This window comes from Coenobita brevimanus, chromosome 20, assembly GCF_032717465.1.
Source record: "Coenobita brevimanus isolate Jiangsu-jjx chromosome 20, ASM3271746v2, whole genome shotgun sequence".
Classification (NCBI taxonomy): Eukaryota; Metazoa; Arthropoda; class Malacostraca; order Decapoda; family Coenobitidae; genus Coenobita; species Coenobita brevimanus.
The window spans coordinates 14,927,621-14,999,709 of NC_136973.1; positions in this window are offsets into that span (position 1 = coordinate 14,927,621).

Genomic DNA, 72,089 nt, shown 5'->3' on the forward strand with positions numbered 1-72,089 from the left:
TTATGCTACAGAAGATAGATCACGGCCCAATTAAATGACATCACATACACATTAAACAACTTCACAGGCATTTTACAAAAACAGAGCTACTATATGTCAAACTACACATGGACATCCTACAAGTCTCCCTGGACTCTCTTCTCTCCCAAGTTACCAGCTTAGTTTGTATTCTATTTGTTGTCGGCGGTCGTTTCAGTGTAGACCTGGTACCCATCACTGATCTCCGCTGTGTAGTGGAATGGGGTCGCTCTGCTTTTGACTTATCTCCAGCACTTTCCTTCTCCTCTAGAATTCAACTTCCCAGCACTTAAAGCCACTTTCCTCACCAAAGAAATTGTTGTTCATATCCTTCATCGATCTTCTATTACATTCGATCTCTTCCACATCATCCCTTTTCCTTTCTTGTACAATAATTCCTTGCTGCAGTCCTCTGTTTCCTCGGAGTACTTCCTTCTATCCAATGTCTCTGTTGATTTCACATCCTCCAGTGACCTCAGCAGGTGTACTTTTCTTACACCAACTTCTCGACTTTGTGCTGCCTATCCTCTGACAGTCTTTCCTAGTAGCCTTGCTCCCTGCGAATCTGCCTTGGTTCGTAAGGTTTCAATACAATCCGTCTGTTCCTTCATTCCGGCCCCAAAGCTCCCAGTGCACCACACTCGTCTGAACCACATCTGATATTTCGTCATCAGTGTCCTAGTCTCTTTTAGTGTCATTTCTCCTGGAACTCCTGTTCGTTCGGTGTCTGGAACTGGATTGTACAAGGCCCCTGATTATTGTACTGTAAAATCATAATCTATGGCTGCGTGTGCTACACATCATCACTTAGCACTTCGCTCCCACACATATGAAATCTTTCAACCCATTCAAGTGACATTCCATCTCCCTGTTGACAGCCTGTCTATCACGTCCTACAATCGACACATGTTGGATTTTCTGAATATGTGTGATTTTGCCATGAATCGTGGGTACGTCCGGTCTTTGTGTTGCCCCCAGTGGCTGTTATTCTTTTTGCATTTTTGCTACTATTTGTGTATTTCACTGTTGTTTTAAACGAATGGACAAAAGACTGCATGAAATCAGAATCGCGACAAGATTAGTGTGGCCCCCACAGAACTTGGAAACTGACAGTTCTTAGTGACACTCCGTGTGACTGCTGAAGGTGTGAAGATAATGTTACTTGGTACTGAAGGAACGATAACTGCAGGTAAACAAAAGACGCCAATTCAGAATAGGAAAATGGAAATTAAGTAACATGATAAAAAGATATTGTATGTATCAGTTGTAAGTGAAAATAGTAACAAGGGAAAAAGTAAATGGTGATATAGAAGTAAATCGTGAATTGTGAGTAAATAATATAATGAAATGTAGATATCTTGAGAGAATAACAAGAGTGTGGATGTTATTTAGTGACTATGAGACATCAGTTTTAAAGAGCGTCCTTGTGAGATCAACTATTGTGTAATCAAGTATTATATGCCCGTTTTCGATACTAATCCTATAAGACGGACTTCAGCTGTGAATTGAAGAATGCTAGGCTACATTGTTCGTAGAATTACTATAATTATCACATGCTACTCGGATTATTAATTAACTGCCCTCTAATTTTTAAGTATCTATTTTACTGAATTTGAACGTGGACATGTTCTGTAAATACTATATTTCCTTATTTTTAATTGGATGCAGCTGCTTGCATAGCATCATTCTGCTCTTTAATTATTATACTCCCCGGTAGTGAGAAGCTAACTATATTCCGTATTCCATTACACCCTTACTATATTATTCATTTATTTCTCCACCCACAGTATAACTAAGTTCCTTACATACAGATTGCACCAATGTGTCAGGAGACACAAAATTTCTATAGCAGAGGGATAAATTGTAGCCATGAGTTTATTATTTCCTACACTTGTAAACTAAACTATTAACAATGTACATCTGTAGTAGTACGTAAGTGTGCTGAAGGGCTACATAACCTTTTTCCCTTAGCCAGGTCTAGCCACTGCTTTGAATTCTGCTTAGCTTGTGTCCTCTTCAAGAAGGAGTGATGCACACCGGCCTCTGTGGGCTAGATTCAGAGGTAGCATGGTGGAAGCAACATTTGTGCAGTATCTGTGTAAATATATATCTGTAAACCTGCACCGGACTTTGGATTTACCTGCATTGGATGTAAGGGGCTTAACAACAGCCTGAGTACAGTACGATGGTAAAAGGCACTTTGGGGAAAATGATGCCATCCAACCTCGCAGGATTGATGATGATGATGATGATGATGATGATGATGATAATAATAATAATAATAATAATAATAATAATAATAATAATAATAACAGTAGTAGTAGTAGTAGTAGTAGTAGTAGTTGTAGTAGCAATAATAATAACTAGTTACCCATTTACTTACTGTGTAGCTACAACAAGGAAGCTTCGCCATAACTATTTATGGCTCTATAAGGTATGAAATTTTGACATCATAAACAAGTCTGTGACCTTTAAATGTAGTTCAAGATCGGGAATGAATGGGCGAGGAAGATGCAAGGAAGGAGTTGCTTTGTTGATGCATGAGGTGTGGCAGAGTGGAATGAGAGACTATAAATGTGTCAGCTCGAAGTGTATGTGTGTCAAGTTCAAGTTTGAGAAGGTGAAAGTGGCAGTGATTGTAGCGGATGCACCGTGTGAGGACAGGAGTAAGAGAGAGGAAGACAGGTTTTGGGATGAGCTGGGTGAAGTAGTGGGAGAAATGCCTAGGAGCTATAAAGTGATTGTAATGGGGGATATGAGTGGAAGAGTAGGCACCGGTCCTGAGGATAACATAATGGGTTGTTATGGTGTACCAGGAGAAAATGATAATGGGAAGAGACTAAAGGATATGTGTCAGGAGAGGAGGTTGTGCATTTGTAACTCGTATTTCAAACACAGAGATACACATTAATATACATGGTATAGAGGGAACGGGGATCGTGTTGAAAGAAACCTGATTGATTACGTGCTCGTAGAGAGGTCGATGATGGGAATGGTTGCTGATATGTGGGCTGTGGGAGGACATGTGGAGATCTGTCAGATCATATGATTGTGGTATGCAAGATCAAGCTGAGAGTATTGAGGTGGATCAGGAGAGAGAGGAGCAGTCAGGAAGAAAGACTGAGAGATGAGAAGCTGAGGATCAAAGAAATGACAGATGGATACAGGGCCAAAGTAGAGGATGAGTTAGAATTACTGAATTGGAATGAAATGGATCTGGACAGACTGTGGAATGCATATAGGGATTGCTTAGTTAGGAATGCTAAAGCGGTGTGGTGTGGCAAGAGTAACAACAAAGAAGAAAGGTACGGCATGGTGGGATGAGGAGGTAAAGAGAGCGGTGGAGGAAATTAGGAAGAAGTGGTTAAAGTGGTTACAGGATAGGGGTTCAGTTGAAATAAGAACTGAATATGTTGAGAGCAAGAAGCACGTAAAGGGACTAGTGAAGAGGAAAAGGAAAAGTGAAGAGGTAAATGAGGATCTAGGAAGAAAAATGAATGTGAACTACTCTGAAAATAGAAAGTTATTCTGGAAAGAGGTGCAGAAATGTAGAAGTGAAAGCAGAAAGAAATGGGATGGTGTGAAGGATGCAAGTGGTAGATTATTAACCCATGGAGATGAAGTAAGGACCAGATGGAAAGAATGTTTTGAAAGCCTGATGAATGGGAATAGAGAGAGCAGAGCAGCTGTAAACATGATTGGTTTGGGGGGTGGGGGGTGCAGAGAAGGAATGCAGTGCCAGGAGACGTGACACTCGCACAGGTGAAGAGTGCTGTGAAGTGGCTGAAAAATGGGAAAGCAGCTGGGGTTGATGAGGTGTATGCAGAGATGCATAAATGTAGTGGAGAGAATGGAATGAAGTGCTTGTTGGAGATATGTAAGAAGGCATGGATGAGTGAAACAGTGCCTGCAGAGTGGAAAAAGGCTGTGATTGTACCCCTTTACAAAAATAAAGGTGAGCGAAGTGAGTGCAAGAATTATCGTGGCATAAGCTTACTGAGTGTGGTAGGGTAGGTATATGGAAGAATTATTATAGAGAATGTAAGAGAGATATCAAAAGTCCTAGTGAATGATGAACAGGGTGGCTTTAGGAGTGGCAGAAGATGTGTGGACCAAATATTTGCATCGAGACAGATAGTAGAGAAGGCTTGTGAGAAGGACCATAAGGTGTTTATGGCATTCATGAATCTGGAAAAAGCATATGACAAAGTGGACAGAAAAGGATTGTGAAGAGTTATGCGCATGTACGGTGTAGAGGGTAAGCTGCTAGGTGCCGTCAAGAGTTTTTATGATGGTAGTGAAGCATGTGTCAGGGTTAATGGGCATCTAAGTGAATGGTTCATGATCAGTGTGGGCATTCGACAAGGTTGTGTGATGTCCCCATGGTTGTTCAATATATATATATATATATATATATATATATATATATATATATATATATATATATATATGGATGGGGTGATGAGAGAAGTAAAAACACGAGTAATGGAGAGAGGGATGGCATTGGTAATGAATGGCGATGGATGGAATATCTCAAATTTGTTGTATGCTGATGATGCAGTACTGCTTGCAAGTACCGGACAAGAACTTGGTAGGGTAGTGCAGAGTTTTGCTGATGTCTGTAAGCGTCGTTCCTTGAGAGTAAATGTAGAAAGGAGTAAAGTGATGGTTATTGAGAGAGAAGATGACTCCCAGTGCAATGTAACAGTGAATGGAGAGAGACTGGAATTGGTGAGAGAGTTCAAATACCTGGATACAGTGATAGAAAAGAGAGGAAAATGTGCAAAGGAAGTTGAAAATAGAGTGACACAAAGAAGAAAAGTAGCTGGTGCAATGAAGGACTTGATAAGAAACTGAGGCTTGAGTGTTGCAGCTGCACGAGGCTTACATGAAGAAGTGTTAATGCCAACTTTAACATATAGATGTGAGACTATGGTGTGGCATGAAAATGAAAAGTCAAGAGTAAGAGCAGTGGAGATGGGACTGCTAAGGAATGTGTGTGGGGTACACTGGGTGGATAGGATACGAAATAATGTGATTCGTGAAAGTTGCGGAGTGAGGAAGTCGGTGGACACCAGAATTGAAGAGAGTGTACTGAGACGGTATGGTCATTTGGAGAGAATGGATAACAATAGAGTGGTGATGGAGGTATATCTGAGTGAATTCGAAGAAGGGAGGAGGCGAGGTAGGCCAAGAAGGTGGAGAGATATGGTGGATGAATATGTGAGGAAGAGAGGTTTGGAAGTCGGTGAGGCTAGGGAACTGACAGGAGATCAAGCTGGCTGGATGAATTTTGTGAGAAGTGCATGATCAGGGATTTTTGGCACCCCTTTTTAACATGGCAGCGTCTGGATTGACTCTGTCAGATACGATTATGTGAAGCTACAGAACGTGGTGAATGTTTTTGGAGTATCCAATAAAGCCAGGATTCGGGGGGCTTGAATGATTAGTGAATGGAAGCGTGGCCCATTGGACTGGGCAATTTTGGGCTGTCTGGACATTGCTACTCCTCACCCTGCCCTAGGGTGGGAAAGGAGGTCCGGATGATGATGATGATGACTTAGATTAACCAAAGGTAGCTTCTTGTGCAATATGAACAAGATCTGAAGACAAATGTGTGGAAGAACGCATGAGTACATTTTGCATTTGTCTCAATGACTAACTTTATGTTTAACTGTAACCAGATTCCCTTCAGATAATAAAAGGGAGCACGGCTATATTTCTGTAAAGTTACAGCTTTACAGCTTTTGTGGTTTTCTTTATAATGTGCGACAAAGAAAACACTTGAATAGATTTGACTAGTACTTTCCACTAGGCTAAATAGCAAAATACTCAGCCATATTTCTCAACAAACTTTTCTATCATAGGCTTCAACCAAATACCTCTATGTCAATTGGTTTCTGAGATATTTCAGTTTCAAATATGCAATTTTTGCACCAATATTCTGTATGACCTTCAAAAATAGGTCAGGGTCATTTATCTTTGGCACGACTACTTGGGTTACCCTTGGGTACCTTTCTGTTTATCATCAAGATCTAAGGAAAAAGTGCAAAGAAAAATAGTAATACTTACGAAAACAATAAGCTTCGCTATTTATGTGGCGAAGGTTAATAATAATAATACCGGTAACTGTTTAGAGATCAAGTGCAAACCTACCTTGAACTCACGCACCATATTTGTGCCTTTCTGTACAATGATAATAACAGGATTGTCTATAATATCCTCAAGCGACTGTATGGGCATGGGTATGTGTCTGACGGCCAGGAGGGAGATAAGGATGCCTGAGTAGCCCCGGGTCAGTACCACAGTCGTCAGCATCCACACACCAAGCACAACACGCTCCCACCATAGCCAGTCAGCATCAGTGGAAATATCTGAAACACGGGCACAGTAGCCTTAAAGATATCAGGCAGCTGAGACTTCCAGAATTACTGTCACTTCATACCAAGAACGAACTAAGATAGTGAGACACGGCATTGGTGTATGCACAGTGAAGATGGGTAGGGTAGGTTAATGGTATAGGGATAGTTGGTGTAAGCACAGTGATGATGGGTAAGGTAGGATAAAAAGTATAGAGAGTATGAAGCTTTTACTAATACTCTTCTCCTATAGATTAATAACGATAAAAAGAAACTATTAAGTTTCTCACGAATAATAAAAAAACAAAAGTTATTTTCGTAAACCACCACTTCCTCTTGCGATCTACGTTTCCTGTTTCACTTAACTCTATCCTATTAATCTCAAGCGAGGAAATCCTGAATTTCAGATAGTAGTTCATATAACCCACGATGAGAATAAAGCGTATTTGGCTTTTCAACCTGGCTGCTCAGTAAGCTTCTGGCATGGCAAGCACATCACTTCCATAAATGACAGAGTGTCAGATACTGCGTTCATTTTCACTTTCTCTGTTTCCGGAAACTACCAAATTGACCGAGACTGTCCTAAAATGTACACTGATAATTACCTTCCTGAGTGCACAACTTTCTTTGCGCTATCAGGTCTTTAAGTTGTTTTCGCTAAACTCCTTACACATTTCTTAATGTCACATAGTCTCTTTTCATCTAGATTCCATTCTAGAACCCAGTTTAATATTAGTTTTTTTCTTTTTCTTTTGCCTTCCACTGCTCTTCCTAGCAATTTCTGTCAGATACATCTGAAAGACCATATTCTTACGTAAGTGTTAAATTCAATTATTATCGAAGGCAGGCTAAAATACATCGTGAGGCACCCCAGACCGAGAACAGGCCCACTTAATTTTACTAAATAATATGATATGTGCATGAAAATGCTTGGAAGATGTGCTGATTGTAATCCGAAATATTCGAAAAGTAAGACAGTCTTGACACTTTGGCCTTCCACTGCACTTCCTAGCAATTTCTGATACATCTGAAAGACCATATTCTTACGTAAGTGTTAAATTCAGTTATTATCGAAGGCAGGCTAAAATATATCGTGAGACACCCCAGACCAAGAACTGGCCCACTTAATTTTAGAGCTTTGCAGCCAACATTTATATATATATATATATATATATATATATCACTCTTAATTCTTGTAATAGGTGAGTCTTGAGTTTTGGTTAAAGTTATTTTGGTAATTGAAGAGCAGGAGGAGTTAAAGATGAATACAAAGAGTTGATCTTGATTTATTATCTTCAGAGAAAATCTAAGTTGAGCAGCGCATGAATTATACGGAGACTTAATATACTAAGTAAGTCTAGTTGGACCCCTCTTCTTATTCGCTCTCTCCACTACCTGTCGGTTTATGGCCAGTCTCCTTCTGAGCTCAAGATTCTTACATTCTCGTGTAACAGGGGTCGTGTCACGTGTGCTCCACTGTCGTGGAAGCTTCTAGAATACTGTATGTCTGTGTGTATGTACTGCTTCCGATGCATGATCAACATTCCGTCACTTAAAGAGTTGCAAGCTATTATCCTGTTCCTACACCTTGCCTGGTGCTCTGTCTATCTAGCTATCTATCTATTCATCATGCTTTCTATTATGATTTGTATTAATAATATGCAATCCTGACATCGCTCGGTCATGCCGCTGGCGGTCCTCCGACAACAATCATCATTGACATATGCAAGTTTATTAATACATAATAGTGTTCTTTTTCACTCTTAATACATAATATTGATTATAATATTGTACAAGTATAATATTTATGGTAATATTGCAATGATCTAGTAATATTACATTTTAAACAAGTTGTATACATAATTGAATATGGTTAAATTATTTATTGTATTACATTTTGTAAAATGTGTATGTATAATAGTAAAATGCATATATGCAAAAAAAAAAAAAAAAAAACAGTCCAAAGTTAAGATTATGGTAAGAGCTATTAATATTTCATATAGAGATAATGATACTGGTATACTTCTATATCATGGGGGATTCTTCTTCTTTTTTTAAAAATTAAATTAATACTATATACAAAATATGTACACTTCATTCAGGGGGGTTAACTTTGATGCTTACTTTACCCCCACTAAATACTGACTCCAAACTTGCAATTCTTGCATGCATTCTGTGCATTGTGAACAGCACTACTGCAAATACAATACAGAAGATTATAAAGACAGTAGGTGCTGGGCTATACACATAATATGGGTTGAACATACTCAAACTCAAATCTTCCCAGGGCTTCATTGTTTCATTGATCAACTGCATACTTTAAAACTTAGGCGAAGTCAACTTAATACTTGTGCTCATGTTTAAGTCCATATCAGGCAGTGGGTGGAAATGTTTGTGTGTATGACTGAGGATGGCGTAGTGATTGATGGTGGATAAAGTAGACATGGATGGTGTAAATACCTCACAGTAGTCTGGTGCTATGTATAATCCTGAGGCTGAAGTATGAGATGGTAGTATATCGGGATAGACTATGTAAACTGACGTTTTATGAGTGAAATAAAAAAAAACTGTGAGTGTCCGATGCGTTCATGGTGTACGAGCTTATCTGGAGCAAAAGTGAAGTTGAAGTGAATATGAATATTGCGATTTCTTATGATAGCCATTTCACAAAGGACTGTTTCAGTAGGCTGAAACGTGAAAATGTACGCAGGACAAAGGTGAACAGCATGTAAGGATGTACGGCACTTTCGTTCAATCGTTGATTCACTTGCGAAAGTGACAGTGTTCCGTCTCTTGGAGACCATAATGAGTTTGGTGTCTGTGTTGATGTTGATGATGACCAAAGGGTTATTATTCTTAGAAGGGATGGGGTGTATTTCGTATACTGTGAATAGGTCGTCAGTTATGAATGGTACGTGAAGTAGGCTACTATTGATGGTGGTGTTAGTGTTGCTTCTAAATATGGATAATATTGCATGAATTCTCTGCTTCGGAACAAAGGCTTCAATTTATGTTTATGTATGCCTTGACTAATTATTTGACGTAGCTCATGAACTGGAAGTAAGTCAATCGTGATCTTGCCATCACCGGCATTCGAAATTCCTTGCATAAGTGGCCTGTAATGAACTCTAGTGTTGTCTAATTGGAGTAGAATTGTGTCATGTGTCCGTGATGATGGAGAAGTGTTGGAAAAGTGTTATGTTACCTTCCGTGTCATTTATTTTATCTACACTTTCGAGAGCAATATTTTCCCCCTTTTTCAGATTTTTCACGATTGTCTTCATTGCTGATTATGTCCTGTGATGAATTTATCTTGATATTTAGTACCTGAGCTGTTTTATTAAATTTTTTGTTTATAGACCAATCCCAGCTGAAGAGGACATTTTGCCAGCAGAGAGAGATTTACAAATAGAAACTGGGGATATAACTTTGGAAGAGGTAGCAAAATCTATAAAGGAGTTAAAGAATTTTAAGGCCATAGGGGAGGATGGAATATTCCCTGAAATGGTTAAGGTGGAAAATGACGAGTTGATGAATGAGCTTTTGAAACATTTTAATGTGGCTTGGGATAATGGTGGAATTCCACAGGAGTGGAAAAAAGGAGTGATTATAAAAATACCAAAAAAAGGGAGATTTAAGTGTGTGTGGTAATTGGAGGGGGATAACTTTGACACCTGTAGTTGCAAAAGTGTTTTCCAAAATCTTGTTGAACAGAATAGAGCCAGTAATTGATAAAATTTTAAGAGAAGAACAAGCGGGATTTAGAAAGGGTCGAGCTTGTAATGATCAGATTTTTATTGTAAGACATCTAATGCAACAAGCTAATGAGATGAAAATGCCACTTAATATGTGTTTTGTGGATTTTGAAAAGGCGTTTGATAGTGTTTCACATGGAGGTATGTTGAAAATTATGAGATTCTGTGGTATACCAGAAAAGTTTGTAAATATTATTAGAAGCCTGCATGAAGGTACTTTTTGTGAGGTAATGGTGGGTGGTTCTTTGAGTGATCCATTTCAAGTTAGGTCAGGAGTGATTCAAGGAGGAGTTCTTTCGCCATTGTTGTTTGTTTTGGTTATGGATTATGTTTTGATAAAGGCTGTAAGGAGAACAGGTGCAGGAATTAACTGGAAGGAAAATAAGAAGCTGATGGATTTGAACTATGCTGATGATATTGTACTGATTTGTGGAAGTATTGACGAGATGCAGAGGGTGCTTGATTGTTTGATGGAGAAAGGAGAAAAAGTGGGATTGGTAATAAATTGTGGAAAGAGTGAAATTATTAATATGAACGTGGAGAACCAAATCGATTGTGTAATTGGGAATAATGTGGTGAAGAATGTAGAAAACTTTAAATATCTGGGAACGATTGTATCATCTAATGGATCATTAAACAATGAATTGAGGAGAGGATTAGACAGGCTTGGCGAGCTGTTGGAATGTTGAAATCTGTTTGGAATAATAATATGCTTTCGGTACATACTGAATTGAAAATTTACAAGTCCATGGTTAGACCAATTTTAATTTTATGGGCATGAGTCATGGTACAGTACAATTGCAACAAATCAGAAAGTATTAGGATTTGAGAATAAAATACTGAGAAGGATTCTTGGGGTAAAGTGGCAAGACAGATTTACAAATGCAAGAGTAAGGGATATTACGAGAGTGGAACCAGTTAATGAATATGTGAGACTGTCTCGCTGGAAGTGGCAAGGGCACATATACAGAAAAGAAGGTAGTTTAATACAGGATGTGCCAGAGTGGACTGCTAGAGGAAGAAGAGGTAGAGGTAGGCCGAGGGAAACCTGATTGAGGACAATGAAAAAAGAAGCAGGAGAGGAGTGTTGGTGGGACCTGAAGGAGATGGCAAGAGACAAATATTGGTGGAGAGAGTTCATCAAGGCCCTATGCATCCCGTGGGGTGCCACAGGAAATGATTGATTGATTGACTGATTTTTGTTTATTTCTTGAAGCTCTTCCTCTGTAGCCAATCCAAAGATGTTCCCAAGAACTGCGCCACCCAGGTCGAACAAACGGCGCTTTTGGCGAGAACATGTGATACTGTTCTTGTCGCTCAGTACCTCCGTTCCATGAGATGGGAGATCTTGGATCATGATGAGCATAGTTGACTTCGCCTGTTCTATTTTCCATTTCGCTAACTTCACTATTTCATCCACTTCCTTTGTGTTATGTGCTTATGAAACATAGCTTCCTATTATGAAGTCCAGGGTTCTCATGGGTCTTGCGATTTTTTCTAGTTAAGAAGTTAATTCATACAAGTAATCCAGACTTATTTCAGTACTCATGACGTCGTGGCCGTTGGAGCTATGAGGCATCCTTCCCTTACAATGTGTTGGGGGTCTAAGTGCGTATATCCTCTTGCTATGTAGAGGAGAATCCATGGCATAAATCCCTTCATCGTTACCTACCGACAAAAAAATCTATTAATTTTCTAATATGGTCATGCTGTGGTCGATGATAGTGATGATGTGCGTTACGGTTGACTAACGTAGAACAATAACTTGATTGTTATTTCATTGATAGATGGAGTTTCAATTGATATTTAAATCTCGTAAATGATGTACTGTAGATTTTATTGGAACAGTTGCACCATGTTTGATTGGTATATGACCTTCATTTTTTTTTGTAATTATTATTGTTTTCTTGATTGGTTTCATGAGTTACGTTCGGTTGTTTGATGGTATCCGAGGCTGTATAAATATTCGATAGTTCCCTTGAAACTCGTTTTAAATGGTCAATATGAACTTGTTTCTCTTCGCCACTTGACAGTGACCTAATTAAAACTTTGTTTGCTTTTATGTTAATTACTCTCTATGGGCCCTTAAATTTTGGGGATAATTTATTGTCTCTCGTATGAATGATACCATGAACAATGTCTCCTAAGCTGATAGGTGAATCTCTTGCCTTTTTATTAAACGCCTCCGTCATTTCTTCCTTGGACATCGTCAATTGTTTTTTGACTCCTTTGTGTATGTCCTGGAATTCATGTAAACTGAGTTTAATCATCGTGATTGTATAAGGGCAGACTGTCACCTTCTAGGAGCTCATATGGTAGTGTTTTTTTATCTGTCCCGTATATAATGAAATGTGGTGTGTCACCTATGGATTTATTTATAGATCCATTAATTGAGGCTTCTACTCTGGGAATCCAATCATCCCAGCTTGCATAATTTTCATTGAGAATGTGTCGTGGCACATCTAACACTTTTTTTTTTTTTTTTGTCTCTCTACTATCCCATTCGATGCTGGGTGATAGGCTAAAACGTTAACCTTTTTGATGTTGTATTGTTTACATATTTCTTGTAAGATATCAGAATTAAATTCTCCTCCATTATCACCTATTAGTACCTTTGGGGTAGTAAAGCAACATATTACATTATATGTTATTGCCTTTGCTAGTGTTTCTGCTGTTTTATCTTTAATTGGAGCTAAAATTACATAACGGGAAAAGTGATCCGTTGCTACGAATAGGTATAGGTTATTACAGTATGATAATGGCATCTTGAGTAAATCAACAGCGACAACATCCCATGGTTGATGTGGTACAGGGTAATTACCCATCGGTGCAGGTGAAATTGGGTATCCTTTGTGTTTTGCACATGATTCGCATCTGTCTATATGATTGTTTATATCTGTTCGTAATGTTGGCCAGTAATATAACATCTTGGCTTGTTTGAATGTCCTATCTTTTCCAAGATGTCCTGCATGTGGGTTATCGTGTATCGTTCGTAATACTTGGGGTATCATGTCATTTGGTACTACCAATTAGTTAGTATTTCTTTGGCGTTTTGGTTGTCCTGGGTTGATCTTGTGTAAAGTATTATTGACTATTGTGAACTGTTCGAGTGGTACATGTACTTTGGGTAATTGTATGTCATCTCACCTTTCTAACTTGTATATAACTTTAGACCGTATTAGATCAAGTCTTTGTGCCTTTGCCATATCATCGTCGTTTGGTATGTCTCCTTTGAGATCTAATGCCGCAACCTGAACTGTGTTCGAGTTCCTAGATAATGCGTCGGTTGCTAGATTCATTTTACCTTATATATAATGAATATGTACATTGTAGTTTTCGACTGTACGTTTCCATCTTGCTCTCCTCCCAGAGAGGAGTTTTTCTTTAAACATACCCACTAGCGGTTTATGGTCAGTGAATAAGTGTATTTCGTAACCATATACCAAATGTCGAAACTTTTGTAATGCAAAAACCATTGCAAGTGCATCTAAGTCTGTATTGCAATAATTTTTCTCTGCACCTTGTGTCTGCTGGCAAATGCACTTGGTTGATTTTTTTCCTCCTTTATCTACCTGCATTAGTACAGCCTTAATCCTTTAACTGATGCATCTGTACATATAATAAATGATTTTGTGAAATCTGGATATGCCAAACAAGGTGCATTTGTTAGTTTAACCCGCCCCGTCCCGGGCACTTTTCGACCACTGGTACCCCCCAATCCCGGGCATTTTTCGACCCTTTTTTTTTTTGCTTAAACTTTCGCTTTTGGTCAGAAACAATGGCCGGTGGCAAAGAAAGTGGTCCCTGGGGTCCCTAATTAGCTTAACCAGGTATGCCTTGGTCCCACCTGGCCCCGTGTTCTCCCTAGGCGGTGTGAGCCTCAAACGTTTTCTATGGTATTATAAGTTTGGGAAACCAATGAAAGTAAGTAGAAATGAATTTATTACAAACATAAAAACATGTGATAAAAGAGTATATTGGATTTTATACAAAAATAGAGCAGAAATAAGCATTGTACCATCGTGAGAAACGAGCAAAATCGGCCAACTTGGTCATGATGAATCGCTAACATTCTAAAATCATGATACATATAATTTTTTTTACTTACATAATACTTCTACAATAACATTATATCATTTTACATTTTATTGAACTGTTTTTACGTATTCACAGGCCTTTTGATAACATTTAGCGTAATGTTAGCGCTTATTTACGTAGTGAGTGAACTCGCTGTGACTGTTGTTTCAACTCGTATTGTGCTTTTTCTACTTACATAATACTTTTCTAATATTATTATACACTTTTCAACTTTATAGAACTGTTTTGAGATTATTTCAGGCCTTACGTAAATATATAGCGTAATAATAGCGCATAATAACACACACGGTGAAGTCGCTATGACAACTAATTCAACTTACAACCTATTTTTGTACTTATATAATAATTCTACACTAACATTGCACATGTAAACACTTGATATAATTGATATCACATCATTTCTGAACGTACGATGGAACTTAGCGTCATATTTGCGCGTACTTACACAGGGAGTGTTATCGCGATATCATTTGTTTCATCTTACACTAGTAATCAACTTATAAAATACCTTACTACTAACATTACAACATCTTCCACTGTATATAATTCCCATCACATACTTACTGACCAGAATGTGGGTGTACTCGTGACATCAATTATGACAACTTACAGTAATGTTCAACTTATACGTTTTATTCATGCTAACATTACCTGTTTCCACTTTATTTCCTTGCTATCACATATTTACTGACCAGATTTACACAGTGGGTGTAGTTTTGATAACAATTCTTTCCACTTACACTAATTCTCATCTTATACATTACTTTTCTGAAAAAATAACACCTGTTTCAACTTTATATTTGACTTAGCACCTACTGACTGGCCTTAACCATTATCATGAGCGTCATTTCGCCTTCCCACACAGTTTCAGAAGTGTAGGAAATTATGATATTCCTTGAAACAAGGCTGAAGGCACAACGCAACATTGCACTCGACACACTCGTATCTTGTGTCTTTTCTCTGCGTGGATGGTCTGACTGTCGAGTGCTTACATACATGGCAGCGACGCTGGGGTTTACGACGGTTTGGTTCGGAAGGGATTGCGCTGGGGTAGTGGCGGCCTGCAAGACGTAGGGGAGTCTGGGCAGCCATGGGGGCGCGGGGGCGGTGTCGGGGTCTGTCCTGGGCATGCTGGGCGATTATTTCACGTGCCAGCTCCCTCATAAACCCCTCAAAGGTCTCGGATACTCCGGTTGTCATTGCGTGCAGGTAGTGGGCGTTCAGGACCGTGATGTCGAGCAAGTGGAAAAAGAGTTTCTTGTACCACTTCATCGTGGTCCTGGCACAGTCAACACTTGAAATCATCGAGTCTGACTGATCAACTTGCCTCATGTTCAGATTATAGGCAAGTACAGACTCTGGTTTCCATACATTGCGCCTCCTCTCGCTACGGTGATCCACGGAGTCTGTGCGGTGCATCAGGGGGCTGTGAACAGTTGATAGGAGGCAAACTTCCCTGTTGTGGTTCCACAGGGTTGCAAGGATGTTATTGGCCTGGAAGAAAACCACCTCATTCTTGTCAAGTTTCCTCCCTATCTTGACCATATGGCGACGGTTTCTCTTGACTGCACCACAGACTCCGGTGTCGTGTTGGTGGAGGAACCTAGCGAGAAGAGGGCTAGTGTACCAGTTGTCCAGGTACAACACATGACCACGATGAAAGTACTCTTCTATCATTGTCTTCACCACGGCCCCAGAGAGTCCTATACTCCGATCTTCTATTATATCTGTCTGTGCGCCCATGTACAAGACTATGTCTTGCACATAACCAGTCTTACAGTCACACATAACAAAGATCTTGAACCCGAAACGGTGTCTCTTGCTGGGTATGTACTGCCTAAAGGAAATATTGCCTCTCCACAACACAAGACTCTCGTCTATGACGAGGTCTCTGTAGGGATAAAATGAGGAGCGGAACATTTCCCGTAAATGATCAAATACCAGCCTAATTCTCCTCATTTTATCGGTGTTATTTGCATTGGCTGGATCATCTGCATCAAAAAAGTGGAGGCGGCCGAGAATAAACTGAAATCTGTTACGACCCATCACCTTTCCAAAGAAAGGTGTGAGGATGATTGGGTCCGTTGTCCAGTAGGCAGGAATTTGATTTTTCCTCACCACACCCATCAAGATTACCAGGGCAAAAAATAGGAACATCTCTGAAATAGTCACGGGATAGTCATGCTGTTCTGCATGCTTGCTTGTGGTTCCTAAGCGTTCACTTTCAAGGCGCTGGGATTGTGAAAAAATATTTGTTTGTTCTACTATGCGCCCAACAAACGCCTCACCAAAGAACAAGTTGAAAAAATCTAACCGTGACGACCCAGCATTTACACCTGGAGCCGTGCAACCTGACCGCCACTCCTCAGTGAAAGGGTGAATGATGGGAGTAAAATTACTCCCATCCTCCCAGTTCCACGTGACACCACCGTCTCCAGCCACGTCACCATCGTCCCCTTCGTCAGGGTGGGGAGGTGAGGGTGGTGGGAGAGGTTGGGGAGGTGGAGAGCGGCGCCTCTCATCACTCGCACTTCTCTTCCCTCTCCCTTTTCCTTTACCCTTTCCCTTCCCTTTCTTTCCTTTCCCCACATCCTGGGGCTGTGGGGAGGAAGTTTGTGAATATTCAGGGGCGAAAGAAGTGCTGGGGAGTGACTCAACCTCCTCTCCCCTAGGCCTACGAGCACCACGTGCTCGTGCTGCCTCCCTCACACCACTGGCCCCTTCACCCCGCACTACCCCCACAACACTCTCACTTTCACCCCGCGCTGCCACCACAACACTTTCCCTTTCTCCCAGCAATCCCACCACACCACTTGCCACTTCCCCAGACAAAGTACTTTGACCATACCTTAGGTGTCGTCTCGCCCCACCTTCTGATCCACGTGGTGATATTTTCTCTTTTCCCAACCACGCGGCGATATCACGTCCTAGGCCTCCGTCATCCTCATCGTCCTCATCCTCGTCCTGATCAGAATCGTGATGGAGAGATAGCTGTGCACGTGGTTGGGGAGCAGGCTGGCCTTCCCTTGCCTTACGGTATGTCACATACCGCGTTTTTCGGGGCGAAGGGACCTCCTCATCACTGCTACTTATTTCTTCCTCTGGCTGGACGTAATCGCGATCCACCACATCATCATCGAGTGGAGAATCACTGTCTCCAGTGAAGGCTTCCGGGACGGATGCGATTTCCTCGTCTGAGAGACCTTTCCGCACCATGTCTGACCTGGGTCACTGCTGGCAGGTGAGTGACCGAGACAAGGGCGAGCGCGGGTCACGCGGGGTCTAGGACGCTGCCCGCCTGGCGGCAGGTAGGGGAGGCTTGGGTACCCGGGCGAAACAAAAATCTCCCGCGAATTTTGAAAATTGTGGAAATTATGAACCTTGCAATTGCAGGACGTTGAAGTACGTCCTCGGGATTAGCCGTGACAAAACGTGAGGACGTGGAAGTAGGTCCTCGGGACGGCGGGGTTAATTATTAAATGCTTGTTTTTGATCTTCGTCCCATTGGAATATAGCATCTTTTTTTGAGTGGTTGGAATAGAGGAAAGGCTATATGAGAGAACTGTGGTACGAATGACCTATAGTACCCAGCTAGACCTAAAAATTGTCTAACTTCGTCATTCGTAGTGGATTCAGGAAAATCTCTCACTGCCTGTATTATCAGTGGTGTGAATACCATTAAACTTAATTTGTGGCCTAAGAAATTTATTTCCTTAAAGCAAAATTTGCACTTGGAAAGCTTAATTTTAAAACCAGCATTACCAAACTTTTGTAAGAGTAGGTCTAATTTCTGGAGATGTTCTGTGATGTTTTTTGTTGCGATTATGATACCGTCAAGATAAACAAATATTCCTTGTCCTAATATTCTGGACAATACGTAATCCATAAGACCCTGGAATGTGCTCGGGGCTGTCCTCAGTCCCATGGGCATCGTTCTATACTGAAAGTGTCCTCTATCTGTGGAAAAGGCAGTGTATTTACGTGACTCCTGTTCAAAAGGAATTTGATAATAACCACTTAGCAGATCGATCGTGGAAAATACATTATTTTCTGGTCCAATATTCAGTAGCATGTCGCTTAGCAATGGTATGGGAAATCGGTCTGGGATTGTGTGATTGTTTAGTTTACGGTAATCTACTACGGCACGCATTTCTCCGTTTCGTTTGGGCACGAAGAATAATGGGGCATTCCACGGGGAGACTGATGGCTCAGTAATTCCAAGTTTTAACATTTCATCGACATACTGATTTGCAAGTGTACGCTGAGATTGTGGGATTCGATAGGCAGGTACGAAAATTGGTGGTGCATCTGAGTGCACATTAATCTTGTGATTAATCAGGTTAGTACACTCTAATTGTTCTCCGGGTAATGGTACAGTGTCCCCATGTGTTTCCAACAGGGTTAACAAATCATTTTCTTCATCAAATTCACCTGAGTGAATTAAATTCTCTTTTATGCTTTCTCTATCCGTAAATTTTATCTCACTTGTCACCCCAGCAACAACTATTTCCTTCATAAGGGCGGAACATTTTTCAGTATTAACTATGTTAGTCCCCTTTTTCAACTGTACATCCCCATTCATGTGATTAATTAGAAATATCTGAGTTTCCCCTTCGTCGTTCAATTGACAATGCGTTATCTACTGACAATCCCTTTATTTTACATAATGCTTCTAAGACAAGAACAGTACTATTCCGTAACTTGTTCTTTATGGTAACTTTCGTATAGAAGTTAGGTGGTATAACTAAATCACTGGTGAGATGGGCGGGAAAAACTGATAAATCAGTACTGTTACCTGGGTTTCTAATCCTGGAGGCTGGGTTCGGGGGGGTGAGTGGATGTATACACTCATCTGCTTGTGTATGTTTGTTTAAGCTTTTAATATTACCAATTCTTTTTGATTCTCTTTTACTAATCGGTGAGGGCTCTGATGGTTTTTCCTTTATGAATTCATTATCAAATTCTATTCCATTCATTTGTGGGAGTAAAGTTATTTTGTCTGTTCTCATGCATCTTAAGCCCAGTAACATATGAGCTTTAACTGCTAAGTTTTCAACGATATAGAAAAATGCCGAGATTGGTCTTGTAGTATCTGTGAAACTGATGTTTAACCGTATCATACCTTTTACTGTGATTTGTTTTCCATCTACTGTATATAAGTCTAAATCAGATTCTTCCAGAAAAGTTACTTTCTTCTTGTTCCAAAAAATTCTATTATTTCTTCTTGTGTTGTTAAGTTCACTAGAGAGCCTGTGTCTAAAAATAAGAAAACGTTTTGATCCTCACATACAGCTTGTATCAAGATACAAGCATTTCCCAACGTGCCTCCTATGTGAATTTTAGACTTGCTTTTCTTTACGTTTGTTCGTTTTTTGTCATGACTTGCTCATCCCCCTTATTTGAACATAGACACTAATTTTTCTACGGTTTTGCAGTTACTGGTCCAGTGCCCTTGGCACCGATGATGTCTACAGAAAGGACCAAATCCTTGTGTCTTTTGTCTATCCTCTTTTCTTTTGATAAACCACTCATTCCTAGTGTGTCCTGCTTTTGCACAATAATGACATAGAATGGACCTATCTCTTGACTGTGATCTATGAGGTGACTTCCCATATTTAGTGGTGTCTGTGGCGCGAGATCTCCTCGGGCTTTGCTGAAACTTATGAAACTGCCTGTAGCCTGGTGTTTGTGATCGTACCCTTGACACGTTTAGTTGTTTGCTCTGCCTGCTTTCGGTTCGCTATCGATTTTGTTCTCTGTTTGGGGTCGTTGTAGCTGTTTTCACAGCTGATACTGTCTCAGGTACTCTCATTCTACTAGAATCTGATTGTGTTTCGATCATCCCTGCTTTGCTATGCTGCATCTCTACCTCATTACACATGCCTGGGGTGTACGCGGTCGTCTTGGTGATCTTAAAGATTCTATCAGGTAATTTACACAAAGCAGCTACATAACCAATGATGTCCACGACGAGGTGTGGCAACATCTTTCCATCTTCTGTTATCCAGTTTGAGTTTTCTAAGGTAGCTAATAATGTCCTTTTGATCGTGGAGACATCAGCAGTTATTTCACTGAGCACATGATTTGTAGTATGCTCCCTTACAAGATCTACAATCTTATGTAATTCTGGGATTATATCTGGCAAGAAGTTCATACCTCCAGAAAATTTCTTCAAAAATTCAGTTTTAAGTTCATCATATGTCTTAGCCTTGAGGAGCTTATCTGACCTTAGCAACTCTCGTGCCGGACATCTTTCCTGGCTAATCCAAAAGGAAAAAATAGCAATTTTCCCTTGTTCATCTTTAATATACCTCTTAATGTAGATCTGTTTGCACTGATTGACCAATGAAATGACATCCGTGCGGTCCTTTTCTGTGCCACAGAATTTCGGTGCAGTCGAATATCTGAGCTTGATCTGTGGTGTTCATTTTCACTGGTTGCTCTATTAATTTAACTTGGACTTGTTTATCGTTGTGTGAGGAATAGATTATCCCTGAACAATGAACTATATCAAGTATATTTTCATAGGTATGCAAGGCAGAGACTAAGTCCCCACTCGCTACATCAGAGGGGGTTTGCCACTCATCATCTAGAACTGATGTATTTGTTTCTTTATCTTTAGTTTGTGGTGAATTTTGTACGATGGGTGTGTTGCCCTGGTGCTCTCCTAATTGTGTATCATCTGATATTAACATGGGTGGGGGTGAAATTATTCGTGTCATAAAAAGAATTCATGTTACTAAGGTATGGTGTTATGAAATACATTTTTTATTGATGTCCTTACTAAATAGATGAGTAAATGAGTTGTAATAAATGATAGATAGTGAGTGTATAAGTGTATATATAAAAATAAGTAAAGGAGTTGAATATACTTAATTTTAGCACTGAGAGGAAATGAGTAAGTATAATTACACCCACTTGATACAGATCGGAGAGGCGTGTCGAAGCAACTGTCGATCTCGAAAGATAAATGCAGAGTTGAATGAAATCTCCTCTCGATAGTTCTAGGGCTCTTTTGATAGACTATATTACTCAGGAAGTTCCACGGCCTGATGAATGTAGTGGTTAACAGCTGTAGTCACAGGTGAACCTCATAATAGAACATCAAATTCCCACTCAATACTGTGGAAAGAAATGAGTACGTGTAGGAGCTATGTGAATAATGAGTAATGAGTAGTGGGTGAGAAGTGCCTCGTGTCAGTCATACGTTGATTGACGTTGCGTTGTCTCAGCAAAAACGCATGGTGATATTGTCTCAGCAGATACACATGGTGACGTCGGCTTCGCACACTGGTTGCTGTGGTGAGTAACTGATTAGCGATAAGTAACCTGAGTGAGGAAAGGTGAGAAAGATGCGTTATAAATGTGGCTCTGGTGTTCTGCCGTGTGTCTTAACCAATGCATCAGCGATGGAGGTAGGGGGGAGAGAGTGTTGGGGTTTTTGTGCTTGTTGCTCTGGTCTTTCTTTTCCTTTACTTCCTTTGTTTTTTTAATTCTTCTTGCTGCATCTTGAAGTTGCGTGAAGATTATAGAGTTGTCTTGTAGACCTGTTATTTGTAGTTATCATAGAGCTTGTTGATCCTCACTCGTAACTCGTTGTTGGTACTGTATGCTCGTAGACTCGTAGACTCGTAGACTTGCAGAATCGTTCTTCTTATTGTATACTCGCTTGCTTGATCGTAGAATTATAGTAATATAGAAGCAGCTGTAGAACTGGAGCTGACAGTTTCGCCTGCTTTTGTAGAAATGATGTTTCGTAGACATAGAGTCGATCGATACTGCCACCATTTAATGTTGGAGCTTTGTAGCTAACATTTATATATATATATATATATATATATATATATATATATATATATATGTAACTCTTAATTCTTGTAATAGGTGAGTCTTGAGTTTTGGTTAAAGTTATTTTGGTAATTGAAATGCAGGAGGAGTTAAAGATGAATACAAAGAGTTGATCTTGATTTATTATCTTCAGAGAAAGTCTAAGTTGAGCAGCATAAGTATTATACAGAGACTTAATATACTAAGTAAGTCTAGTTGGACCCCTCTTCTTATTCGCTCTCTCCACTACCTATCGGTTCAATGGCCAGTCTCCTACTGAGCTCAAGATTCGTACATTCTGGTGTAACAGGGATCGTGACACATGTGCTCTACCGTCGTGGAAGCTTCTAGAATACTGTGTGTCTGTGTGTATGTACTGCTTCCAATGCATGATCAACATTCCTTTACTTAAAGAGTTCCAAGCTAATATCCCGTTCCCACACCTTGTCTGGTGCTCTGTCTATCTATCTATCTATCTATCCATCATGCTTTCTGTTATGATTTGTGTTTATAATATGGAGTCCTGACATCGCTCGGTCACGCTGCTGGCGATCTTCTGACAGCAATCATCATTGACATATGCAAGTCTATTAATACATAATAGTGTTCTTCCTCTTAATACATAATATTGATTATAATATTGTACAGGTATAATATTCATGGTAATATTGCAATGATCCAGTAATATTGCATTTTAGACTAGTTGTATACATAATTGAATGTGGTTAAATTGGTTATTGTATTACATTTTGTAAAATGTGTATGTATAATAGTAAAATGCATATATGGAAAAAAAGAAAAAAACAGTCCAAAGTTAAGATTATGGTAATAGCTATTAATATTTCATATAGAGATAATGATACTGGTATACTTCTATATCATGGGTCATTCTTCTTTTTTTAAATAAAATTAATACTATATACAGAACATGTACACTTCATTCAGGGGGGTTAACTTTGATGCTTACTTTACCCCCACTAAATACTGACTCCAAATTTGCAATTCTTGTATGCATTCTGTGCACTGCGAACAGCACTACTGCAAATACAATATAGAAGATTATAAAAACAGTAGGTGCTGGGCTATACACATAATATGGGTTGAACATACTCAAACTCAAATCTTCCCAGGGCTTCATTGTTTCATTGATCAACTGCATACTTTAAAACTTAGGCGAAGTCAACTTAATACTTGTGCTCATGTTTAAGTCCAAATCAGACAGTGGGTGGAAATGTTTGTGTGTATGACTGAGGATAGTGTAGTGATTGATGGTGGATAAAGTGGACATGGATGGTGTAAATACCGCACAGTAGTCTCATGCTATGTATAATCCTGAGGCTGAAGTATGGGATGGTGGTATATCTGGACAGACTATGTAAACTGATGTGTTATGAGTGAAATAAAAAAAACTGTGTGTCCGATGCGTTCATGGTGTACGAGCTTATCTGGAGCAAATGTGAAGTTGCAGTGATTATGAATATTGTGATTTCTTATGATAGCCATTTGACAAGGGACTGTATCAGTAGGCTGAAACGTGAAAATGTACGCAGGACAAATGTGATCAGCATGTAAGGATGTGAAGCACTTTGGTTCAATCGTTGATTCACTTGCGAAAGTGACAGTGGTCCGTCTCTTGGAGACCATGATGAGTTCGGTGTCTGTGTTGATGTTGATGATGACCAAAGTGTTATTATTCTTAGAAGGGAAGGGGTGTATTTCGTATACTGTGAACAGGTCGTCAAATACGAATGGTACATGAACTACTACTGATGCTGGTGTCAGTGTTGCTTCAAAATATGGATAATATTGCATGAATTCCCTACTTCGGAACAAAGGCTTCAATTTATGTTTATGTATGCCTTGACTAATTGTCAGACATAGTTCATGAACTGGAAGTAAGTCAGTCGTGATCTTGCCACCACCAGCATTCAAAATTTCTTGCGTAAGTGCCTTGTAACGAATTCTAGTGTTGTCTAATTGGAGTAGAATTGTGTCAATGTGTTCCGTGATGATGGAGAAGTGTTGGAAATGTGTTATGTTACCTTCCATGTCATTTATTTTATCTACACTTTCGAGAGCTATGTTTTCCTCCTTTTTCAGATTTTTCACGATTGTCTTCATTGCTGAGGTATGTCCTGTGTTGAATTTATCTTGGTATGTAAGTACCTGAGCTATTTTATTAAATTTGTTGTTTATGTCTTGAAGGTCTTCCTCTGTAGCGAATCCAAAGATGTTCTCAAGAACTACGCCACCCAGGTCGAACAAACCACGCTTTTGGCGAGAACATGTGATACTGTTCTTGTCGCTCAATACCTCCGTTCCATGAAATGGGAGATTTTGGATCATGATGAGCATAGTTGACTTAGCCTGTTCTATTTTCCATAACTTCACTATTTCATCCACTTCCTTTGTGTTATGTGCTTGTGAAACATAGCTTCCTATCATGAAGTCCAGGGTTCTCATGAGTCTTGCGATTTTTTCTAGATAAGAAGGTAATTCATACAAGTAATCCAGACTTATTTCAGTACTCATGACATCTTTTACGACTGACGTCGTGGCCGTTCGAGCTATGAGGCATCCTTGCCTTACTATGTGTTGGGGGTCTAAGTGCGTATATCCTCTTGCTATGTAGAGGAGAATCCATAGCATAAGTCCCTTCATCGTTACCTACCGAAAGAAAAGTCTATTAATTTTCTAATATGGTCATGCTGTGATCGATGATAGTGATGATGTGTGTTTCGGTTCACTAACGTAGAACAATAACTTGATTGTTATTTCATTTAGAGAAAGAGTTTCAATCGATATTTAAATCTCGTAAATGATGTACTATAGATTTTATTGGAATTGTTGCACCTATGTTTGATTGTTTGGTATATGACCTTAATTTATTTTTGTAATTATTGTTGTTTTCTTGATTGGTTTCATGAGTTACATTCGGTTGTTCAGTGGTATCCGAGGCTGTATAATTATTGAATAGTTCCCTTGAAACTCGTTTTAAATGGTCAATAAGAACTTGTTTCTCTTCGCCACTTGACAGTGACCTAATTAAAACTTTGTTTGCTTTTATCTTAATTACTCTCTATGGGCCCTTAAATTTGGGGGATAATTTATTGTCTCTCGTATGAATGATACCATAAACAATGTCACCTAAGCTGATAGGCGAATCTCTTGCGTATTTATTAAATGCCTCCGTCATTTCTTCCTTGGACATCAATTGTTTTTTGACTCTGTGTATGTCCTGGAATTCACGTAAACGGAGTTTAGAGTAAACATCGTGACTGTATATGGGCAGACTGTCACCTTCTAGGAGCTCATATGGTAGTTTCTTTTTTCTGTCCCATATATAACGAAATGTGGTGTGTCACCTATGGATTTATTTATAGATCCATTAATTGAGGCTTCTACTCTGGGAATCCAATCATCCCAGCTTGCATAATTTTCACTGAGAATGTGTCGTAGCACATCTAACACTTTTTTTTTTTTTGTCTCTCTACTAACCCATTAGGTGATGGGTGATAGGCTAAAACGTTAACCTTTTTGATGTTGTATTGTTTACATATTTCTTGTAAGATATCAGAATTAAATTCTCCTCCATTATCACCTATTAGTACCTCTGGGGTAGTAAAGCAACATATTACATTATATGTTATTGCCTTTGCTAGTGTTTCTGCTGTTTTATCTTTAATTGGAGCTAAAATTACATAACGGAAAAAGTGATCCCTTGCTACGAATAGGTATTGGTTATTATTGTATGATAATGGCATCTTGAGTAAATCAACAGCGACAACGTCCCATGGTTGATATGGTACAGGGTAATTACCCATCGGTGCAGGTGAAATTGGGTATCCTTTGTGTTTTGCACATGATTCGCATCTGTCTATATGATTGTTTATATCTGTTCGTAATGTTGGCCAGTAATATAACATCTTGGCTTGTTTGAATGACCTATCTTTTCCAAGATGTCCTGCATGTGGGTTATCGTGTATCGTTCGTTATACTTGGCGTATCATGTCATTTGGTACTACCAATTAGTTAGTATTTCTTTGGCGTTTTGGTTGTCCTGGGTTGATCTTGTGTAAAGTATTATTGACCATTGTGAACTGTTCGAGTGGTACATGTACTTTGGGTAATTGTATGTCATCTCACCTTTCTAACTTGTACATAACTTTAGACCATATTGGATCAAGTCTTTGTGCCTTTGCGATATCATCGTCGTTTGGTATGTCTCCTTTGAGATCTAATGCCGCAACCTGAACTGTGTTCGAGTTCCTAGATACTGCGTTGGCTACTAGATTCATTTTACCTTATATATAATGGATATGTACATTGTAGTTTTCGACTGTACATTTCCAGCTTCCTCTCCTCCCAGAGAAGAGTTTTTCTTTAAACATACCCACTAGCGGTTTATGGTCAGTGAATAAGTGTCTTTCGTAACCATATACCAAATGTCGAAACTTTTGTAATGCAAAAACCACTGCAAGTGCCTCTAACTCTGTAGTGCAATAATTTTTCTCTGCACCTTTTATTTGTCTGCGGGCAAATATAATTGGTTGATTCTGTCCTCTTTTATCTTTCTGCATCAGTACAGCCCCTAATTCTTTAACCGATGCATCTGTACATAAAATAAATGATTTTGTGAAATCCGGATATGCCAAACAAGGTGCATTTGTTAGTTTAATTTTTAGTTTGGTAAATGCTTGTTTTTGATCTTCTTCCCATTAGAATATAGCATCTTTTTTGAGTAGTTGGAATAGAGGAACGGCTATATCAGAGAATCGTGGAACGAATGACCTATAGTATCCAGCTAGACCTAAAAATTGTCTAACTTCGTTATTCGTAGTGCGTTCAGGAAAATCTCTCACTGCCTGTATTTTGTCATCAGTGGTGTGAATACCATTAGAACTTAATTTGTGGCCTAAGAAATTTATTTCCTTAAAGCAAAATTTGCATTTAGAAAGCTTAATTTTTAAACCAGCATTACCAAACTTTTGTAAGAGTAGGTCTAATTTCTGGAGATGTTCTCTGATATCTTTTGTTGCGATTACAATAACGTCAAGATAAACAAATATTCCTTGTCCTAAAACTCCAGACAATACGGAATTCACAAGACGCTGGAACGTGCCCTGGGCTGTCCTCAGTCCCATGGGCATCCTTCCATACTGATAGTGTCTTCTATTTGTGGAAAAGGCAGTGTATTTACGTGACTCCTGTTCAACAGGAATTTGATAAAAACCACTTAGCATCGTGGAAAATACATTATTTTCTGGTCCAATATTCAGTAGGATGTCACTTAGCAATGGCATAGGAAATCGATCTGGGATTGTGTGATTGTTTAGTTTACGGTAATCTACTACCTAACGCATTTCTCCATTTCGTTTGTGCACAAAGAATAATGGGGCATTCCACGGGGAGACTGATGGCTCAATGATTCCAAGTTTTAACATTTCGACATAGTGATTTGCGAGTGTACGCTGAGATTGTGGGATTCGATAGGCAGGTACGAAAATTGGTGGTGTATCTGGGTGCACATTAATCTTGTGATTAATCAGGTTAGTATACCCTAATTGTTCTCTGCGTAGTGGTACGGTGTCCCTGTGTGTTTCCAACAGGGTAACAAATCATTTCCTTCATCAAATTCACCTGAGTTAATTAAATTCTCTTTTATGCCTTCTCTATCCGTAGATTTTATCTCACTTATCACTCCAGCAACAACAGTTTCCTTCACAGGGGAGGGACATTTCTCAATATTAACTATGCAAGTCTCCTTTTTCAACTAATCTTCCCTATTCATGTGATTAATTATGAATATCTGAGTTTGCCCTTCGTCGTTCATCTGACATAATGCGTATTCTACCGACAATCCCTTTACTTTACATAATTCTTCTAGGACAAGAACAGTGCTATTCCATAACTTGCTCTTTATGATACATTTCATATAGTAGTTATGTGGTATAACTAAATCATTGGTGAGATGGACGGGAAAAACTGATAAATCAGTACTGTTACCTGGGTTACTAATCCTGGAGGCTGGGGGGGGGGGTGAGTGGATCTATACACTCATCTGCTTGTGTATGTTTGTTTAAGCTTTTAATATTACCAATTCTTTTTTATTCTGTTTTACTAATCGGTGAGGGCTCTAATGGTATTTCCTCTATGAATTCATTGTCAAAGTCTATTCCATTCATTTGTGGGAGTAAAGTTATTTTGTCTGTTCTCATGCATCTTAAGCCCAGTAACATATGAGCTTTAATTGCTAAGGTTTCAACGATATAGAAAAATGCCGAGATTGGTCTAGTAGTATCTGTGAAACTGATGTTTAACCGTATCATTCCTTTTACAGTGATTTGTTTTTCATCTACTATATATAAGTCTAAATCAGATTCTTCCAGAAATGTTACTTTCTTCTTATTTCCAAAAATTCTGTGTATTTCTACTTGTGTTATTAAGTTCACTGGAGAGCCCGTGTATAAAAATAAAGAAACGTTTTGATCCTCACGTACAGCTTGTATCAAGATACACTCATTTCCCAACGTGCCTCTTATGTGAATTTTAGACTTGCTTTTTTTTACGTTTGTTCGTTTTTTGTCATGACTTGCTCATCCCCCAATGTGAACATAGACACTAATTTTTCTACTGTTTTGCGGTTACTGGTCCAGTGCCCTTGGCACCGATGATGTCTACAGAAAGGACCAAATCCTTGTGTCTTTTGTCTATCCTCTTTTCTTTTGATAAACCACTCATTCCTAATGTGTCCTGGTTTTGCACAATAATGACATAGAATGGACCTGTCTCTTGACTGTGATCTATGAGGTGACTTCCCATATTTAGTGGTGTCTGTGGCGTGAGATCTGCTCAGGCTGTGCGGAAACATATGAAACTGCCTGTAGCCTGGTGTTTGTGATAGTACCCTTGACATGTTTAGTTGTTTGCTCTACCTGCATTCGGTTCGCTATCGATTTTGTTTTCTGTTTGGGGTCGTTGTAGCTGTTTTCACAGCTGATACTGTCTCAGGTACTCTCATTCTACGAGAATGTGATTGTGTTTCGATCATTCCTGCTTTATTACACTGCATCTCTACCTCATTCATTAAGTTTAGTAAGCACATGACTGGAGTGTACGCGATCGTCTTGGCGATCTTCAGGGTCCTATCAGGTAATTTACACAAGGCAGCTACATAACCAATGATGTCCTCGACGAGATGTGGGGACATCTTTCCATCTCCTGTTATCCAGTTTGAGTTTTCTAAGGTAGTTAATAATATTCATTTGATCGTGGAGACATCAGCAGTTATTTCACTGAGCACATGATTATTCTGTAGTATGCTCCCGTACAAGATATGCAATCTTATGTAATTCTGGGATTATACCTGGGAAGAAGTCCATATCTCCAGAAAATTTCTTCAAAAATATTTCAGTTCTAATTTCATCATATGTCTTAGCCTTGAGGAGCTTATCTGACCTTAGCAAGTCTCCTGCCGGACATCTTTCCTGGCTAATCCAAGATGAAAAAATAGCAATATTCTCTTGTTCATCTTTAATACGCCTCATGATATTGATCTGTTCACACTGATTGACCAATGAAATGACGTCAATGCGGTCCTTTTCTGTGCCAGAGAATTTCGGGGCAGTTTTATCCTCATGATAAACGAATATCTAAGCTTGACCTGTGGTGTTCACTTTCACTGGCTGCTCTGTTAATTTAACTTGGACTTGTTTATCGTTGTGTGAGGAATAGATTATTCCTAAACGGTGAACTATATCAAGTATATTTTCATAGGTATGCTAGGCAGAGACTAAGTCCTCACTCACTACATCAGAGGGGATTTGCCACTCATCACCTAGAACTAACGTATTTGTTTCTTTATCTTTAGTTTGTGGTGAATTTTGTACAATGGGTGTGCTGCCCTGGTGCTCTCCTAATTGTGTATCATCTGGTATTAACACGGGTGGGGGCGATAATATTCCTGTCATATCACTTAGCTAAAAAGAATTCATGTTGCTAATGTATGGTGTTATGAAATCCGTCTTTTGTTTATGTCCTTACTAAATAGATGAGCAATTGAGTTATAATAAATGATAGATAGTGAGTGTATAAGTGTATATATAAAAATAAGTAAAAGAGTTGAATATACCTAATTTTAGCACTGAGAGGAAATGAGTAAGTATAATTACACCCACTTGATACAGATCGGAGAGGCGTGTCGAAGCAACTGTCAATCTCGGAAGATAAATGCAGAGTTGAATGAAGATCTCCTCTCGATAATTCTAGGGCTGTGTTGATGGACGATATTACTCAGGAAATTCCATGGCCTGATGAATGTAGTGGTTAACAGCTATAGTCACAGGCGAACCTCATCATAGAACGTTGAATTCCCACTCAATACTGTGGAAGGAAATGAGTATGAGTAGAAGCTATGTGAATAATGAGTAATGAGTAGTGGGTGAGAAGTGCCTGGTGTCAGTCACACGTTGATTGGCTTGGCGTTGTCTCAGCAAACACGCATGGTGACGTCGTCTCAGAGATACACATGGTGACGTCGGCTTCCCACACTGGTAGCTGTGGTGAGTAACTGAGTAGTGATGAGCAACCTGAGTGAGGAAAGGTGAGTAAGATGTGTTCAAAATGTGGCTCTGGTGTTTTGCCGTGTGTCTTGATCTCTGCGTCAGCGATGGAGGTAGGGGGGAGAGAGTGTTGGGGTTTTTGTGCTTGTTGCTCTGGTCTTTCTTTTCCTATACTTGCTTTATTATTTTTTTTTTCTTGCTGCAGCTTGAAGTTGCGTGAAGATTATAGAGTTGTCTTGTAGACTTGCTATTTGTAGTTTATCATTGAGCTCCTTGATCCTCACTCATAACTCGTCGTTGCTACTGTATGCTCATAGACTCGTAGACTCATAGACTCATTGACTCGTTCTTCTTATTGTATACTTGCTTGCTTGATCGTAGAATTGTAGTAATGTAGAAGCAGCTGTAGAACTGGAGTTGACAGTTTCGCCTGCTTTTGTAGAAATGATGGCTCGTAGATGTAGAGTCGATCGATACTGCCACCATTTAATGTTAGAGGTTTGTAGCCAGCATATATATATATATATATATATATATATATATATATATATATATATATATATATACAGTATATATATATACCTAGGCTGCTTCCCCCAAGGAAAGCGAGGTAACCAAGACAGGACGACACACTTCCCATTTACTCATCCATTCAAACCCATTCATTCGCATCTTAGCCCCAAAGGGGAGAAGGGATAGATCCTCACTGCACCACACCGCACAAGGGTCAACTGAGCAGTGCAATCAGTGACATCCGCAGCATGGCCCGAGAGCAGAGCTGGTTTCCCCCTGCCACATCATAATAGACCCATCCCCTTACCTGCACCTGACCTGACAAGCTGATCAGACCAAATGCGGGAGAATATCCCCTCAGGGCTGCGTCATCATTTATTCATTCACAAATTCTCTCCATTTGTTTCTGTCACGCACAGCCACTCTCCCTTCCTCAACAGACATCCCTCTCACATCCAGCACTCTCTTCACACTGTCCATCCATCCTATTCGTGGTCTCCCTCTCAGTCTTACACCTCTCACATCAGATCTAGTTATCTTTTTCACCAATTGCTCATTATCCATTCTCTCCATATGCCCAAACCATCGCAACACCCTATGCTCAACTCTATCAGCCATCTTCCGAACAACTCCAGTTTCCTTCGCACTTCATCATTTCACAATCGATCCATACGCGTCACTCCACACATACTCCTCAGACACCTCATCTCCATTACATTCAAACTTTTCCTCTCTGCTACACCCATATTCCATGTTTCAGCCCCATATAACGCGGTCGGTACCACAACACACTCATACAGCCTTCTCTTTACTTCCATTCTAAGCGAACGACATCTAAACACCTTTTTCATTCCTCCCAGCACCTTTCCTACTTCATTCATTCTAAACTTCACTTCTGCGTCTGTTCTTCCATTCACTGCAACATGTGACCCTAAATATTTAAAACACTCTACCTTCTCAAGCAACTCACCATTCAAAACCATATTCATCTCCCTACCATCCACCAACCTCATACACTTCATCACTTTACTTTTATTCTCATTTACTTTCAATTTCCTCCTTTCACACATCTTTCCAAACTCCTCTACCAACTGTCTCAATCTCTCCTCTGAATCAGCCACCAGTGCAGTATCATCTGCAAACAGCAGCTGCTTCAGATTCCAATCTCCACCGTCAAAACTCACCAGACTCAGACCTCCACCTAAAACTCTTGCATTCACCTACCTTACAACACCATCCATATAAATATTAAACAACCAAGGCGACATCACATATCCTTGTCACAGCCCCACTCTCACAGGAAACCAATCACTCACAGCATTTCCCACTCTTACACACGCTATACTATTTACATAAAGACTCATCACTCCTTTTAGTAACCTACCATCAAGTCCATACAATCTTAAAACAGTCCACAAAGCCTCCATATCAATTCTATCATACGCTTTCTCTAAATCCATGAATGCCCAAAACACATCCTTGCCTTTCGCAAAATACTTTTCACACACTTGTCTCACAGCAAACACCTGATCCACGCATCCATTCCCTCTCCTAGAGCCACACTGCTCATCACCAATCACTCCCTCTGTACCCTCTCTAACTCTCATAATTAACACTCTACCATACACCTTTCCTACAACACTCAAGAGACTTATACCCCTAAAGTTAGTACATTCATACTTATCATCCTTGCCTTTATACAACCGGACCCACAAGCACTTGCCCAGTCAATTGGCACCAAACCTTTCACAAAGCACACATTCAACAAACTTACTAACCAGTCAACAATAGTCACTCCACCACCCTTCAGGCATTCCACGGCACACGCATCCATACCTGCAGCTTTCCCTGTTTTCATCTCCGTTACTGCCTTCACCACTTCCTCCTTCGTGATCAAAGAATCATTCAACTCTCCCAACACATTTATTCCTTGCACCCTTCCATCTGCCACATTCTCAGCCACCCTTTCCTGCTCTACATTTAACAATCTTTCAAAATACTCTGCCCATCTCTTCCTTACTGCATCCATCTCAGTTAACATCCTTCCATCCTCTGCTTTTACTCGCTCTTCCTTCCCAAACTCTCCCTTTCGCACCCTTTTCACCTCCTTCCAGAACATTTTCTTCTATATATACCTAGGCTGCTTCCCCCAAGCAAAGGGAGGTAGCCGAGACAGGACGACACACTCCCCATTTACTCATCCATTCAAACCCATTCATTCGCATCTTAGCCCCGAAGGGGAGAAGGGACAGATCCTCACCGCATCACACCGCACAAGGGTCAACTGCACAGTGCAATCAGTGAAATCAGCAGCAGGGCCTGACAGCAGAGCTGGTTTACCCATACCACATCATAATAGACCCATGCCCTTACCCGCACCTGACCTGACTAGCTGATCAGACCAAATGCAGGAAATTATCCCCTCAGGGCTGCATCATCATTTATTCATTCACAATTTCTTTCCATTTATTTCTGTCATGCACAGCCACCCTACCTTGTCAACAGACATCCCTCTCGCATCCAGCGCTCTCTTCACACTGTCCATCCATCCTATTCGTGGTCTCCCTCTCATCCATACATCTCTCACATCAGATCAAGTTATCTTTTTCACAAATCGCTCATTATCCATTCTCTCCATATGCCCAAACCATCGCAACACCCTCTGCTCAACTCTACCAGCCATCTCCCGAACAACTCCAGTTCTCCTTCGCACTTCATTATTTCGCACTCGATCCATACGTTTCACTACACACATACTCCTCAGACACCTTATCTCCATTACATTCAAACTTTTCCTCTCTGCTATGCCCATATTCATGTTTCAGCCCCATATAATGCAGTCAGTACCACAACACCCTCATACAGCCTTCTCTTTACACCCATTCTAAGTGAACGACATCTAATCACCTTTTTCATTCCTCCCAGCACCTTACCGACTTCATTCATTCTACGCTTCACTTCTGCATCTATTCCATCCACAGCAACATGTGACCCTAAATATTTAAAACACTTTACCTCCTCAAGCAACTCACCATTCAAAACTATATTCATCCCCCTACCATCTACCAACCTCATACACTTCATCACTTTACTCTTATTCTCATTTACTTTCAATTTCCTCCTTTCACACACCCTTCCAAACTTCTCTACCAGCTGTCTCAATCTCTCCTCTGAATCAGCCACCAGTGCAGTATCATCTGCAAACAGCAGCTGCTTCAGATTCCATTCTCCACCATCAACATTCACCAGACTCAGATCTCCACCTAACACTCTTGCATTCACCTCCCTTACAACACCATCCATATAAATATTAAACAACCAAGGTGACATCACACATCCCTGTTGCAGCCCCACTCTCACGGGAAAGCAGTCACTCACAGCATTTCCCACTCTTACACACGGTCTACTATTTACATAAAAACTTTTCACCCCTTTTAGTAACCTACCATCAAGTCCATACAATCCTAAAACAGTCCACAAAGCATCCTTATCAGTTCTATCATACGCTTTCTCTAAATCCATGAATGCCCAAAGCACATCCTTGCCTTTCGCTAAATACTTTTCACACACTTGTCTCACAGCAAACACCTGATCCACGCATCCCCTCCCTCTCCTAAAGCCACATTGCTCATCACCAATCACTCCCTCTGTACCCTCTCTAACTCTCATAATTAATTAACTCCTAAAGTGCGGGGATGCTTTGGCTCGACTTGCCTGCCTTGCGGGGTTAATCGCGCTCCGACAGACTCTCTAAAAATATTTGCCAAAAATCAGTTATTAGTCCTAGAATATTAAAATTATATATTCATATGGCATATACCTTCAGCTTTCTCCTGGGATGTTTGTTGAGCCTTCTTCGAGTACCGTAGGACTTGTGGAGACCTCTGAAGTTGGGTAACGAATTCTTCACTTTACACTTCCCGACAACCCATAATATGATTACCACAGCCTGATATTATCACTAGAAACACTATTCTATTATTTTGAAGTAGTTTGGAATCCATTCTCCAAAAAAAGGACACTGTCAAAGCAATGAAAATTACGAGCGCGTATGACCTTCCCACTTGCGCTAGTTCGCCGCTTGTATTCTGTCATTTATAATTCATAAAATACTCACACTTTATATTCCTATTACTATATAACACTTATATATATCTTCAGTCTTTATCCGTAAGTTTCCTTCAGTAACAGTAGTTTATTTTCATTTTCATTCAGTAAACTAGCGTAGAGAGGAAAGTTTTGACTGTCATTACTCCAAATATTTGTACTCATATTCTTATATTAGTAATTATTTACATTTCTATTTTATTTACAGTATGTTATACACTGTCACTTCCAGTAAATAAGGGCTTCTTTCCCTTGGAGCCAGGATGAACTTGGGACACTGAAGCACTCGTAGTTTATCACCATTTCCTTCACTGGCTCACCACACAATTCACCAGACTGTAACCATTGTCCATCATTATCATGGATGAATTAGCCAGTTCACGCTCAACAGCAGAGTCATTTAGTCCTTTACCCCTTCCCACACGAGGTTTAGTAGAGGGGTAGAGGTCACAGGGGCCCTCCAGAAGCAACGGAAATGGAGGGGCGTGAGCACTACGTGCCTTCTTCTCAAGAGACAACACTGAACTAAATGATACGAGAGGATATGGGGCCGCCAAGGATCGACAATGTCAGCGAGATGACAGCTGCTAATTTATATGCTGTGAAATGATTGGCAGGAAATTAGGTAGTTCCAGGTGAATGTAAATATCAATTAGGCTTCTCCCTTCCTTTCTTATGTATATTTTTATTACGAGAACAGATTATACGGCATATTTCAAAGGGGAAATTACAGAGGGAAATTAGCGAACGAGTGCACATGAGTGTTGTCAGGTGATAATTAGCCAATTCCAGGTGTATAGCACTATCACTTACCTTTTTTGTTTTTTGTATATATTATTTTGTATAAGAATAGGGCATAGGGCTTATTTCAATGGATGAAATCAGTGGAAAATGTCTGAGGAAGATTAGCGGCCAGCGAAATTTTTTTTCCTGCCCAGTTCCGTCACTTTGCACATATGGCACCGTTGCCCTGTGTTTAGTTTGGCATCGCCGCGCAGCAGTGAGCCATCATCACAATTATTTACCTTTTTTATGCTTGACTATAAATATAATACCTGACTATCTATATTTTACATGGATTGAAAGAATAATAGAGACATAGAGGTCATATAGTTTTCGCTGCCTTAGCTTAAATAAATATAAAAAGGGGCCATACCACTGTCTTTACTTCGTCACTCGTCTGCTGAGAGAGAGAGAGAGAGAGAGAGAGAGAGAGAGAGAGAGAGAGAGAGAGAAAGCTTGAAACAGTATAAAATAATAACATGCAGGGTCATCAATAAAAAGAGAGTATGCAAGGAAGATACACTCTACACTTTGCTAAAATTAGTTATATGTTGATTTAATGAAAATGCGGTACGTCTTAGGGGTGGTACGTGACTGTTCGTTGAGAACACTTATCAGTAACATATGTTGTAGGCCTATACTACTTTACCTGTCATTTCTTGTCATTGCTCCCAGACGTACGATTCAATCAGCTGTGTTTACAGGAGAAAGAGAGAGAGAGGTTAATGACCCATAATATTTTATCACCTAAAACGCTTTTCATGATCATTTTTAACCCGTCACGTCCCGAGGTTTTCCGCACCTCCGACATCCCCCAGTCCCGAGGTATTTTCGATTTTTTTTTTTTTTTTGGCTAAAACCTTCGCTTTTGGTGAGAAACATCGAAAATTCATAGAGAAATCGCTCACCTGAGGTTTAAAGTGCCCAATCCAGGTAGGAGTTCCTCCTTACCTGAGTGGGTTTTCTAACATGCTGGCACCAAAGAAAACGAGCTCTATGGGAGGGTAACTATTTTATCCACTCATAAACGGTATTTATTTATTTATTTGGTACGAATGTATATGTAGTATGACAGTATATTGGTTTTCAAGCAGTAATAAAGGCATTATAAGCATTGTTTCACTCACTAACTAATCACCATACCTGACCTATTTTTGCCACACTACCTGATCATTATTTCTGGCTGTTTCTTCTTCTAATGCTATGTAAACATTGTCCTCCACATTGTCATCGATTGAGGAATCACTCTGGCCCTGAATAACTTTACTAGCCAGGTCACTGGTAACAGGTCCTTTGCCTAGACAATGTCTTGAGGGGGGGAGGGGGGAGGTTATGCAGTGTAAGGCATTGTCCCTGCTTGGTATCTTGTACAGGAATAGAGGAAGGTGTCCTGTGTATACATATGAAAAATCACGTGCGAAAATTGAAAATTGTGCAAATTAGCGACCTTGCAATTGCACGACGTACTGGTACGTCGCCGGGACTGGCAAATGCAAATCGTTGCAACGTACCCATACGTCATCGGGATGGGGCGGGTTAAGGGTTAACCTTGGTAATTTCTGGTGCAAGCTGGGAAATATTGGTATCAATGATGCCTGAATATCAATGTTTCATTAGACATTTTCTTAGGTATATATGTCAGGTTAGATTTCAGATTATTTTCTTGTTTTTCTTAGGTATATTAGTAAAATCATATGTCAGGTTACATTTCAGATTATTTTCATGTTCTCATGTCCATTATTTCATGTTAAGTATGCTTGAAGGGTTTTTGTATTTGATGAAATGCAAAGCTTTATTTGTTACGGTATAATCTTTATTAAATATTACACAGCACCAGGCACCATATGCTATTTCCCATGTGCTGATGACAGGCATTGGATCAGACATGAGACATTATAGACCATTGTGTGCAAAATAAGTAAATCAAGAGAAACAAGGAATTAAAAAAATAAACTCACTGTGATGCGCCATGCCGATTGTAAACACAGCTGATTGAATCGTACGTCTGGGAGTAATGACAAGAAATGACAGGGAAAGTAGTATAGGCCTACAACATATGTTACTGATAAGTGTTCTCAACGAGCAGTCATGTACCACCCCTAAGACGTACCGCATTTTCATTAAATCAACATATAACTAATTTTAGCAAAGTGTAGAGAGTATCTTCTCCCTCTCTCTCTCTCTCAGCAGACAAGTGACGAAGTAAAGACAGTGGTATGGCCCCTTTTTATATTTATTTAAGGTAAGGCAGCGAAAACTATATGACCTCTATGTCTCTCTTATTCTTTCAATCCATGTAAAATATAGATAGTCAGGTATTATATTTATAGTCAAGCATAAAAAAAAGTAAATAATTGTGATGAATACTAAACCTGGCATCCGATATGGCTCACTGCTGCGGGGCGTTGCCAAACTAAACACAGGGCAACGTTGCCATATGTGCAAAGTGACGGAACTGGGCAGGAAAAAAAATTTCGCTAGCGGCCAGGCAGGCGAGAGGAGAGGGTAATGGAGGTAAGGTAGGGACGGGAGTCAAGAACGGGGAAAAATGGCTAAATTGTCAACAATGGATGGGAGTACAGATGAGATTAGGAGTGCTGAATATTATTGGACATTAGCAGTACATGCTAAAAAATGATTGGTAGGAAATCTCAACAATACATAAAAAAATGGGTAGTTCCAGGTAAATGTAAATATCACTTAGGCTTCTCCCTTCCTTTCTTATATATATTTTTATTACGAGAATAGATTATATGGCATATTTCAAAGGGGAAATTACCGTGGGAAATTAGCGAAAGAGTACACGTGAGGTGTCAGGTGATAATTAGCCAATTCCAGGTGTATAGCACTATCACTTACCCCTTTTGCTTTTTGTATATATTATTTTGTATAAGAATAGGGCATAGGGCTTATTTCAATGGATGAAATCAGTGGAAAATTCCAAGGAAGATTAGTGACCGGGCAGGCAAGTTGAGAGGGTAAAGGAGGGGAGGTAGGGAGGGGAGTCAAGAACGGGGATAAATAGCTAAATTGTAAACAATGGATGGGAGTACAGATGACATTATCAGTGCTGACTATTGCTGGACACTGGCAGTACTGATAGATGATACAAGCCACCACTTGAAAGCCCGGGAGAATTCAAAATAACACAGATCGCAAAAGTGACCCCCCTCGGTATGATCCATTGCTCCTGAGCATGACGAAAGTGATGCCTCGTGGTTAAGGGGTTAACACTCTACCATACACCTTACCTACAACACTCAAGAGACTTATACCCCTAAAGCTAGTACATTCATACTTATCACCCTTGCCTTTAAACAACGGGACCACACAAGCACTTGCCCAGTCAATTGGCACCATACCTTTCACAAAGCACACATTCAACAATCTTACTAACCAGTCAACAATAGTCACTCCACCATTCTTCAGGCATTCCACAGCACACCCATCCATTCCTGCAGCTTTCCCTGTTTTCATCTCCTTTACTGCCTTCTCCACTTCCCCCTTCATGATCAAAGAATCATTCAACTCTCCCAGCACATTTATTCCTTGCACCCTTCCATCCGCCACAGTCTCAGCCACCTTTTCCTCCTCTACATTTAACAATCTTTGAAAATACTCTGTCCATCTCCTCCTTACTGCATCCATCTCAGTTAACATCCTTCCATCCTCTGCTTTTACTCGCTCTTCCTTCCCAGACTCTCCCTTTCTCACCCTTTTCACCTCCTTCCAGAACATTTCTCCTTCCAGAACATTTTCTTATTCTGTTGAAAATTCTCAGTCAGTCGCCTATCCCACCTTTCATCTGCTCCCACATTAGCGTCACGCACAGCCCTTCTCGTCCTATTCCTCTTTTCCTTATACCTCTCATATGACACCTCATCCTTCCTCTGCAGCCACACTTCATATGCACATCTCTTCTCAGCCACAGACATACTTACTTCCTCGCACCACCATTCACTTCCTTTTCTTACACCACCACCCACACGTCTCAGACCACACACCTCTTCTGCATGTCCCACCACAGCACTCCTAAACAACTGCCATTCCTCCTCTACACTGCCATTTTCCTGCTATTTCACCGCGTTCCACTCATCTTTCAATTTCTCCTGATACTCTATCATTTTCTCTATTTTATCCAACTCACTCACTTTCAAAACCTCCCTGCCACACCTACCTCTCCTAGCTCTCACCCATCTTTTACCTACTCTTAACTGTCCCTCCACCAGGTAATGGTCAAACATACCTCCACCCTTCCCCTCTCAGAACTCTCACATCCAACAATCTTCCTATTACATTCCTGGACACAACCACATAGTCCATCAAAGCTCTGTCAATAACCCTTCCACCCTCCTGTCTCACCCATGTATACTTATAAATATCTTTCTTCTTAAACAGCGTATTTCCAATCACCATCCCTCGCTCAACACACATCCCTATCAATCGTTCCCCATTTTCATTACTTCCAGGCACACCATGCATACCAACTACACCTTCAACTGGTACATTTCACATTCTAGCATTCAGATCTCCCATCATTACCACATTCACATTCGCTCCAAAACTTTGCAGACACTCATCAACATCATTCCAGAGAGACACCCTCTCTTCCTCATCACATTCACTACCAGGCCTATATGCACTCACAAACACCCACAACTCACGTTCAAATTTCGCATTCACCCACATCAGTCTCGATGACACCTCCTTCCATTCAATCACACACTGCTGTACTTCCAGACTCACTAACAAGGCCACACCTTCTCTTGCCCTTCCTCTATCAACACCTGACAATCTTACAATCACACTTCCAAACATAGACTCACCCTTCCCTTTCATCTTCGTTTCACTCAAAGCTAACACATCCAACTTTCTTCTCACAAACATTCTCCCAATCTCCTCCCTTTTAGCCTCAATCGTACTACATCCAAGCACATTCATTGACCCAATCTTCAGGGTACGGGGATAACCCAATCCACCATCCCTACATATATATATATATATATATATATATATATATATATATATATATATATATATATATATATATATATATATATATATATATATATATATATATATATATATATATATATATATATATATATATATATATATATATAAAACTCTTAATTCTTGTAACAGGGGAGTCTTGGGTTTTGGTTAAAGTTATTTTGGTAATTGAAGAGCAGGAGGTGTTAAAGATGAATACAAGGAGTTAATCTTGATTTATTATCTTCAGAGAAAGTCTAAGATGAGCAGCGTAAGTATTATACAGAGACTTAATATACTAAGTAAGTCTAGTTGGACCCCTCTTCTTATATGCTCTCTGCACTATCTGTCGGTTCTATGGCCAGTCTCCTTCTTAGCTCAAGATTCCTACATCCTCGTGTAACAGGGGTCGTGTCAAGTGTGCTCTACTGTCGTGGAAGCTTCTAGAATACTGTATGTCTGTGTGTATGTACTGCTTTCGATGCATGATCAACATTCCGTCACTTAAAGAGTTGCAAGCTATTATCCTGTTCCCACACCTTGCCTGGTGCTCTGTCTATCTATCTATCTATCTATCTATTCATCATGCTTTCTGATTTGTATTAATAGTATGCAATCCTGACATCGCTCGGTCGTGCCGCTGGCGGTCCTCCGACAGCAATCATCATTGACATATGCAAATCTATTAATACATAATACTGTTCTTTTTCACTCTTAATACATAATATTGATTATAATATTGTACAGGTATAATATTCATGGTAATATTGCATTGATCCAGTAATATTACATTTTAAACAAGTTGTATACATAATTGAATATGGTTAAATTGTTTATTGTATTACATTTTGTAAAATGTGTATGTATAATAGTAAAATGCATATATGCAAAAAAAAAAAAAAAAAACAGTCCAAAGTTAAGATTATGGTAAGAGCTGTTAATATTTCATATAGAGATAATGATACTGGTATACTTCTATATCATGGGGGATTCTTCTTCTTTTTTTAAAAATTAAATTAATACTATAAATTTTACAAAATATGTACACTTCATTCAGGGGGGTTAACTTTGATGCTTACTTTACCCCCACTAAATACTGACTCCAAACTTGCAATTCTTGCATGCATTCTGTGCATTGTGAACAGAGCTACTGCAAATACAATACAGAAGATTATAAAGACAGTAGGTGCTGGGCTATACACATAATATGGGTTGAACATACTCAGACTCAAATCTTCCCAGGGCTTCATTGTTTCATTGATTAGCTGCATAGTTTCAAACTTAGGTGAAGTCAACTTAGTACTTGAGCTCATGTTTAAGTCCATATCAGGCAGTGGGTGGAAATGTTTGTGTGTATGATTGAGGATGGCAGTGGATAAAGTGGACATGGATGATGTAAATACCGCACGGTAGTCTGGTGCTATGTATAATCCTGAGGCTGAAGTATGAGATGGTTGTATATCTGGACAGACTGTGTAATCTTATTGCTATGAGTTAAATATAAAAACTGTGAGTGTCCGTTGCGTTGATGGTGTACAAGCTTCTCTGAAACAAAGGTGAAGTTGCAGTGATTATGAATATTGTGATTTCTTATGATAGCCATTTCACAAGAGACTATTTCAGCAGGCCGAAACGTGAAAATGTACGCAGGACAAAGGTGAACAGCATGTAAGGATGTGGAGCACTTTCGTTCAATCGTTGATTCACTTGCGAAAGTGACAGTGTTCCGTTTCTTGGAGACCATGACGAGTTCGGTGTCTATGTTGATGTTGGTGATGACCAAAGTGTTATTATTCTTAGAAGGGAAGGGATGTATCTCGTATACTGTGAACAGGTCGTCAGTTATGAATGGTACATGAATTACTACAGATGTCTACAGATGTTGGTGTTAGTGTTGCTTCTAAATATGGATAATATTGCATGAATTCCCTACTTCGGAACAAAGGCTTCAATTTATGTTTATGTATGCCTAGACTAATTATCTGATGTAGCTCATGAACTGGAAGGGCATAAGTGCCCTGTAACGAACTCTAGTGTTGTCTGCTTGGAGTAGAATTGTGTCAATGTGTTCCGTGATGATGGAGAAGTGTTGAAAAAGTGTTATGTTACCTTCCATGTCATTTATTTTATCTACACTTTCGAGAGCTATGTTTTCCGCCTTTTTCAAATTTTGCACGATTGTCTTCATTCCTGAATTATGTCTTGTGATGAATTTATCTTGGTATGTTAGTACCTGAGCTATGTTATTAAATTTGTTGTTTATTTCTTGAAGGTCTTCCTCTGTAGAAAATCCAAAAATGTTCCGAAGAACTGCGCCAGCCAGGTCGAACAAACCGCGCTTTTGGCGAGTACGTGTGATGTTGTTCTTGTCGCTCAGTACCTCCGTTCCATGAGATGGGAGATCTTGGATCATGATGAGCATTGTTGACTTAGCCTGTTCTATTTTCCATTTCGCTAACTTCACTATTTCATCCACTTCCTTTGTGTTATGTGCTTGTGAAACATAGCTTCCTATCATGAAGTCCAGGGTTCTCATGGGTCTTGCAATTTTTTCTAGATAAGAAGGTAATTCATACAAGTAATCCAGACTTATTTCAGTACTCATGACATTTTTTACGACTGACGTCGTGGCCATTGGAGCTATGAGGCATCCTTGCCCTACTATGTGTTGGGGGTCTAAGTGCGTATATCCTCTTGCTATGTAGAGGAGAATCCATAGCATAAGTCCCTTCATCGTTACCTATCTACAAAAAAAATCTATTAATTTTCTAATATCATCGTGCTGTGGTCGATGATAGTGATGATGTGCGTTATAGTTGACTAACGTAGAGCAATAACTTGTTATTTCACTTATAGAAGGGGTTTGAATCGATATTTAAATCACGTAAATAATGTACTGTATATTTTACTGGAACAGTTGCACCTATGTTTGATTGTTTGGTATATGACCTTATTATTATTATTATTTTTTGTAATTATTGTTGTTTTCTTGATTAGTTTCATGAGTTACGTTTGGTTGCTCGGTGGTATCAGAGGCTGTATAAGTATTGGATAGTTCCCTTGAAACTCGTTTTAAATGGTCAATATGAACTTCTTTCTCTTCGCCACTTGACAATGAATTGATTAAAACTTTGTTTGGTCTTATGTTAATTACTCTGTATGGGCCCTCAAATTTTGGGGATAATTTATTGTCTCTCGTATGAATCATACCATAAACAATGTCTCCTAAGCTGATAAGCGAATCTCTTGCCATTTTATTAAACGCCTCCGTCATTTCTTCCTTGGACATCGTCAATTGTTTTTTGACTCTTTTGTGTATGTCCTGGAATTCACGTAAAAGGAGTTTTGAATAATCATCGTAACTGTATATGGGCGGACTGTCACCTTCTAGGAGCTCATAGGGTAGTTTTTTATCTGTCCCATATATAATGAAATGTGGTGTGTCACCTATGGATTTATTTATAGATCCATTAATTGAGGCTTCTACTCTGGGAATCCAATCATCCCAGCTTGCATAATTTTCACTGAGAATGTGTCGTAGCACATATAATACTTTTTTGTTTTGTCTCTCTACTAACCCATTAGGTGATGGGTGATAGGCTAAAAGTTAACCATTTTAATGTTGTATTGTTTACATATTTCGTGTAAGATATCAGAATTAAATTCTCCTCCATTATCACTTATTAGTACCTTTGGGAAAGTAAAGTGACATATTACATTATCTGTTATTGCCTTTGCTACTGTCTCTGCTGTTTTATCTTTAATTGGAGCTAAAATTACATAACGGGAAAAATGATCCTTTGCTACGAATAGGTATTGGTTATTATTGTATTGTAATGGCATCTTCAGTAAATCAACAGTGACAACGTCCCATGGTTGATGTGGTACAGGGTAATTACCCATCGGTGCAGGTGAAATTTTGTATCATTTGTGTGTTGCACATGATTCACATCTGTCTATATGATTGTTTATATCTGTTCGTAATGTTGGCCAGTAATATAACAACTGGGCTTGTTTGAATATTATATCTTTTCCAGGATGTCCTGCATGTGGGTTATCGTGAATAGTTCTTAATACTTGGGGTATCATGTCATTAGGTACTACCAATTAGTTAGTATTTCTTTGGTGTTTTGGTTGTCCTGGGTTGATCTTGTATAAAGTATTATTGACCATTGTGAACTGTTTGAGTGGTACATGTAGTTTGGGTAATTGTATGTCATCTCACCTTTCTAACTTGTATATAACTTTAGACCATATTGGATCAAATCGTTGTGCTTTTACGATATCATCATAGTTTGGTATCTCTCCTTTGAGATCTAATGCCGCGACCTGAACTGTGTTCGAGTTCCTAGATAATGCGTCGGCTACTAGATTCATTTTACCTTATATATAATGAATATGTACATTGTAGTTTTCGACAGTACATTTCCATCTTGCTTTCCTCCCAGAGAGCAGTTTTTCTTTAAACATACCCACTAGCGGTTTATGGTCAGTGAATAAGTGTATTTCGTAACCATATACCAAATGTCGAAACTTTTGTAGTGCAAAAACCACTGCAAGTGCCTGTATGTCTGTATTGCAATAATTTTTCTCTCCACCTTTTATTTGACTGCTGGCAAATGCATTTAGTTGATTCTGTCCTCTTTTATCTTCCTGCATTAGTACAGCCCCTATTCCTTTAACTGATCCATCTGTACGTATAATAAATGATTTTGTGAAATCCGGATATACCAAACAAGGTGCATTTGTTAGTTTAATTTTTAGTTTGGTAAATGCTTGTTTTTGATCTTCTTCCCATTAGAATATAGCATCTTTTTTGAGTAGTTGGAATAGAGAAAAGGCTATATGAGAGAATTGTGGTACGAATGACCTATAGTACAGCTAGACCTAAAAATTGTCTAACTTCGTTATTCGTAGTGGGTTCAGGAAAATCTCTCACTGCCTGTATTTTGTCATCAGTGGTGTAAATACCATTAGAACTTAATTTGTGGCCTAAGAAATTTATTTCCTTAAAGCAAAATTTTTATTTAGAAAGCTTAATTTTTTAACCAGCATCACCATGCTTTTGTAAGCGTAGGTCTAATTTCTGGAGATGTTCTGTGATATCTTTTGTTTCGATTATAATACCGTCAAGATTAATATTCCTTGTCCTAAAATTCCGGACAATACGTAATTAATAAGACGCTGGAATGTGCCCTGGGCAGTCCTCAGTCCCACGAGCATCCTTTTATGCTGATAGTGTCCTCGATTTGTGGAAAAGGCAGTGTATTTACGTGACTCCTGTTCAACAAGAATTTGATAATAACCATTTAGCAGATCGATCGTGAAAAATACATTATTTTCTGGTCCAATATTCAGTAGGATGTCACTTAGCAATGGCATGGGAAATCTGTCTGGGATTGTATGATTGTTTAGTTTACGGTAATCTACTACCACACGCATTTCTCCATTTCGTTTGGGCACGAAGAATAATGGGGCATTCCACGGGGAGACTGATGGCTCAATAATTCAAAAGCTTTAACATTTCATCGACATACTGATTTGCGAGTGTACGCTGAGATTGTGGGATTCGATAGGCAGGTACGAAAATTGGTGGTGTATCTGAGTGCACATTAATCTTGTGATTAATCAAGTTAGTACACCCTAATTATTCTCCGGGTAATGCTACGGTGTCCCTGTGTGTTTCCATCAGGGATAACAAATCATTTCCTTCATTAAATTCACCTGAGTGAATTACATTCTCTTTTATGCTTTCTCTATCTGTAGATTTTATCTCATTTGTCACTTCAGCAACAACTATTTACTTCACAGGGGCGAGACATTTTTCAATATTAACTATGCAAGTCCCCTTTTTCAACTGTACTTTCCCATTCATGTGATTAATTATGAATATCCGAGTTTGCCCTTTGTCGTTCGTCTGACATAATACGTTTTCTACTGACAATCCCATTATTTTACATGATTCTTCTAAGACAAGAACAGTACTATTCTGTAACTTGTTCTTTATGGTAACTTTCGTATAGAAGTTAGGTGGTATAACTAAATCATCGGTGAGATGGACGGGAAAAACTGATAAATCAGTACTGTTACCTGGGTTTCTAATCCTGGAGGCTGGGGGGAGGTGGGGGTGAGTGGATGTATACACTCATCTGTTTGTGAATGTTTGTTTTAAGCTTTTAATATTACCAATTCTTTTTGGTTCTCTTTTACTAATCGGTGAGGGCTCTGATGGTGTTTCCTCTATGAATTCGTTGTCAAAGTCTATTCCATTCATTTGTGGGAGTAAAGTTATTTTGTCTGTTCTTATGCATCTTAAGCCCAGTAACATATGAGCTTTAACTGCTAAGTTTTCAACAATATAGAAAAATGCAGAGATCGGTCTAGTAGTATCTGTGAAACTGATGTTTAACCGTATCATACCTTTAACTGTGATTTGTTTTCCATCTACTGTATATAAGTCTAAATCAGATTCTTCCGGAAAAGTTACTTTCTTATTTCTAAAAATTCTTTTTATTTCTTCTTGTGTTATTAAGTTCACTGGAGAGCCTGTGTCTAAAAATAAGGAAACGTTTTGATCCTCACTTACAGCTTGTATCAAGATACATTTATTTCCCAACATGCCTCCTATGTGAATTTTAGACTTCCTTTTCTTTACGTTTGTTCGTTTTTTGTCATGACTTGGTCTTCCCCTGATTTGAACATAAACACTAATGTTTCTATTGTTTTCCAGTTACTGGTCAAGTGCCCTAGGCACCGATGATGTCTACAGAAAGGACCAAATCCTTGTGTTTTTTGTCTATCCTCTTTTGTTTTGATAAAGCACTCATTCCTAGTGTGTCCTGGTTTTGCATAATAATGACATAAAATGGACCTATCTCATGACTGTGATCTATGAGGTGACTTCCCATATTTAGTGGTGTCTGTGGCGCGAGATCTCCTCGGGCTTTGCTGAAACTTATGAAACTGCCTGTTGCCTGGTGTTTTTGATCATACCCTTGACACGTTTAGTTGTTTGCTCTGCCTGCTTTCGGTTCGCGATCGATTTTGTTCTCTGTTTGGGGTCATTGTAGTTGTTTTCACATCTGATACTGTCTCAGATACTCTCACTCTACTAGAATGTGATTGTGTTTCGATCATCCCTGCTTTGCTACACTGCATCCCTACCTCGTTCATTAAGTCTAGTAAGTACATGCCTGGGGTGTACGCGATCGTCTTGGCGATCTTAAGGGTCCTCTCAGGTAATTTACACAAGGCAGCTACATAACCAATGATGTCCACGACGAGGTGTGGGGACATCTTTTCATCTCCTGTTATCCAGTTTGAGTTTTCTAACGTAGCTAATAATGTTCTTTAGATTGTGGAGACATCAGCAGTTATTTCACTAAGCACATGATTTGTAGTATGCTCCCTTACAAGATCTACAATCTTATGTAATTCTGGGATTATACCTGGCAAGAAGTTCATACCTCCAGAAAATTTCTTCAAAAATTCAGTTTTAAATTCATCACATGTCTTAGCCTTGAGGAGCTTATCTGACTTTAGCAAGTCTCCTGCCGGACATCTTTCCTAGCTAATCCAAGATGAAAAAATAGCAATTTTCTCTCGTTCATCTTTAATATACCTCTTGATGAAGATCTGTTTCCACTGATTGACCAATGAAATGACGTCAGTGCGGTACTTTTCTGTACCAGAGAATTTCGGGGCAATTTTATCCTCATGATAAACGAATATCTGTGGTGTTCATTTTCACTGGTTGCCCTGTTAATTTAACTTGGACTTGTTTATCATTGTGTGAGGAATAGATTATCCTTGAACAATGAACTATATCAAGTATATTTTCATAGGTATGCAAGGCAGAGACTAAGTCCTCACACGCTATATCAGAGGGGGTTTGCCACTCATCTAGAACTGATGTATTTGTTTCTTTATCTTTAGTTTGTGGTGAATTTTGTATAATGGGTGTGTTGCCCTGGTGCTCTCCTAATTGTGTATCATCTGGTATTAACATGGGTGGGGGCGAAATTATTCGTGTCATAAAAAGAATTCATGTTGCTAAGGTATGGTGTTATGAAATACGTCTTTTCTTTATGTCCTTACTAAATAGATGAGTAACTGAGTTGTAATAAATGATAGATAGTGAGTGTATAAGTGTATATATAAAAATAAGTAAAGGAGTTGAATATACCAAATTTTAGCACTGAGAGGAAATGAGTAAGTATAATTACACCCACTTGATACAGATCGGAGAGGCGTGTCGAAGCAACTGTCGATCTCGGAATATAAATGCAAAGTTGAATGAAGATCTCCTCTTGATAATTCTAGGGCTGTGTTGATGGACGATATTACTCAGGAAATTCCATGGCCTGATGAATGTAGTGGTTAACAGCTGTCGTCACAGGCGAACCTCATCATAGAACGTTGAATTCCCACTCAGTACTGTGAACAGAAATGAGTATGAGTAGGAGCTATGTGAATAATGAGTAATGAGTAGTGGGTGAGAAGTGCCTGGTGTCAGTCACACGTTGATTAGCTTGGCGTTGTCTCAGCAAACACACATGGTGACATCGTCTCAGCAGATACACATGGTGACGTCGGCTTCCCACACTGGTAGCTGTGGTGAGTAACTGAGTAGCTATGAGTAACCTGAGTGAGGAAAGGTGAGTAAGATGCGTTATAAATGTGGCTCTGGTGATTTGCCGTGTGTCTTGACTTCTGCGTCAGCAATGAAAGTAGGGGGGAGTGAGTGTTGGGGTTTTTGTGCTTGTTGCTCTGGTCTTTCTTTTCCTTTACTTGCTTTGTTTTTTTAATTCTTCTTGCTGCTGCTTGAAGTTGCGTGAAGATTATAGAGTTGTCTTGTAGAATTGTTATATGTAGTTAATAGAAGAGCTTGTTGATCCTCACTTGTAACTCATCATTGCTACTGTATGGTCGTAGAGTCGTAGACTCGTAGACTTGTAGACTCGTTCTTCTTATTGTATACTCACTTGCTTGATCGTAGAATTGTAGTACTGCAGAAACAGCTGTAGAACTGGAACTGACAGTTTCACCTGCTTTTGTAGAAATGATGCTTTGTAGACGTAGAGTCGATCGATACTGCCACCATTTAATGTTAGAGGTTTGTAGCCTCTATATATATATATATATATATATATATATATATATATATATATATATATATATATATATATATATATATATATATATATATATATATATGTAACTCTTAATTCTTGTAATAGGTGAGTCTTGAGTTATGGTTAAAGTTATTTTGGTAATTGAAGAGCAGGAGGAGTTAAAGATGAATACAAAGAGTTGATCTTGATTTATTATCTTCAGAGAAAGTCTAAGTTGAGCAGCGTATGTATTATACAAACTTAATATACTAAGTCTAGTTGGACCCCTCTTCTTATTAGCTCTCTCTACTACCTGTCGGTTCTATGGCGAGTCTCCTTCTGAGCTCAAGATTCCTACATTCTCGTGTAACAGGGGTCGTGTCACGTGTGCTCTACTGTAGTGGAAGCTTCTAGAATACTGTATGTCTGTGTGTATGTACTGCTTCCGGTGCATGATCGACATTCCTTCACTTAAAGAGTTGCAAGCTAATATCTCGTTCCCACACCTTGTCTGGTGCTCTGTCAATCTATCTGTCTATCTGTCCATCATGCTTTCTGTTATGATTTGTATTTATAATATGGAGTCCTGACACTTTCGCCTTCCACTGCTCTTCCTAGCAATTTCTGTCTGATACATCTGAAAGACCATATTCTTAAGTAAGTGTTAAATTCAATTATTATCGAAGGCAGGCTAAAATATATCGTGAGACTCCCCAGACCAGGAACAGGCCCACTTCATTTTACTAAATAATATGATATGTGCATGAAAATGATTGGACGATGGGCTGATTGTAATCCAAAACATTAGAAAAATACAGAATGCGATTGTTTCTTCCGTCCACCCTCATACTATAATTCTCATTGAACGACAGATGTTGGGAGTAAGTTTGGGGAATATGAATAGTCCTAGTTGGGCTTACCTTGCTGCAGCAACACACGAAGGCTGTTGAGTTTGTTGGTCAGTGATTTAGACGTCCGACTCTGCGTATGGTAGTTGAAGCAAGATGTCAGTAGTGTAACACCCAGCACCCCAACCAGTGCCGCCATAACCCCCAACCAGACCAGAGGTGCGAAGGGCAGTAGGAAGCTCCAGGGATCCAATTCAGGGCGCCCACGACCTGCAATGATTAATCCGTACGCGATGGTGGCAGGGTAGGCGTAGTCCACCACTTCAACACGTGGGCCGTTGTAGGCGAAAAAACCTAGGGCCATGTCTGTTTCCTGTTGGTGGGGTTATAACAATGACACACAGGTTATGTAAAATCTGGGCATTTAGTATCATCCTAGGGTTTGTTGGATATAATATAGGAAAGTCGTATCAGCTCAGGCATGTGTATTTCACTTGAAACTCCCGTATGTTTCCTTGTTTTTGTAATACTCTTCGTACATAAACGGGAAATTATTGATTTCCTGACCGAATCAACTGTTTGAATACAAGAATTACATCCATAGTTTGTTTCCAGTCTCCTCACCTAATCACCTTGCCTATTTCTCTAACACTCATTATCCCTCACATGGATATATATATATATATATATATATATATATATATATATATATATATATATATATATATATATGTGCGTGTGTGTGTATTTATATATATATATATATTGTTACATAGCCTATGATTTCATCATCCTTTGTGTAATTTTAACGCACAGTATGCTGCATGTTTGATCACGAGCGTGTTCTGCCTCAGTCCCCCCCTTCTACCGTTATAGTAAAGTCGTCCTTTCTGTTGTTCAGAGCAGGATTGTCAGCTCTTTGTCCCCTATGGCTTCATTTGCGCGTCCTTCTTACAAGTTGTATCATGCTCTGCTGGCCCCTATATAATGAGCTCAGTCTCTGCATTATTGCCACTTAGATCTACTCCTCATTTTGTTCACATCTCTGTCCTCCTCTGTACAGTTGTTATTATTGTGAGTGCTCAGGAAGTCTCCAACCATCTAGCAGCTGTGTAATTTGAGTATAAGTGTTACTGCATTTTGTTCTTGTACTGTATAGCATAAGTTGTTAATTTGTAGGCCTAGTGAGGTTTTTGTAATTCATGTAAGGTTCTTATTGTTAGCCATTGTTCATAATAGTTTGTATCTGTAATAATTTATCTTGCATTAACTGAGCATTACCCAGTGTATTTTCATTTTATCAGGGCTGACTTAGATAAATTTACTCTTGCTAATTTCGTGTTAATAGAGGCTATTGCAGTTAATTATATATTTAACCCGTTTTTTGCCATTACATTATCCTTATGAGTCCTGAATGTTTTGTTGTTAGTTTGAGCATTAAACTTTAACTTGTAATTTTACCTAACTCTTTTGTTTTGAACCTGGAACTTTACAGGACAGTAGTGATTTTTAGTATTCTCACTTAAAATGTACATTATCTTTCTCTGTTCCGTAACATAAATTTGGCGACCTCTTATCAGGATATTCAGGATATTATCATAAGGATATTGCTTGATGTTTTGTGACTGTGATTTATGCATGATGTCTACAATTACTACACTTGATGAAGCCAAAGATTTTTTGTCAAATGTGCAAACAGTGTGTGATGTAGAAAACAGAACAAAGAATGAACTTAAGCTTGTTGCTCAACAATTGGGAATTGCTGTTCGCTCTCATCATTCTAAAGATTAAATTGTTGACATGATTAATGAAAGCTTGTTTAATGTAACTCCTCCAAATGAACAAACGCAGATTGAATTAGCTAAGTTACAGCTAGCCCTGCAGGAGGCTCGTGTGAAGGAAGCTGAATTTCAAGCACGTGCTAAGGAGGCTGAGTCTCAGGCTAAGGAGGCTTGTGTTAAGGAGGCTGAATTTCAAGCAAATGCTAAGGAGGCGGAGTCTCAGGCTCGTATTCAGGAGGCTGAATTTCAGGCAAATGCTCGTATTCAGGAGGCACAAGCACAGGCTCAGGCACAAATTGAACTAGCTAGGATTCAGGCAGACCATGAGTATCGCATGAAACAAGGTGGAACTGGATCATCTAGCTCTGATGATTTTGATGTGGCTAAAAATGTTAAACTTGTCCCTCCTTTTAATGAATCTGATTTAACCAAGTATTTTCAGTTGTTTGAGAGGGTAGCTACAGGTTTTAATTGGCCCAAAAAGTATTGGCCAGTACTCCTTCAAACTGTTCTCACCGGTAAAGCTCAAGTAACTTATGCATCTTTGCCTCAGGATCAATCTGATAATTATGATGTAGTTAAGAGTTTGATTCTTAAGGCCTATGAGCTTGTTCCTGAAGCCTATGGAGTAAAATTTAGGACAACTTATAAGCAAGATAAGCAATCCCATGTTGAGTATGCAAAAATCAAAGAAGATCTGTTAGAGCAGTGGTTAAATTCTAAGAATGTGGATTCTGATTTTGGTAAATTTAAGCAGATGATTTTGCTGGAGCATTTCAAATGGTGTATTTATAAAGATGTAAGCCAATATCTTGATGATAAAAGAATAGATAATTTGTCTGATGCTGCAGTTTTAGCTGATGAATATGTTCTCACTCACAAGAGATATTCTAGAGAAAAAGGGAAAGCTGAGAGTAAGTACGTTGCCTCTACTCAGAGTACAGGTAACAGGAAAGAGAATAAAGATGATGTTTCTCAGGAAGTAAATACCAGCTCCACCTCTAGATTTCAGAAAAGTAAATGTACTTATTGTAGTAAGCTTGGTCATACTACGGAGAAATGTTTCAGGAGATAGCGTGATGTGAACAAAAAGGAGTCTCTAAATATTCAGTCAATTGGTCTAGTGTCCACCCTTGAGAGTTCCCATAAGTCTTTAACTGAGTTAACTGAACCTGCTTTGAGGGGTAACTTAAATTCTCATGATGGAGCTCCTCTTTTGAGCAGTAACGTGGGTGACACTCTCAAGAGTTCATTTGCTAATTTCCTGTCTGATGGTTTTGTCAGTCCTCTGGACAGTAATGACAGGAAATCAGTTAAAATATATCGTGATACAGGTGTTTGCCAATCCCTTATGCTGACCAGTGTTCTAGGCTCTAATGTTAATTCTACTGATGAAACTGTAATCTTACAAGGTGTAGGGAATAATTACTTCTCTGTCCCTCTGTGCAGAGTGAATTTAAAGTCTGGTTTTGCTAATGGTTCCGTTGTGGTTGGGTTGGTTGAGACACTCCCAATGTCAGGTGTAACTTTCTTACTTGGAATTGATATTGGTGGAAGTCAAGAGTGTCCAGCTCCTCAGTTGTCTAGTGAGCCAGTGGCTGCATCCCAGGAATGTGATGTCCCTGATGTGTTCCCTGCATGTGCTGTCACTAGGGCTAAGTCTAAAGTTACTGGTGATTTAGAGGATAATGATGATGCTGATGTTATCCTAGCTGACACTTTTCTTGCTAATTTGGACCACTCACCAGATGAGGCAGTACCCAGTAGTGTTGATAATTTGTCTCGTCAAGAGTTGGTTGAGTTGCAGGTTGCTGACCCTGAGTTGAAAGGTCTAGCTAACTCTGCTTGCAGTGAGGAAGAGTCAGCTGGTGCTTCTACTTGTTATTATGTAAAGTCAGGAGTACTTATGAGGAAGTGGAGACCCCCAACAGCATCAGCCGACTGTGAATGGGAGGTTGTACATCAAGTTGTCATCCCTCGTGTTTGTAGGCAGGATATCATTAGAGTGGCTCATGATTCCAGTTTGGCAGGACACCTTGGAGTGAAGAAGACTGTGGCATGCATTTTGAAACACTTCTACTGGCCAGGTATCTTCAGGGATGTTTCCTGGTATTGTAAGTCTTGTCACACCAGTCAAGTTGTGGGGAAGTGTAATCAGACAGAAAAGGTTGCACCTCTAGTTCCCATTCCTCCTTTTGAGGCGCCTTTCACCCGTGTGTTGGTGGATATTGTGGGCCCTCTTCCTAAGACTTCTTCAGGATTTTCTTATGTGTTGACCCTGATTGATATGGCTACTCGTTATCCTGAAGCCATTCCACTTAGAAATATCTCAGCAAAGAATGTGGTTAAGGAAATGCTAGGGTTCTTCACAAAGTTTGGTCTGCCCAAGGAGGTACAGTCTGACCGGGAAAGTAATTTCATGTCAAATGTTTTCAAGCAGTCTCTGAAAGAGTTGGGCATCACCCAGATCACGTCTTCAGCTTACCATCCCCAGACCCAAGGAGCATTGGAGAAATATCATCAAACACTCAAATCGATGCTCAAGAAATACTGTTTGGAATATCAGAAAGACTGGGATAAAGGTCTTCCATTCGTTGTGTTCGCCACAAGAGAATCTCCAAATGAATCACTGGGCTTCTCACCCTTTGAACTACTGTTTGGCCGTGAAGTAAGAGGACCCCTTAAACTACTCAAGGAATGCTGGCTGTCGGAGGAAGATGACGTCAACATGCCGGAGTATGTGATAAAGTTCAGAAAACGGCTGTCCACTGCTTTACAGCTGGCGAGAGAGAATTTAGGAGCTGCTCAGGAGAAGATGAAGACTTGGTATGATAAGAAGTCCAGGTTACGCCACTTTCAGTCAGGAGATCAGGTTTTGATTCTGCTACCAGTTCATGGGCAACCTCTTCAAGCCAAGTTTCGTGGTCCTTATTTCGTGGAGAAGAAACTCAGTGATGTCAACTATGTCATCGCCACACCAGATCGTAGAAAGAACAAGCAACTATGTCACATCAACATGCTAAAGTTATATCACAGGCGGGACGAAAATAATCCAGTCTGCACTGTAGCTGTTCCACCCGAGTCTGCAAGTGAAGCTCTCCCATGCAGTATGAGCCTGAGTGATAGTTTGGGGAAGAATCCTGATATCATGAATGATCTCCAGACTAAGCTTTCTCATCTAGCTCCCGAGGAAAGGCAGGAGTTTTCGGCATTACTGCAGCAGTACCCGCAAGTGTTCCGTGCCACTCCAGGAAGAACTACTGTGTTGATGCATGGTGTTGATGTTGGAGACACAAAGCCAATTAAACTGCCTCCTTACCGTGTGAACCCAGTGAAAGTTCCTCTCATCCAGAAGGAGCTTTGCTACATGTTGGACCACAAGATGATTGAGCCCTGTCAGAGCGAGTGGAGTTCTTCTGTCACTCTGGTCCCTAAGCCAGGTGGGTCACAGCGGCTTTGCATCGACTACAGACGTGTTAATCAGATAACCAAAACAGACACTTACCCTCTCCCTCGCGTGGAAGATTGCATAGACAAGATCGGAAAGGCTAGGTACATAAGTAAGTTTGATTTGTTAAAGGGATACTGGCAAGTACCTATGACTGAACGTGCTAGGGAAATCTCATGTTTTGTAACACTAGGAAAGACTTTTGCATGTTCTGTAATGCCATATGGTATGAAGAATGCACCAGCCACATTTCAGAAGCTCATGAATGTTGTAACAGAGGGTTTGGCAGGGTGTGCTGTTTATATTGATGATGTATTAATCTTCAGTGACAACTGGAAAGATCACCTATGCCATGTCAGTAAATTTCTTGAGCGTTTGGTTCATGCTAATCTTGTAGCTAATTTATCAAAGTGTGAGTTTAGTCAAGCTAAAGTCCAGTACCTTGGGTATGTAATTGGTGATGGACATGTTGCACCACCAGGAGCTAAGGTTCAGGTTATAAGTGATCTTCCCAGACCTAAAAGTAGGAAAGAGCTACAAAGATTTTTGAGAATGGTAGGTTATTACAGGAGATTTCTTCTTAACTTTTCAATTCTTGTATCACCACTTACAGACCTACTGAAAAAGGGAGTTAAATTTGTCTGGACCGATAACTGTGAATCCTCTTTCAACAAACTTAAAGCTATCCTATTAAGTCAGCCAGTGCTCGCTACTCCAAGTTTTGCTAAGCCTTTTAAGATGTCTGTTGATGCAAGTGATACAGGAGCTGGGGCTGTTTTGCTGCAAGAGGATGATCAGGGTATTGAACATCCTGTATCTTATTACAGTAAGAAGTTCACTCCACCTCAAAAGAACTACTCAACTATTGAGAAAGAGCTTTTGGCCTTGATTTTGGGTTTACAGCATTTTTCATTTTATTTGTATTCTGGTTTTGACCCCATAGCCATTTATACCGATCATAACCCACTGAAATTCCTTAGTAAGTTTAAAGATAAAAATCAGAGATTGACAAGATGGAGTCTACTTCTTCAGGAGTATTCATTAGACGTACAACATGTCAAGGGGAAAGAAAATGTTATTGCAGATTGCTTATCTAGACTTTAGACAGATTGATTTAGAGTAATAAGAAATTTCCTTTGTAAATTTCTTTTTCTTTGTGGGGAGGTGTTACATAGCCTATGATTTCATAATCCTATGTGTAATTTTAATGCACAGTATGCTGCATGTTTGATCACGAGCGTGTTCTGCCTCAGTCCCCCCCTTCTACCGTTATAGTAAAGTCGTCCTTTCTGTGGTTCAGAGCAGGATTGTCAGCTCTTTGTCCCCTATGGCTTCATTTGCGCGTCCTTCTTACAAGTTGTATCAAGCTCTGCTGGCCCCTATATAATGAGCTCAGTCTCTGCATTATTGCCATTTAGATCTACTCCTCATTTTGTTCACATCTCTGTCCTCCTCTGTACAGTTGTTATTATTGTGAGTGCTCAGGAAGTCTCCAACCATCTAGCAGCTGTGTAATTTGAGTATAAGTGTTACTGCATTTTGTTCTTGTACTGTATAGCATAAGTTGTTAATTTGTAGGCCTAGTGAGGTTTTTGTAATTCATGTAAGGTTCTAATTGTTAGCCATTGTTCATAATAGTTTGTATCTGTAATAATTTATCTTGCATTAACTGAGCATTACCCAGTGTATTTTCATTTTATCAGGGCTGACTTAGATAAATTTACTCTTGCTAATTTCGTGTTAATAGAGGCTATTGCAGTTAACCATATATTTAACCCGTTTTTTGCCATTACATTATCCTTATGAGTCCTGAATGTTTTGTTGTTAGTTTGAGCATTAAACTTTAACTTGTAATTTTACCTAACTCTTTTGTTTTGAACCTGGAATTTTACGAGACAGTAGTGATTTTTAGTATTCTCACTTAAAGTGTACATTATCTTTCTCTGTTCCGTAACAATATATATATATATATATATATATATATATATATATATATATATATATATATATATATATATATATATATATATATATATATATATATTTACAAACATGTATTCATATTAGTGAATGGCTGCAAAAATCTGAGGACGCAATTTTCGCGCGTCATAGTTTCCGACAATTTTTGCACTATCGCATCAGACGCAATCGCCAAATATTTTATTTCGTATTTTTACAACAGTCCAGGGCATCACTTAGGCACAATGGAAAAGGAAATAGGTCGATATCTCTTACCGCTCTCGTGATATAAAGGAACACACACACACACACACACACACACACACACACACATATATATATATATATATATATATATATATATATATATATATATATATATATATATATATATATATATATAGATACGGAACAGAGAGATAATGAACACTTCAAGTGAGAATACTAAAATCACCACATTCCCACAAAGTTCCAGGTTCAAAACAAAAGACTTAGGTAAAATTACAAGTTAAAGTTTAATGCTCAAACTAACAACTAAACATTCAGGACTCATAAGGATAATGTAATGGCAAAAAAGGTTACATATATGGTTAACTGCAATAGCCTCTATTAACACGAATTTAGCAAGAGCAAATTTATCTAATTCAGCCCTGATAAAATGAGAAAACCGGATAATGCTCACTTAAAGCAAGATATAACATTATTACAGATACAAAATATTACTAATACTGGCTGACAGTATGGAACCAACATGAATCACAAAAACCCTACCAGGCTTACGAATTAATGCCTTAGGCTATATGGTACAAGAAAAATGGTAATAATACTTATACTCAAATTATACAGCAGCTAGATGGCTGGAGACTTCCTGAGCACTCACAGGGGAGGACAGAGATGTGAACAGAAAGAGGAGTAGGTCTAAGTGGCAACTAATGCAGAGACTGAGCTCATTATATAGGGGCCGGCAGAACTTGATTCAACTTGTAAGAAGGACGCGGAAATGAAGGCATAGGGGAGGAAGACTTGACAGTCCTGCTCTGAACAACAGAAAGAACGACTTACTCTACTATAAGGGCGAGAAGGGGGGAGTAAGGTAGAACACGCATGCCTGGTCACTATGGAAGCCACGTGGCGAATCGTGAACAAACATGCAGCATACTATACATTAAGATCACACAAAGGATGATGCAATCATGAACAAAACTGTATCATAAGTTAGAATTATACAAGGGATGATGAAATCATAGGCTATGTAACACCTCCCCACAAAGAAAAAGAAATTTACAAAGGAAATTTCTTATTACTCTAAAACAATCTGTCTAAAGTCTAGATAAACAATCTGCAATAACATTTCCTTTCCCCTTGACATGTTGTATGTCTAGTGAATACTCTTGAAGAAGTAGACTCCATCTTGTCAATCTCTGATTTTTATTTTTAAACTTACTAAGGAATTTCAGTGGGTTATGATCGGTATAAATGACTATGGGGTCAAAACCAGAACAGAAATAAAATGAAAAATACTGTAAACCCAAAATCAAGGCCAAAAGCTCTTTCTCAATAGTTGGGTAGTACTTTTGAAGTGGAGTGAACTTCTCATTGTAATAAGATACAGAGTGTTCAATACCCTGATCATCCTCTTGCAGCAAAACAGCCCCAGCTCCTGTATCACTTGCGTCAACAGACATCTTAAAAGGCTTAGCAAAATTTGGAGTAGCAAGCACTGGCTGACTTAATAGGATAGCTTTAAATTTACTGAAAGAGGATTCACAGTTATCGATCCAGACAAATTTAACTCCCTTTTTCAGTAGGTCTGTAAGTGGTGATACAAGAATTGAAAAGTTAAGAACAAATCTCCTGTAATAACCTACCATTCCCAAAAATCTTTGTAGCTCTTTCCTACTTTTAGGTCTGGGAAGATCACTTATAACCTGAACCTTAGCTCCTGGTGGTGCAACGTGTCCATCACCAATTACGTACCCAAGGTACTGAACTTTAGCTTGACCAAACTCACACTTTGATAAATTAGCTACAAGATTAGCCTGAACCAAATGCTCAAGAAATTTACTGACATGGCATAGGTGATCTTTCCAGTTGTCACTGATGATTAATACATCATCAGTATAAACAACACACCCTGCCAAACCCTCTGTTACAACATTCATGAGCTTCTGAAAAGTGGCTGGTGCATTCTTCATACCATATGGCATTACAGAACATGCAAAAGTCTTTCCTAGTGTTACAAAACATGAGATCTCCCTAGCACGTTCAGTCATAGGTACTTCCAGTATCCCTTTAACAAATCACACTTACTTATGTACCTAGCCTTTCTGATCTTGTCTATGCAATCTTCCACGCGAGGGAGAGGGTGTCTGTTTTGGTTATCTGATTAACACGTCTGTAGTCGATGCAAAGCCGCTGTGACCCACCTGGCTTAGGGACTAGAGTGACAGGAGAACTCCACTCGCTCTGACAGGGCTCAATCATCTTGTGGTCCAACAGGTAGTCAAGCTCCTTCTGGATGAGAGGAACTTTCACTGGGTTCACACGGTAAGGAGGCAGTTTAATTGGCTTTGTGTCTCCAACATCGACATCATGCATCAACACAGTGGTTCTTCCTGGAGTGTCACGGAAAACTTGCGGGTACTCCTGCAGTAATGCCGAAAACTCCTGCCTTTCCTCGGGAGCTAGATGAGAAAGCTTAGTCTGGAGATCATTCATGATATCAGGATTCTTCCCCAAACTATCACTCAGGCTCATACTGCATGGGAGAGCTTCAATTGCACACTCGGGTGGAACAGCTACAGTGCAGACTGGGTTATTTTCGTCCCGCTTGTGATATAACTTTAGCATGTTGATGTGACAAAGTTGCTTGTTCTTTCTACGATCTGGTGTGGCGATGACATTGTTGACATCACTGAGTTTCTTCTTCACGATAATAAGGGCCACTAAACTTGGCTTGAAGAGGTTGCCCATGCACTGGTAGCAGAATCAAAACCTGATCTCCTGGCTGAAAGTGGCGTAACCTGGACTTCTTATCATACCAAGTCTTCATCTTCTCCTGAGCAGCTCCTAAATTCTCTCTCACCAGCTGTAAAGCAGTGGACAGCCGTTCTTTGAACTTCATCACATACTCCAGCAGGTTGACGTCATCTTCCTCCGACAGCCAGCATTCCTTGAGTAGCTTAAGGGGTCCTCTCACTTCATGGACAAACAGTAGTTCAAAGGTTGAGAAGCCCAGTGATTCATTTGGAGATTCTCTTGCGGCAAATACAATGAATGGAAGACCTTTATCCCAATCTTTCTGATGTTCCAAACAGTATTTCCTGAGCATCGATTTGAGTGTTTGATGATATCTCTCCAACACTCCTTGGATCTGGGGATGGTAAGCTGAAGACGTAATCTGGGTGATGCCCAACTCTTTCAGAGACTGCTTGAAAACATTTGACATGAAAATACTTCCCCGGTCTGACTGTACCTCCTTGGGCAGACCAAACTTGGTGAAGAACCCCAGCATTTCCTTAACCACGTTCTTTGCTGAGATATTTCTAAGTGGAATGGCTTCAGGATAACGAGTAGCCATATCAATCAGGGTCAACACATAAGAAAATCCTGAAGAAGTCTTAGGAAGAGGGTCCACAATATCCACCAACACACGGGTGAATGGCGCCTCAAAAGGAGGAATGGGAACTAGAGGTGTAACCTTTTCGGTCTGATTACACTTCCCCACAACTTGACAGGTGTGACATGACTTACAATACCAGGAAACATCCCTGAAGATACTTGGCCAGTAGAAGTCTTTCAAAATGTGTGCCACAAACTTCCTCACTCCAAGGTGTCTTGCCAAACTGAGGAGTAGACTGTTGCACCAGTCGAGCAGGGCAGTACTCCCGAGGTGGATGGAAAGCTGATGACAGGGAGTGCTGGAGCTCCCGTTTCATCAGCCCTCAGGACTAGTTCCTGACCATCCCCCTTTGCTGAACTTTTTCAGTGTCTCAGTTACACAGAGAGTAGGCCAGCATGCTCTCCAGTACAAATTTCTCTAACTATCTTCACCAAACTACATGCACAGTACACACTACACTTCCTTTTAAAAAATCAACAAAATGGCGTCTATCAATCAAGCCTCGGAGTCCCCAGGGGGGGGGAACATAAATGCCCCCGCCATCTGCCCCTCTCCCGGTGACGACTCGAGGTGCCTGGAACCACTGTCTGACTCTCTTCTTCTTCATTTCTGCAACATTCGCGGCCTTTCATCTAACTTTCGCTCTGTTGAGCACCACCTCTCCTCCTCTAAACCTCACCTTCTTTTTCTGACGGAGACTCAGCTGTCTGAGGCAACCGACAGCAAACCCTTTTCTGTATCCTCCTACTTTCTCTATACTCATTTCAAAGCCAAAGGTGGCTGTTGTGTATACATACGCAACGACTTATCTTGCTCTCGTGTTCCTGAACTTGATTCTTCTGAATTCTCCACACTCTGGCTTCGGCTTTCCTGTCATTCTCTGACTAAATATATCTGTGCTGTTTACTTATCCCCTAATTCTACTGACTATAAAAAATTCTTCAACTATCTTACTTCTACGATGGAACACATTCTGTCCATTTCTCCTTTCTCTGAAAGCTCCATTCTTGGAGATTTCAATGTTCACCACCACCTTGGCTCTCCTCTCCTTTCACGGATCCACCTGGTGAACAAGCCTACATCTTTTCTATCCTTAATGACCTAGAGCAGCTTGTACAGCACCCTACCCGAATCCCTGACCGCCTTGGAGAGAGCTCCAACATACTTGACCTCTTCCTCACAACTAATCCTTCTGCTTACTCTGTTAATCTTTTCTCTCCGTTGGGCTCCTCCGATCACAACCTTATTACCTTAACCTGTCCTATCACTCCAGTACGGCCTGTGGACCCTCCAGGGAAACGTCGTCTGTGGCATTTTGGAGCCGCGAACTGGGAGGCCCTCAGGCAGTACTTCTTTGATTTTCCCTGGAATGATTATTGCTTCCATGGCCGGGAGCCATCTGAGTGTGCCTCGCGCATTACGGAGGTTATTCTCTCGGGCATGGAAGCATACATTCCTTTCTCATATCCTTTGACTAACGCAAGAAAGCCTTGGTTTAATCACGCTTCTTCTAATGATGTCCGCAACAAAGAGAGGGCCTACAAAAGGTACCGGAGCCAACCCACCCCTGAATCACATCATCTTTACGTTTCTGCCCGGAATCGTGCTAAGTCTGTTCTTCGCTCTACTAAAAATAATTTCATCCATACTAAATGCTCTCAACTCTCCAACTCGAATTCTTCCCGCTCCTTCTGGCACCTTGCCAAAAATCTTTCTAACAACTTTACCTCATCATCCTTCCCTCCTCTTTTCTACTCTGATGGTTCTGTAGCTATTTCTTCTACTGATCAAGCAGATCTCTTCGCACAGACTTTCTCCTCCAATTCCATCTTAGACGATTCTGGTGCTGTTCCTCCATCACTTCCCCCCTCTGACTTCCTCATGGCTGACATTAAAATTTCTTCAGTTGATGTATTTTCTGCCATCACTGGCCTCAGTACTAACAAGGCATATGGGCCTGATGGGGTCCCTCCTGTTGTTCTCAAGAACTGTGCTTCTGTGCTTACACCCTGCCTAGGCAAACTCTTTCACCTTTGTCTGTCAACTTGTACCTTTCCTTCTTGCTGGAAGTTTGCTCTCATTCAGCCAGTCCCAAAGAAGGGTGACCACTCCCAACCTCCAACTATCGTCCAATTGCTTTAACGTCCTGTATTTCAAAAGTTTTCGAGTAAATTCTTAATAGAAAAATTTTAAGGCATCTTTCCTATCACAACCTTCTTTCCGATCGTCAGTATGGGTTCCGTCAGGGACGCTCCACTGGCGATCTTCTCACCTACCTTTCAGACTCCTGGTCATCCTCCTTTCGGGACTTTGGCGAAAGCTTTGCCATTGCACTTGACATCTCAAAGGCTTTCGATCGAGTCTGGCATAAATCTTTAATTTCCAAACTGCCCTCCTACGGTTTCTATCCTTCTATCTGTGCCTTCATCGCTAGCTTCCTTTCTGGTCGTTCTATAGCCGCTGTTGTAGACGGCCATCGTTCTTCTCCTAGATCTATCAACAGTGGTGTTCCCTTAGGGCTCTGTCCTATCACCAACTCTCTTCCTTTTATTCATCAATGATCTTCTAAGCTGTACATCTAACCTATCCACTCATACGCTGATGACTCCACCCTTCACCTTTCCATTCGGTTCCCGCAACGCCCATCTCAACAGTTACTTCAAGAAACAAGGGATGAGGCTATGGCACACCTAATGTCTGACTTGGCTCGTATCGCTGACTGGGGTAAAAACAATATGGTTGTCTTTAATGCATCTAAGACTCAGTTCTTACACCTATCAACCTGACAAAATCTTCCACAGGTATACCCATTGATGTTTGATAATGTTCAGCTTAATCCTGCATCATCCTTGAACATGCTTGGGGTTTCATTTACTCAGGACTTATCTTGGAAAGATCATATTACATCTCTTGTAAAATCTGCTTCCAAGAGACTGGGTGTGCTAAGCCGACTCCGCTCTTTCTTTACCCCTGCACAATTGTTGACTCTATACAGAGGTTTTATCCGCCCCTGTGTGGAGTACAACTCTCATGTGTGGGGAGGCTCCCCACATACAGCTCTTCTCAATAGGGTGGAGTCAAAGGCTTTTCGTCTCATTAACTCTCCTCCTCTTACTGACTCCCTTCAACCTCTGTCTCTTCGCCGCACTGTTGCATCTTTATCTCTTTTCTATCGCTACTTTAATGGTCACTGCTCCTCTGAACTGTCTGCTTGCATTCCTCCACCTCTACGACGGGCGCGTAGCACCCGTCTGACAGCAAACTCTCTTCCCTTTTCTGTCCAACTCTCTAATGCAAGAGTTAACCGTTACTCCCAGTCTTTCATTTATGCAACAGGTCAGCTCTGGAACTGTCTCCCTCTGTCTGTATTTCCTGCTGCCTATGATCTCCAGTCTTTCAAACGCAGTGTGTCCAGGCATCTCAAAATGATCGGATCTTGAATTTGGCTCTCTATTGTATTTTGTTTTTCTCTTGGAAGGAACTGTTACTGCGGGCCACGGCCTTTGGTTCCTTCTTCCTCGCATAAAAAAAAAAAAAAAAAACTCTAATGATATCCTGCCTACAAACACGAGGGATGACAACTTGATGTACAAACTCCCATTCACAGTCGGCTGATGCTGTTGGGGGTCTCCACTTCCTCATAAGTACGCCTGAATTTATATAATAACAAGTAGAAGCACCAGCTGACTCTTCCTCACTGCAAGCAGAGTTAGCTGGACCTTTCAACTCAGGGTCAGCAACATGCAACTCAACCAACTCTTGACGAGACAAATTATCAACACTACGGGGTACTGCCTCATCTGGTGAGTGGTCCAAATTAGCAAGAAAAGTGTCAGCTAGGATAACATCATCATCATTATCCTCTAAGTCACCAGTAACTTTAGACTTAGTCCTAGCGACAGCACATGCAGAGAACACATCAGGGACATCACAATCCTGGGTCGCAGCCACTGGCTCACTAGACAACTGAGGAGCTGGACACACTTGACTTCCACCTATATAATTTCCAAGTAAGAAAGTTACACCTGATATTGGGAGTGTCTCAACCAACCCAACCATAACGGAACCATTAACAAAACCAGACTCTAAATTCCCTCTGCACAGAGGGACAGAGAAGTAATTATTCCCTACACCTTGTAAGATTACAGTTTCATCAGAGGAATTAACATTAGAGCCTAGAACACTGGTCAGCATAAGGGATTGGCAAGCAACTGTATCACGATATATTTTAACTGATTTCCTGTCATTACTGTCCAGAGGACTGACAAAACCATCAGACAGGAAATTAGCACATGAACTCTTTAGAGTGTCACCCACGTTACTGCTCAAAAGAGGAGCTTCATCATGTGAATTCAATTTACCCCTCAAAGCAGGTTCAGTTAACTCGGTTAAAGAATTCTGGGAACTCTCAAGGGTGGACACTAGACCAATTGACTGAATATTTAAAGACTCCTTTTTGTTCACATCATGCTGTCTCCTGAAACATTTCTCCGTAGTATGACCAAGCTTACTACAATAAGTACATTTACTTTTCTGAAATCTAGAGGTGGAGCTGGTATTTACTTCCTGAGAAACATCATCTTTATTCTCTTTCCTGTTACCTGTACTCTGAGTAGAGGCAACGTACTTACTCTCAGCTTTCCTTTTTTCTTTAGAATATCTCTTGTGAGTGAGAACATATTCATCAGCTAAAACTGCAGCATCCGATAAATTATCTAGTCTTTTCTCATCAAGATATAGGCTTACATCTTTATTAATACACCTTTCGAAGTCCTCCAGCAAAATCATCTGCTTAAATTTATCTAAATCAGAATTTACATTCTTAGAATTTAACCACTGCTCTAACAGATCTTCTTTGATTTTTGCATACTCAACATGAGATTGCTTATCTTGCTTATAAGTTGTCCTAAATTTTACTCTATAGGCTTCAGGAACAAGCTCATAGGCCTTAAGAATCAAGCTCTTAACTACATCATAATCATCAGATTGATCCTGAGGCAAAGATCCATAAGTTACTTGAGCTTTACCGGTGAGAACACTCTGAAGGAGTACTGGCCAATACTTTTTGGGCCAATTAAAACCTGTAGCTACCCTCTCAAACAACTGAAAATACTTTGTTAAATCAGATTCATTAAAAGGAGGGACAAGTTTAACATTTTTAACCACATCAAAATCATCAGAACTAGATGATCCAGTTCCACCTTGTTTCATGCGATACTCATGGTCTGCCTGAATCCTAGCAAGTTCAGTTTGTGCCTCCTGAATACGAGCCTGAGACTCAGCATCCTTAGCACGTGCCTGAAACTCAGCCTCCTTAGCACGAGCCTCCTGCAGGGCTTGCTGAAACTTAGCTATGTCAATCTGCGTTTGCTCATATGGAGGAGTTACATTAAACAAGCTTTTATTAATCATGCCAACAAGTTGATCTTTAGAATGATGAGAGTGAACAGCAATTCCTAATTGTTGAGCAACAAGGTTAAGTTCATTCTTTGTTCTGTTTTGTATATCACACACTGTTTGCACATTTGACATAAAATCTTTGGCTTCATCAAGAGTAGTAATAGTAGACATCATGAATAAATCACAGTCACAAAATATCAAGCAATATCCTTATGATAATGTCCTGAATATCCTGATAAGAGGTCGCCTAATTAATGTTACGGAACAGAGAGAGATAATGAACACTTCAAGTGAGAATACTAAAATCACCACATTCCCGCAAAGTTCCAGGTTCAAAACAAAAGACTTAGGTAAAATTACAAGTTAAAGTTTAATGCTCAAACTAACAACTAAACATTCAGGACTCATAAGGATAATGTAATGGCAAAAAAGGTTACATATATGGTTAACTGCAATAGCCTCTATTAACACGAATTTAGCAACAGCAAATTTATCTAAGTCAGCCCCGATAAAATGAGAAAACCGGATAATGCTCAGTTAAAGCAAGATATAACATTATTACAGATACAAAATATTACTAATACTGGCTGACAGTATGGAACCAACATGAATCACAAAAACCCGACCAGGCTTACGAATTAACGCCTTAGGCTATACAGTACAAGAAAAATGGTAATAATACTTATACTCAAATTATACAGCAGCTAGATGGCTGGAGACTTCCTGAGCACTCACAGGGGAGGACAGAGATGTGAACAGAAAGGGGTTGTAGGTCTAAGTGGCAACTAACGCAGAGACTGAGCTCATTATATAGGGGCCGGCAGAGCTTGATTCAACTTGTAAGAAGGACGTGGAAATGAAGGCATAGGGGAGGAAGAGTTGACAGTCCTGCTCTGAACAACAGAAAGAACGACTTACTCTACTATAAGGGGGAGAAGGGGGGAGTGAGGTAGAATATGCAAGCCTGGTCACTATGGAAACCACGTGGCGAATCGTGAACAAACATGCAGCATACTGTATATTAAGATCATACAAAGGATGATGCAATCATGAACAAAACTGTATCATAAGTTAGAATTATACAAGGGATGATGAAATCATAGGCTATGTAACAATGTATATATATATATATATATATATATATATATATATATATATATATATATATATATATATATATATATATATATATATATATATATATATATATATCGATAGATAGATAGACACTCACACATACACACAAACAGCTTGACTTTATTATTTACACACACACACACACACACACACACACACACACACACACACACACAGATAAGAGTGAAAAAGTTCAAAGGGCAGCTACGGAATGGGTACCAGGCTTCAAGGATCTATGCTACAGAGAAAAACTAAAAAATTTGTATCTACCAACACTACAGGAGGAAAGGAAAAGAGGCGACATGACTATGCTATATAAATGGATCTCAGGGAAAGAGAAAATAGACATAAATGAATATACAACCTATGGAGAAGCATCAGTAAGAGGACACTGCAAAAAACTACATAAAAAGAGAGGCGATAGAGACGTAAGGAAAGTCAGTTTCCCAAATAGGGCAACTGATCAGTGGAGGGCACTCCTGAATGAAATAGTGTGTGCCAAAACTATTCATAAAATTAAGGATATGTATGATTATAAATAGTTTAATTAACGGGGCTTGACTCTTTCCTGTAAAGATACAATTAGGTAAGAACAATTAGGTAAGAACACACACACACACACACACACACACACACACACACACACACACACACACACACACAGCTTGAATTTATTTATATACACACACACACACACACACACACACAGCTTGACTTTGTTATTTACACACACACACACACACACAGTTGAGGCGTCAGTGAGACAAACGTCATATCACCTCGTTCTGCGCTGGCCATACCTAAATAGTATCTTTATATGGATCAAGCTCTTAATAGGTTTAACTGAATGGTGTTCTAATATAACAGGACGAGTTTAAGCAAAAGTGTTGCCCAAAAAACAAAATACAGCCAATTAGTGCAGGAATGTGCTAATAAGCTCCCAGCTGTTTCAACTACAGTACCGTACCACAGGCGAGTAAGATGCATATGCGTAAGTAATTTTTTTTTTCTCAGTAATAACACAAGAGGACTACCATATTCAGTAAACCGAATATGGAAGGAATTAATAAAGGGGATAAAGGTAGAAAACAGGATGATGACTTCTGCCAGGAACGGATTGATATGGAAACATACAAATTAGTAGAGAGGATGAACGAATTGGAAAGGGCATTTCAGTGTGAAATGGATAAAATTATGTAGCAATTGCGCATGCAGAAGGAGGGAAATGAAAAATTAGTTGAGGAATAAAACAAGATAGACACAACAATAGATGAGCTGTCATCTGAGGTGCGTTCACTTAGGAGGAAGATTGATGAAATGGCAAGGATCATTGTCAACCACGAGAAGTTCAGTAATGATACAGAGACAATTAGGCAAGCAAGCAGTCTGACAGTCCAAAGCAGTGATACTGAAGAGAAGATAACCCGAGTGAATGAAGTGATGGAAAGTTAGAAAGATGATGTGAAAACTATGTATGCTGAAATGGTTGAAGTAAAGAAAGACTTAGAAACAAGAGTCTAATGAAAATGCATTAGAAAGAAAATGAAAAAAAGTACTCCAAAACAACCCAAAATTGGTCAAAGATTCAGCAGATAACAACAAATCTACAGTAATCAGTGGTATAGAGGAAGAAGAAGTAAAAAACAAAATCTCGAGGGACAAAAAGGAGAGGGCAAATAAAATGAGCATATTGAAGGAAGTGTCAGAGGAAATCTGTAATAAAGACATAGAGGAATTGCAAGTACGAAAGTGGTACATAACCAACAGGGAATAAAAGGGAGGAAGGTAGTAGACTCAACTTATGGCAAGTATGTAAACCAGATGATTAGGTTGATGTACTCAGCTGTGGATGGAATGGTGTCTAAATTATTAGAGATAGAAGAATATACCAAAGAAAAGGAACCACATATTATTGCCTAACTGAAACAAAATTAACCCTAAAGATATCAAACGATACCCTAAACTTAGAGAAATACAATATTTGCAGAAGAGACAGAAATTTAAGAAAGGGACGAGGAATTTTAACAAAGAAAAATCTACAGGTCAAAGAAATAAACCTAGATTAACACATCTGAAGGGAAATTAATTGTAGCAAATTTATACATGTCACCCAAAACAAACACTTGGGAAAGAGGCGAATATGAAGACCTGGCAGACTGCATTTGAATTCAACACATATGAAGGGAAATTAATTGTGGCAAATTTATACATGTCACCCAAAACAAACACTTGGGAGAGAGACGAATATGAAGACTTGGCAGAAAGTACAACTGAGAGTTTAAGAGCATTACTACATAGAATGACGAGAAATTCGAAAGAATTATATTAACTGGAGACTTCAATTCAAATATATATTGGAATACTCTAGATGTAAAAAGCCATGAAAACCGGTGAGATCAAAAGCTCTTAGATCTTGTGCAGGAGTTTTTCTTAACACAGCATGCAAAGGAAAACATCAGAAAAAGAGGACTTGATGATCCATCAGTACTAGATCTTATATTTATCTGGCAAGAAAATGAAATTGACAATATAATGTATCACCCCCAATCCGGCAAACGCGACCATGCAGTATTAAACAGTAACTTCAAGATTGCATATAACGTTACCAGTACTGAGAGAGACAAAAAGAGTCTAAACTACAAAAAAGGCAACTATCATGACCTGAAGAAGTACTTCTTAGAAACAGATTGGGAAAAGGAGCTTAGAGGACAAAATTTAAATATTATATATAGAAAATTCTGTGATCTCTATGAAATAGGAGTCCAAAATTACATCCCTCAGCACAAAGCAACAGAAATGAAAATTTTAAAAAATGATTTAATACCGAATGTGTAAAACTCTAAAGAAAAAAGGGACTTGCTGTGGAATAGGTACAGAAGACAATAGCAAGAGGACATATAACAACTATCAACAGGAAAGAAATGATTATACAAAGATAAGGAGGGAGGCTCAGAGACAGTTTGAGGAAGACATTATAAATAAATGTAGTGATCAACCTAAACTTTTTTGCAGTTACATCCGAAGCAAAACCAAAGTTAAAGATAAAATACAGTCCATTACGGATGAGGGGATCATCTATACACAAGTGAAAGATATTTGTGAAGCACTAAATAAAAACTTCCAATCAGTTTTTCGAAAGAAAGTAATTTTGAGAGATGATATGGATCATGCATGCCCACATGTATTACCAGATATACAAATATCAGAAAAAGAAGTACAGGAAAAGTTAAGTAAAATAGAGAAAGAAAAAGCAAATGGTCCTGACGAAATTTAAGGTTGGGTGCTACATGAATGTGCAGAAGAAATAAGCAGACCATTGCCTTTAATATTCAAGGAATTCTTAGGTCAAGGTAAGCTACCTGATATTTGGACGAAATCAAACATTGTTCCCCTATTCAAGAAAGGGAATAGACAGAATTCACTCAGCTACTGACCAGTATCACTGACCAATGTTGTAAGATACTGGAAAAGCTGATAAGAAAAGTTTGGGTAAAATATCTAGAAGAACACAATATGATAACAAAGAGGCAGTTCGATTTTAGAAACGGAAAATCATTTGTTACTAATCTATTAACCTGTCACGTCCCAATCACTTTCACACCTCCGACACCCCCCAGTCCCGACCATTTTTGGATTTTTTTTTTTTTTTGTCTAAAACCTCCGCTTTTGGTGAGAAACATCGAAAATTCATAGAGAAATCGCTCACCTGAGGTTTAAAATACTCGATACAGGTAGGAGTACCTCCTTACCTTACAGGGTTTTCTATCA